This window comes from Lactuca saligna, chromosome 6, assembly GCF_052625555.1.
Source record: "Lactuca saligna cultivar CGN05327 chromosome 6, ASM5262555v1, whole genome shotgun sequence".
In the NCBI taxonomy this organism is placed as follows: Eukaryota; Viridiplantae; Streptophyta; class Magnoliopsida; order Asterales; family Asteraceae; genus Lactuca; species Lactuca saligna.
The window spans coordinates 134955527-135027615 of record NC_136422.1 but is presented as its reverse complement, the minus strand read 5'-3'; the positions used below and the strand labels follow the sequence as shown (position 1 = coordinate 135027615).

Genomic DNA, 72089 nt, shown 5'->3' with positions numbered 1-72089 from the left:
ATCCATCTGAAGGTCATTTAACTATCAGTTATATATCATGTATACATATAGAGACATAAAAGTTGTCCTCAGTCAGTTCAGTACCTTTAGGTAGGAAAGGCATTACTTCAGGTTATACACGTACATGGTTAGTAACTATTATAGGTATAGTTAAGAGATACCACTTACCATTCCAAGTACAAGGAATCACATAAGAGTCAGTTCATTCATGAGTCTATACTAGTACATTACATGATACATGAGTATGTTTACATAGATACGCTTACATGAGTATGTTTACATAGATACGCTTACATGAGTTCGTTTACATAGATACACTTACATGATTACGTTTGCATGAATACGTTTACATGAATACTTTTACATGGATACTTTTACATAGATAATATATGACAAGTTACTATTACATATTATATGAATAGATTCTGTTATATACTTCTCCTTCTTGTCTTTATCTTTTGATTCAATCACATAATCGACGAGATAGATTGAACTTTATATCCTAGTACCAAAGGATACTTTGTGGGACTAACCATTCCTATAACCACTGTTAGCTACAGAGGATAATGAACATCTACGGATGCCTACGGTTGATACCATTACCGATATACTTGAAGGGGCTAACTATTCCTATACCCGGCTGTTAGCAACAGAGGTAAATGTACATCTACGGATGTATTAAGTTAACACTGTTAGTTATCCTAGTGCAAAAGGATAGTACTTAAGTTATTATGTTTTTTTCTTCCTTTACTTTGTGACACATTCACATGAACGACAAGGTAGGATATATTTAATATAGATAACTATTTTCCTTATTAACTATATTGTGACTCATACACGTAAACGATGAGGTATACTATAGTTTTATACTAATAGTTAAACAGGGAAAACCCATCACATTTACAGAGATACTTACTTTCAAAACAGTCAGGTCTTGGTAGAAGACTACTTTCAAAACAGTCGGGTCTTGTAGAAGACTACTTTCAAAACAGTGGGTTCTTGGTAGAAGACTTCTTTTATAGGGATTATAGGGATTTCTAAGGTTATTCAAATGCTTTCCATTACTTACAAACATTTACATACTTATATGAGCTTTCTTTCAAAACAATGTCAAGACTTTCATTACATGTTTTACACATCAAAGACACATTAATACTTATGAATTCACCAGCTTTTTGGCTGATACTCGCTTTCAAAATAACTTGTATTCTCAGGTCACACATAGACATGTACGACGACCTGGTTTGTGAAGACGGAGCAGTCCAGACTCGTCTTATTCTGATTATTCATTTTATTGTTGTGTATTATGAAAGAACACACTTGTAATCAAAATTATACTATTAATGCAATGGATGATGTTGTTGCTTGTTTACTACTTTACATTGTTGTGATACACTACATGATGTCCTCCACCCCTGAACGTTTCCGTCGTTCTCGGTTTTGGGGTGTGACAAATTGGTATCAGAGCATTGTTTATAGTGAATATAGTATATCAACCCATAAAAGATATACTAACTATAAATACATGGGATTAAAACACTATCTAAGAGTTTATACTTTTAAATAATAAAATATTTAACAAAGTATACGTGCCTACATTCATACTAAAATCCGTGTCACTATGACAAGAACAAAAGTATTACGATTGTTGAGTATCACAGGTAAGCTCGGGGATGTATGGTCAGTCTTGGGAGTGGCATAGCCTGATCAACTATGCTGTTACGAGGAGTAATTAGCACATGCCCTAGAATGGTTGTGATGTGTCAACAACTCTAAAAACTTACCAACACTACTACAATGAGAACATTATAACAGAACCTAAGTCAAAAATACCATAGGGGTGTTTTGTGTTACTATAATTACTTAATTGTGAACTAAAAAGGATCTTCATTACTAAGTTGATAGTTGCTAAGTGGATACACTAAGGCTATATGTAACTAGGATAATATAGATTTAGAATCTGTGAAATTTTGCTTTACCCCTATTCCTTGTGAATTTGGAGTTAATGTCACTTATTCGAAGGCCTATCCTGTTTTGATTACATATGACTGGTATGCACTTTACAAATAGCGATGTAACTAATGAACATTTTCTAATAATTATCTAGAGAGTTCGTTTAATAATTATTTCCTTACCCCAATTCTCGCGTAGATAACATGGCTGGACTCCATCCCCACGACAACCCGTACCTTCCGAACGAAGTCATTGGTGGATGGTTTGGAGAAGAACGAGAGAATGATCATCCAATCCCTTTGAATGATCACCACGATGAAGACCTTTCGGATAGTGATAACTCCGAACCCGAAGTTGAGAACCTACCCCTGGTAGCTCTCGTTCCAAATCCTAACCCTCGTCCGACTTTTCAGGACCCGACGCCCCCTTGGGTTGAATGTTTGGAAGCATGGAGCGAAGATCAAGATCAACCTATGTCGTTTAATGGAGACCAAAGCAACTACAACGTAAATGAAGGGAGCACAGCAGACAGAGTTCTACCAATCCTGATCCGTAGAGTTGCCTGAAACGAAATTCAGGGCAGGACCACTCTACATCATATCGCAGAAGTTGACACCAATGGAGGAATGCATATCCTTCGCACGAACCACCTTGAACATGCTCATGAGAGATCTGAGAGAGGCCACAAAACCTAGCTGCAAGCCTTGGCTGAATCATGAGCCAAAGTCATAGAACTCCGAGTACGCCAGAGGGTGTACGAAAGACACCTGCTTGATGTGGAACGCCAACTGGCTGAACTGAGAGTTCACCAGAGGGATGACCGTCGCCAGTAGGAGATACTTTACTTCCCTTCTTGTTTTAAAGAACCGTGTTCCTGTCTATGTGCTATGTGGCATTTTCTATGAAACTGCTTTGTGCTGTAAGTACTTTTAGTTAGGCCTTTATGTGGCCAAAACTTTTGCTACTCCGGATATGATGTAAGACCTGCTTCAAGGTCAATTTTCCCTGAACTATTTACATCTTAAACACCGTTGATGTTGACAGTCGGCTAAGTTCCGTGTCACGTTTTTGTGCAAATACTCTCCTCATACTTTCATTGGAGTCTATCTGAATCATGCTTTAGTCAAGTCATTAGACTATAGTAATTTAAACTCTGAAGACATTTCCGAGTCTCTTTTAGTGGTTGGATCATATTATCCACCAACCTATAGTACCTCGGCGCGAACGGCAAACGTCTTGAGACCATTGTACGAACTTACTTCCACTCCTTGCTAGGACTGCATCATAGGAATGTAGGTCAAACCGTCGTGAACATAATCCCATTCCGTACTAGGACTGCATCATAGGGATGTAGGTCAAACCTAAGAGAACATACTTCTATTCTTTACTTAAGCAATCGTACTACATCTAGGTTGAACCATACTCGCTCACAAATTCATTTTCTTTCCGTGAAACAGAATCATGTCACCACAGAAAAACGATCAACCCATCAACCAAACATCAACTCTATAGATTGATGCAAGTACCTTTCAAGCTGTAGTCTTGGCTACCGTGTCAGCTATTCTGACCCACCTTAACGCTAACAACGCGGATGTTAGCGAGATTGTTAACAACAATTCCAATCCAGGTAGCAATCAAGTACCTCAACGAGCAACAAACTACCACGATACCCCGAGTTCCAAGACCAAGAGTAACAAATGGAAGTTTTGGGCTAAAACTAAGGACAAATCGCTTCAAGGGGCGAACAAGAAACAACCAACGGTAACGACTTTCACAGCCACGACATTTGTACCTCATACTACCATTCCTTCGGGTATCACAATTGCCCCTAACCCAGCCAGACAATATGCTGGGAACTTACCGAAGTGCGATAAGTGCAGCTTCCATCATCTAGGAGGATGTCGTATACCGCACTGCTTTAACTGCAACAAAGACGGGCATACTACCCGCTGCTGCATGATTTGGATCCAACACATTACTTCAACCACCAATGTTGAAACCTCTCGGATATGCCATCTATGTGTCTTAATGGGACACTTCAAGAGGGACTGCCCATCAGAGCAGAACGACGATGGGACAAGAGGAGTTTGACCTCAGAATGGAAAGAGGCAGCGAAGGAACCTATTATAGTATAGGTTCACTTCAATCGTCAGTATTTTGTATGCCTTTAAAACATGTTTAAAAACTAGTGCAACTCGAGTCTTATCTTTTGCGAGATCCTGTCAGTTAAGGGACCCTCGTGCTGCGTATACTTGTCTTTTGTAGTATACTTTGTTCGCAACAGTATTCCTATAGTTACTCTAAAAGTACTGTAACCCTGTTAAAAGTTGCACCGTTGTGTTTTATCTGTTACGCTTTTATGTTCAGATCTAATGTCATTTACTTCTAAGTAAGTCCGACATTATCATACATCTTGAGTCAAATCGATCCACACAGTAACAGTTTCGTGCGTACATCTCTTTCTCCCAAAACGCCTTACTAGCGAAGCCGTCATTCCAGAACTCCAAACTATCCATGCCATAAGTATCTCATCTTCAGAGACCTCAACAAGACTTCCATTAGAAATCATTACTCTCTGCCTCGCATAGATGAATTAGCTGACCAACCGCAAGGAACAATGTACTTTGCAGAAATGGACCTAAGATCCGAATATCAACAGTTGCGAGTGTTAGTGAAGGATATCCCAAGGACAGTCTTCTAAAACTCGACACGGACACTACGAGTCCGTAGTGATACCCCTCGGATAGGACCAATAAGCCCGTAGTATTCATGAACTTAATGAATAGGGTATGCCATTCTTACTGGGATCAATTCGTCATTGTCTTTATAAATGACTTACTTATCTACTCTCATAGTAAGAAGGAAATCATAAAGAGCATCTACAACAAACCCTGGAAACATTACGATCAGAGAAGCTTTACGCGGAATTCTCTAAATGCGAGTTTTAGATTTGAAGTGTCAAATTCCTAATACACATTACCAGTAATGTGGGAATTCTTGAGGACCCTGTTGAAAATCAAAACCGCTGAAAATTTGTCAACAGCGAGGATGCTGACAGGAATTCGCCAAATTCTAGGTCTCGCTGACCTACTGTCGAGAGTTCATTCGGAACTCCTCACGGATTTCGAAACCTCTTATGACTTTGACTCAGAAGGGAGTGGCCCTTGACTGGGAAGACAAGAAAGAGGAAGAAAACCTTGGAATTTAAGGTGAGAGGCCAAATCCTTTTGGAAATCTCACTCTGGTAAGGCTTGATACACTGCAGAAAGCGTGGTAAGCCAAATCCAGAATAGTTAGGACCTCCGAGATTCTTGCCAGAATTGGTCCTGTAACTCACAAACCCAACCTACACCACAAACTCAGTGATGTACATTTTACCCTTCACGTCTCGAACTTGAAACTGTACCTTTCCGTTAGGAATCTCGTAAGTCCACTCGACGATATCGAGATCAATGAGATCCTTGCCATTCGTGTAAGAACCGTAGTGACCCTCGACCGAGTGGTCAAACGGACGAGGCAAACGCTGTCGCCCATTGGTGAAGGTTCGTTGGGATACCAACCGAGGACCCAAATTCACTTATGTAACAGCCGGATTTTCAGGTATCTTGTATATTTATGTTTTTGGTGTTTTGAGAGGGGACTCGGCGAGTTGGAGCTCAGACTCGCCGAGTAAGGTCGCGGGATCGCGCCTGGACTCGGCGAGTCCAGGATATGGACTCGACGAGTCAGCGCTGTGTAATGAAACCCTAATTTCTCGGGTTTAGGACCTATTTAGGGGGCCTTATGGCCGTCATTTGTGCTCACCAGTCCCTTGAGTGAAACCCTAATCGAGTGTGAGCGTTTGGAGCATAGTAGAAGGCCATTATTGATCTTGGAGGTGTCATTTTTGCAAGGAAGGAGAGAACTAGCTAAGGGAAAGCAAGTGGAGCCACTTCTGAGAGTTTGGAGTCCAGAGCATCACTATTGTGGTAATAATTTCGAGTTATCTTCTTCCTTGTTGATGTTTATTTTGATTTAGGGTTTGTTGAACCCTTTTGTGGCAAGATCTAGTGTCCCCTTGGTCCCTTATGTGGTTTAACCATAGATCTGGACCCTTGGAGGTCCAGAGTGTCCCTTTGCCCAAGCTTTTTGGGAACCAATGGAGGTTTTGGATTGGAATCCTTATGCCTTAGGTCAAAACTCTATTTATGAGCCATGGGGTGTGTTGTGGGCACCAAGATAGAAGCTTTACGTGATGAATCCGTCTAGGGAGGCCAGATCTATAGATTGTGGAAGCAGATATGACCTTAGAAGCAAGTTGGAGTGGTTGCATGGCATGGACTCGCCGAGTCTGTTCATCAGACTCGGCGAGTAGCTTGAAGATTGCCTTGGGTTCGCTCAGTGAGTGGTTCAATCGAGTCATGGGTTGACTCAGTGAGTCAGGGTGAGTTGGAGAGGGACGACAGGTGGACTGAGTCGAACTGGGACTCGCCGAGTTGTTCTTGAGACTCGGCGAGTTGAGTCGGGGTGGCCCCGCGATTCTTCCAGATGAAACTCGTCGAGTGAGGGGGGAATACTCGACGTGTAGGAAGGGAATTTTAGAGAGTTGGGGAAAACGTCTAGACTCGCCGAGTCGCCATAGCGCACTCGCCGAGTCCGGTCAAAGTTGACCGTTGACCGTTGACCGAAGTTGACATGTGAATAGTCAACCTTGGAAGATATAAAGTGTTAATTAGAGACATATGATGTTATAGGAGGATTAGAGCTCGGAGGATCGAGCACGAGGGATTTCCAGGATTCGTGAGATACCGAGATACGCGAGGTGAGTCTTCTCACTATACTTTACCTTGAGTAGGTAACCAGAGTTATGTGATAAAGTATTTGTATGCTATGTATGTTATGTGTTGTACTGCATTATTTCTATGGGATTTATGTGGTGCATGTTTATCAGAGCTAGAACCTGAGGGTTCACAGAGTTTGGGTGCACGGACCCACAGAGTTATAGCCTCGAGTGGCTAATATGTGTTATATGTGGTATTTTGGGGAACTCACTAAGCTTTGTGCTTACAGTGTTTGATGTTATTGTTTCAGGTACTAGTGACGACCGCGGGAAGGCGCCGGCTTGATCCGTACACACACACACACGGACTTTTTACATTTGTGATCTTGGGATTTTGTATTGACTTGAATTGGATAATTAATATGGTTGTTTTATGAATATTAATTGAATTATGTTTTATGAAAATTTGAAAAATTTGTTTTGAAATTTACGGTGTTACAACTTATGAGCGCGAGAACCAATCGATTAGGAAGCTTTCCCACCTCCTCGCTAGATTTTGCATGCCTACTCCTTTACCCAAATTCTAATTTCGGGACAAAATTCCCTCTAACGGGGGGATGATGTGACAACCCGGAATTTTCCATCCAATTCAGCCTAGCACTCCTTTGAAAGTCAAACTCATTGCTATTATCTTTTAACACAATTAGAAGTTTATTTGAGCATTCTGAGCCTTGTACACTTAAGGAATAAGTGTCGAGGTTAATCGGTTGAAGTTTTAGCATAATGAAATGACCCTAAGCACTCATGCAAGGAGTTCACGTCCAACACATGGGATTTTGTGGCCGTAAACTCCATGTGGGCCATAAACTCTTGCCTATATGGTTAAATGGTGGTCATTTGATCATTCCTTCCTTCCATTTGGCCCAAATCCTCTCAAGTATCATCCTGAGCTTTGTCCCCGATCTTTAGAACTCCTAAGCTTATTGTATTAACTAGTTGATATCTTGCATGAACTAGTAATATTACATGATTTCATCTGTGAAATCATTCCATTTTGTATACTTTCAAGATCCACCAAGAACACCAAGAACACACACTCATGTTCTTGGCCAATATCGACCATTTGAGCTCGTAGATTGTAAGTACACTTGATCCAACTCATTGTACACCATGTTTACCATGTTTAGAGCTTAGAAAACATAAGAAATCAAGAGATTCATGGAGTTTACTGCCAAGACATGTTCTTGGGCCATAAACCCCTTTTAAGGGTGCAAATGACACCCTAACACCCTAGTAAGCCTTGATTTTTAGCATAAAACCTTACACCATTGAGCTAAGGACCCCAATACAAGAAATGGTACTCCTTACCATGAGTTTACGACCATAAACTCATGGGGGAGTGTTCCCAGGGCCGTGAACACCATACTAGTCCATTTTATGACCTTAAACCCACCCAAACACTTGGTTAAAGCTTTGGAACACTTAACCACTTAAGCCCTAAGAGTTTTAAGCCACTTTTGGTGACCAATTGAGAGTTTACAGCTAGGATTTTACTCCCTTGGACTGTAAACTCCAACACACATGGTCTTTGGACCATAAACTCCCGTATGAGGCTTTACACTCCTTTGTTGCAACCCGATAGCCTCCTAACACTTAACCAAAGTGTTTTCCATGAAATAGGATGTTCATACATGTTTAATTAGTGTTATAATCACTAATTGTTTATATACATATGTCTTCATATGTAATTAGGATCATTGTGTGTGTCTAAGTCTTCACTTGACACCAAGCACTTGTCCAACACTTCCTTCCGATCCGCACACTGCAGGTGAGTTCATACCCCTTGAATTAACCTTTTAAATGTTTTCAAATGTTTATAAATGCTTTATGGGGGGGGGGGGGGAATACAAGTTGAATCATCTTTAGTTATTATATCAATCACATGTGATCAATAATTAACATGTAAATGGCTTTACTTTACGTTAACTGTTTTACCAATCAGATTTCTTCAAAGGTTTATCTTAAACGTTTTGAAGTGTTTAAAACACTTTATTAAACTGTTTACTAAACACTGTATGTTTCATTTCAAACCCTGTTACATTTGTGGTTCAAACAAAGGTTCCTTTATACTTAAACTGTTTTTATCAAACAAATACTTTCAAACCGTTTTATAAATTGACATCAAGTCAATCTCTTCTTAGGTATTAATCTTTTTCAAAGGTTTTACAAAACTCCTTATATGATTTTATATTGTCAATTGCATGCCGGTATATGTATAGTTATATAAATAATGTTTAAAGGACTTAGGAAGGCTAACCTGCTTTATTTCCTTTTCCCCGTTGGGATGTGGTATGGTAGGGTATCGGGTATCCATCTGAAGGTCATTTAACTATCAGTTATATATCATGTATACATATAGAGACATAAAAGTTTTCCTCAGTCAGTTCAGTACCTTTAGGTAGGAAAGGCATTACTTCAGGTTATACACGTACATGGTTAGTAACTATTATAGGTATAGTTAGGAGATACCACTTACCATTCCAAGTACAAGGAATCACATAAGAGTCAGTTCATTCATGAGTCTATACTAGTACATTACATGATACATGAGTATGTTTACATAGATACGCTTACATGAGTATGTTTACATAGATACGCTTACATGAGTTCGTTTACATAGATACACTTACATGATTACGTTTGCATGAATACGTTTACATGAATACTTTTACATGGATACTTTTACATAGATAATATATGACAAGTTACTATTACATATTATATGAATAGATTCTGTTATATACTTCTCCTTCTTGTCTTTATCTTTTGATTCAATCACATAATCGACGAGATAGATTGAACTTTATATCCTAGTACCAAAGGATACTTTGTGGGACTAACCATTCCTATAACCACTGTTAGCTACAGAGGATAATGAACATCTACGGATGCCTACGGTTGATACCATTACCGATATATTTTAAGGGACTAACTATTCCTATACCCGACTATTAGCAACAGAGGTAAATGTACATCTACGGATGTCTTAAGTTAACACTGTTAGTTATCCTAGTGCAAAAGGATAGTACATAAGTTATTATGTTATTTTCTTCCTTTACTTTGTGACACATTCACATGAACGACGAGGTAGGATATATTTAATATAGATAACTATTTTCCTTATTACCTTTATATTGTGACTCATACACGTAAATGATGAGGTATACTATAGTTTTATACTAATAGTTAAACAGGGAAAACCCATCACATTTACAGAGATACTTACTTTCAAAACAGTCGGGTCTTGGTAGAAGACTACTTTCAAAACAGTAGGGTCTTGGTAGAAGACTTCTTTTATAGGGATCATAGGGATTTCTAAGGTTATTCAAATGCTTTTCATTACTTACAAACATTTACATACTTATATGAGCTTTCTTTCAAAACAATGTCAAGACTTTCATTACATGTTTTGCACATCAAAGACACATTAATACTTATGAATTCACCAGTTTTTTGGTTGATATTCGCTTTCAAAATAACTTGTATTCTTAGGTCACACATAGACAGGTACGACGACTAGGTTTGTGAAGACGGAGTAGTCTAGACTTGTCTTATTCTTATTATTCATTTTATTGTTGTATATTATGAAAGAACACACTTCTAATAAAAATTATACTATTAATGCAATGGATGATGTTGTTGCTTGTTTACTACTTTACATTGTTGTGATACACTACATGATGTCCTTCGCCCCTGAACGTTTCCACCATTCTCGGTTTTGGGGTGTGACAGTACCGGGTGCTTTTTATTTTGCATAAGGTATTTTGCAAATTTGCGGTGTTCGTTGCGGTTGCAGTTTGATTGGAGTCGGACTTACTGGGCTCTTGAGGCATTGTTGGGCTTGGAGAATCCATAAAAGAAGCTTTAGGCCTTAAGTGTTAAGGACTTGGATATTTTGGGCTTGTGAAGATGGGTCATAAACTTCTATTTTTGGACTTGGAGCATCCATATTTGAAGCTAAAATATGATTGGTTAATTTAAATCACATGGATATAAAGGAGACCAAATGAATCTTTGGTAGTGGAGGAATGAAGAGCCAATAACATTACAGCAACACTTGTGCGGGTGGAATTTTCATCGCACGATACCCGCGCAACTGCCCAGTTTGGGCATTTTGGGCATTTGGCACACCATAACCTTGGGGGATCAGATCCATTAGCCACATTCTCGATTTTTCACCATTGGAGACCTGTAGGAGGCGATTTTGGAGCTTGAAGACTCATTTCTTTTCATCTTTCCAAGATATTGGTAGTTTCTTTATGCAATTAGACTTTTGTGATTGTTTTTCTATTGCCATGAATGGCTAAACTCTCTATATTGGTTAACTTTGGTTAAAACCTTTGAATGTTTGTGGGTTTTTGAAGGATTCATGCTAGATTATCAATTATCTTATGTTTATGGTTCTAGATCATATTTCTTATGTTTGTTTAATGCTTTGATCATGAGCTTGGCACTTGAATGAGCTAATGTTAGTTTATTTCTTTGGTTTTGTATTGAATCATTGAATTGACATAGAACAAGAGCTTTATGATGGTAAAAATCATCTCTAGGTTATGAATCATAGCTCATTTGTGGATGTGTAAGCATTGACATCCTTTAGGAATGGGGGATTCCTTCTTTCTTAAGGCTAATCAACTTATTGGGTTCAATTGCTTCAATTAAACCCTTGATCTTGATTAAGAAGGTGTGTTGTGGGCTTCCCCAACCTCCATACTACCTAAGAGGAATCTTGGCATATCATGCTTTATGGTTGCTATAACCAATTTGGGATGGATGATAAGCTTCATGTTGAATCCTAATGATAAACATACAAATGTTCATTGTGTTGAATTGCCTTAGTTAACCAACTTTCTCCAATATTTGAGCATCTCACTATCTTGCTTAATTGCAAGTTTTTAGTTATTCAAGTCTTTAAGTTTCAAGTAATCAAACACCCCCTTTTAGTTTAATTGTAGTTAGTTAGTTTATTTACAATAGTTCTTTTAGATTGCATTGGTGATTGAATACAACCATTTTCCCAAGGATCGATACCCCTTTTTACCATTATATTACGTTTTATTTGCAAACAAAGGGTGTAATTTGCTTGGTGGACTTGACACCCCACCAACGGGGTGCCAGTTTTGGTGGTTTCACACCAAGATGTTCCTTTCACCTCTAGGTTTTGGGGGAAGTTTCACGAGGAGTTAAGTACTCAGTTACATTTCAGTATAACATACCACCCCATATCAATGGATAGAGTGAGTGGACGATTCAGACATTTGAAGATATGCTCCAGGCCTGTGTGTTGGATTTTAACGGGAGTTGGGATACTTACCTTCCATTGGCTGAGTTCTCCTGTAACAATTGTTATCATGCCAGTATTGATAGGACACCTTTCAAGAAGTTATATGGAAAGAAGTGTAGGACCCAGGTTTGTTGGGGTGAGGTTGGATATCGGGTCATGGGGAGTACTGAAGTAGCGCTCAAGACCACGACATTGAGAGCTAAGAAACCCTATTTAATGGAATGAGGAGGCTAGGATTTGTTCTCCCTATTTACAGGAATGGGGAGACCAGGATTTGCTCACCCTCAGCCTCCATTAGCCTATTTGAGATATAAGAATCCCTAAATCCCTCCTTCTCTTATTGTGAGTCTTTTTGGTGTTCTTTGAAGCATTGGAAGGAAGAAATAAGAAGAAGCGAGCTTAGATTCAACAAACTAGTTCTCATCCTTTGTGTTGGCAATCTCAAGGACCTTTATAAGTGTCAATGACTCGATTTTTATCATGGTAGATTGATAGATTTTATGTTTTGTCCCTAAGTCTTCATTTTCATTTGAGAAAGTGTTATGATATCATAAAATTTTTAACTTTATGAATCTCTAGGACTTTTCACATAATTGTTGGGTTGGATCTGGATTCTTGTGGGGTTTTGATCCATGCATTATATTTCCTTGGAAAAACCCTCATTTTTGGTTCATTATGGATTTAAGACATGCATGTCTATAAAGCACCAACTTTAATGTTAGATTTGGTATTAGAATATGTTCTAGGGTTTGAGATTTTGACATTTTGGGTGGTCTTAACGGGTAAAGCTGAAGACTTTATCATTCTAGATTTTTTTTCGGACCATATTTGGAAATCGGAATCCTTAGGATCTAAGAAAGCAGCTTAATCCATTAAGGTGCTAAAAATCGAGTGCCCATGGCATGACTTAGGTCGCTACAGCATGACGACTCGGGAAAATGTGTATGTTTTGTCATTTAAGGGCGACGAAGTGGCTAAGGATGGCCACGACGTGGCAAGTCAATTTTGACCATTGACTTTTGACTTGATTTGACTTTTGGTCAAATCCCTAGTTGAAAGAAGAGCTAAGGATTTATCTTATATGATTGAATAAGTGGTGAATAACAGTAGTATTTTGTCAACGAGAGCTGTAGCAGTTGAGTATTTTAAGAGATGTGAGTCTTCTCACTATACTTGTGGGCAAAGGCACCAATGTCGGTCCATTAATTTATGTATGTAGGATGCTAGCTGTCTTTATGACTCTTACATGTTTGTATGATTGGGATGAAATAAACCCCAGGGTTGGGCCCATTATTGTATGATTGGGTTGAAATAAACCCTAGGGCTAGGCCCATGATTGTAGTTTAGGTTGGAATATATCCTAGGGCCAAGCTTAGTTGTATGTTTGGTATGTGGTACTTTGTGAAACTCACTAATCTTTGTACTTATAGTTTATGTTTATGGTTTTAGGTACTTCCGGTATAAAAGGGAAGACGACGTGATGGCATAGTATCCCCCACATGATTTCACACTTTTGGCTATTTGTACTTTGATGTTTTGACATTGTGTATGGTGATTGACTTTGAGATATTTGACTTATGGAACTAATGGTTTTTAAAACTAAAACTTATCACTATTTTTGGATCGTTACATTTATTGTGAGCAAAACCCAAAATACCCTATGGAACCAAGGTCAAATTTTTGTGCAAAAGGTAAAGATTATGCTGATCCATCTCAATATAGACCACTTGTGGGACGCTTATTGTATCTCAATATAACAAGACCAAAATTTTCATACGTGGTTTAACAATTATCATGTCAAATCCCAAAGTTCAACATTTTGATGCAATCTCTCATCTCATAAGGTACTTCAAAACTTCTCTTGGTCAAGGCATCTTCTTATCTTCTTCATCTTCCCTTCAACTCAAGGGATTTTGTGATTCTAAGTTGGCAAAGTGTCAAGATTCTAGGCGATCTGTGATTGGATTCCTTGCCTTTTTGGGAGATTCCTTAATATCATGGAAGTCCAAGAAACAATTGATTGTCCATTACAACATTGAATTGGTTTGGTTAAAACAACTTTCGAAAGATTTTGGCCATTAATTGATTTGGCTAAAACAACTTTTCAAAGATTTTGGCATTTCCCATAATGATTATTTTCTTTTATTTTGTTACAATGATGCTCCATTACAAATTGCTACGAATCTTACATTTCATGAACGTACGAAGCAAATCGAAGTCGATTGTCGTTTTGTGAGGGACAAAGTAATGGATAAAACTATAAAGTTAATGCCAATTAAATCTGCACTACAACTCATTGACATGTTCACTAAGCCAACAAAGTTACTGCCTTTTATGATCAAGATGGGAATGAAGAATATCTATTCTCCATCTCCATCTTGAGGGGAATATTGGAGCTTATATAGACTAGATACAAGAGCATTTTTTTAATTTAACAGTAGTTAACTAGTTAAGAGTTGTTAGAAGGTTTTTAGCAGTTAGGTAACCTACCCTAGCCTACTTTACTCTTCGTATAAAGATCTGGGATTGAATGATCAAAGTAACAGTTTCAGTTGAATGATCGAAGCAACAGTTTCAGTTCATTTCTTTCTCTTTCTAAAAGCTGTAATATGGCCTTTGTATTTCACGCTATGAGATCAATGAGAATATCTTAAATATTCCATAATAGTTTTGTGTTGCGACGACGGATTGTCATACAAAATTTGCGTACCACCACAACATGGCAATTGGCTGCTATGGTGGGCAGCGATTATGCAACGTATTGGGTGACAAATACAAAAGGGATTTGGCAGAGTCTACATTTTGTCTACATGGGCATTGGTGGAGACAAAATTAATTTGGTACCACATACTTCAACAAATTCTACAAAGCTACCAATGATTATGTTACAGACCATAACTAAAACATACTCATTACGACTTTTCCAAGATATATAATCAATAAGCTTTACTTAATGATTGCTAAAGTCCCATCATTAATAAAAAGCCATGTAGGACCAAGCCACAACAAATTTCCATGTGATAAACTTGAATAGTCTCAACTTTTCTTTTAAATCAGTGTATATGCTCTAGTATATCCTAAAAAAATACGTACGTAACTAAATGAAAACCAATATGACAATATCCTTTATTTTGTATACGATGATATAGTTAAGGATACTTAAGTATAAAGCTATGGTTTCACTGGATACGATTCTTTGTTAATTATAATGTATTGTAACCTTCAATTTCTCATCGTACCAACTTTTTTTTGATAGTCCACCTTCATACATTGTCTAGTTGGTTAGTTGGTTGGACAATCGTTATCATCATCTATCACTTTTGTAAATGGGACCGATCCAACCCAACCAATTAAAACCCATCGATTATTTTGTAATACATGCATTTCCATCATTTATATTCGATTTCAACGATGTGTCAGTGTCATAATCCACCCATTATTTAGAACATCAAAATTTCAAAAGATCACCTTTTCCATGCTTATGATGATTTTATATATATATATATATATATATATATATATATATATATATATATATATATATATATATATATATATATATATATATATATATATATATAAAAGTGAATATAAGCTAAGCTTAGGTACAAAATTCATGAAACTACTTGGTTTTATTAGTTAAAAATTGCAATTAGGAGATTAATGATTAAAACTTGACGTGGTAGATTCAATATTGAAGCAATAATTTGATATGGAAGAAAAAATGTTAATTATTTTTGACTTTCTTGATGGTGAAAAACAGTAACGTTCACTGACGATGAAGTAACAAACGATAATGGAGCAAAGAAAACGGAGATTGTTAAACGATAATAGAAGAAAGAAATGCAATGAAAAATTCTATATTCAAGAAGTGAAAACTCAATCGGTTATATTTATAAGATAAAACTGCATAATTTAAAGGTTTAGTACCTAAGTTTAGTGGGCTATAATGTATATTCTCTATCCTTTATATATATATATATATATATATATATATATATATATATATATATATATATATATATATATATATATATATATATAAAATGTGGGAATGTTAATATCTGTGTCCATCAATCACAATACAATGATACTATATATTTTGACTTTATATCATGGTCAACAAGTATACTCATAAAAATTGCTACCTACTTGTTTATACAAACTGCCATGTTGACCTTTAATGTATACTGATTTGAATGGGAACTTTTCAATGAGAAAATTAAATGAAGCTATTTAATTACTGAAAATATGTTCCATCAAACTTTGTAATCCATTATAAGAAATTTTTTGAAGAGGTGTACGAAGAATTAAATGATAATTTGACAATCCGTTCATATTGTTTGATAGAGGTATATATGAAGAATAGATTGACAATCCATTAAACTAATCGATTAAACTGTTCGTTGTATTGTATGCCCTTAGTGGTTTATTTGTTTTGTATTACTAATAAAGTGGATTATAATGGGTACGTACGTACGTCGTTCTTCAAATGTTTGAGGGGAAAATATACGAAGTAAACTGGAATGAAATGATGGGAATTATACTGACATATGGTAAAAGGGATCTGGGGACGACGACTGTGATGAAGATTGGGCAAAGCTCCATAGATCTATCTCGTTTGTATAAGCTGGTTTAGCCATGGATGTGGAGCCATGGAGTTGTGATTGTTCTTGCTCCTCATGATCAACTGCGAAACATAATTCTTCATTGGGTTCATTGTACGAAGCATACAACTGATTCGATGAGCTTAGTTTTCCATTGAGCTGGGAAGCCACGAGGCGATCTAGATCAGCCCAATGGTCAAGATGATCATGAACTCTTCTCTCATGCTCATTCACCATGGTCGTATTTGTGTTTCTAGAGTGTTCGGTTTCTGTAAACAAGTGGTTCATGGAGTTATGGGCGTGAAAGGTGGAGTCTTGATGATCAAAGGTGGCTGAGCTGAAGTGACCGGAGGTGGCGATGGTGGTCGTAGTACTGGTGAGTCTGGGGAGGTGGATGAATCTGTCATCAATGGGGTTTGCAAATTGTTGCATAGGGTTATAGCAGTCATGGGTGATGGCGATATTGTTGAGAGAAGAAGAATCCATTTCTCTCTTGCAGGATCTGCCATTGACGTACACTAGAAACTGATCACGAACACTTCCAGCTTTGTTCAGAGGTTGCATGTTAGTGGTTGAATCAATCGAAGGAGCCGAAGACGACCTCTGGGGGCTTTCCACAGCTTTGTGGTAGTTTTTCTTCTTGAACACTCGGCAAACAACCCACCCTTCTTCTTGAGCCGAATCGCACATGTTGGAGCCCTGAATCATTAAACAGTTTCGTTGTTTTTTTTACAAAAAGGTTTTTGAAGGTGAGAAACGTTAAGTTTTCTTTATAAATAACTTACAGAGGCATAATCTTGGTTGGTATTAATCGTGTTGTCGTCAAGTCTATACTCATGCATAATCCAATCCGATTTTTGTCCATGAGGTGCTCGACCTTTATAGAACACAAGCGTCTTCCTCATACCGATCCTCGTAAAGCTACTGTGAATAACCTTATCTCGACCTGTAGCTTTCCAGAAACCCGCAGCAGTTGCCCGATTTGTTCGTGTCCCTGTGGGGTATTTCTTGTCTTTATGACTAAAGAAATACCAATCGTTTTGCGGGGTGGATCCAATCCTACACTTTTCTACAAAGTCACAAACGATTAAAAGGTTAAGAATTGAAGAAAGCAACGTAAAAAGAAGTTTAAACTTTTCATGAGATGACGAATTGAAGAATAAAGAATCAATAATCACCTTGGATATCCCATGGTTCAAGCTTGTTAAGGTCAACGTCGCGAATAACATCAAGATCGATCTTTTCGTAAGCGACCTTCTTTCTCAGATAGTAATGAAGAAGCTCTTCCTCAGTAGGGTGGAACCGGAACCCTGGAGGCACTTTAGAATGGCCATTTACGTTCATAGACAAACTCATTTCTTCTTTGGACATCGGACGAAAGAGATAATGATAACAGAAAAGCAACAAGGACAATAACATGATTTATATGAATGAATATATGCGTACAGATGAATTAATGTATACGAAATACACTTTACCATAATGTAGTTCGCAAAAGAAAAAAGACATGAAAATGGAATAGAAGGTTCATAATGAGGCACCAGACTTTGGAATTGGAGCAAGCTTTTGAGAATTGTAGGGTCATGAGCTTCGAAAACAACTGACCACCTACTCATCGAACAAAAAGACATATTATAGTCGTGAGTTGGGACATGTAGCATGGGTCCCCTGGTGGAAAGTAGACAAGGGTTGAGCCTCATGGTTGAGTACTTGAGTGTGAGCCACCATCTTAACTATGACCCTGGACCTTAATAATATCTTGTCCAATCACTTTAATTAAGTCTTCTAAAACGGTATACACTCCGGTCACTAATTGTAGCTTAAAGAACTATATCCAGACCAAAGTTAAGAGTTTTGGTTACTTTGTTCGAGGACCATTTGGTATATGGTATGTATGCAAGTGAAATTAAGACTGTAGGTTATTCTTTTTATCAATATATTTATTTACCTTTTAGATATCATGAGATTGTTTTGAGGAACAAATGCCTAATGGGTATATATATATATATATATATATATATATATAGTCAAGATCAAATAAGAAGAAAATTTTTGGTAGGAAGGTAAGAAGTTTTTTTTTTTCTACATATTTTTTTCGCGAACAAACAAAATGAATCATTAGATGATTCATTTGTAAGATGATTCATACGAAAAAATTCTCAAAAAAAACATTTCGATGATTCATTTATATAATGATTTTGTTGTTATTCATTAAAATTGTCATAAAAGTGGATTTTTTCTTAATTTACTTAAAAATGAATCATATAGATGTTTTTTTGAGAATTTTTTTTTGTAAATCATCTTACAAATGAATCATCTAGTAATTCATTTTTTTTGTTCGTCAAAAAAATATGTAGAAAAAAAAACTTCTTACCTTCCTATCAAAGAAAATTTCTTACCTTCCTACCAAAGAAAATTTCTTACCAGATATATATATTGTAATTAATTATTGTGTAGATATAAGAATGATTGTAGACCAATTATTTTAGTTATTTTAAGAAAGACATTTATCTCTAATATTAAAATAAAAAAAATTCAATTTAATTAAAACACGAGTAAAAATATACATTTTCATTACTTTCAAATTAGGAAACACAAATTTAAAAATGAAAATTTCAAATTTTAAGAGATTTTTTTATTATTTTAATTTGAATTCTGATTTTTTAATTATTTCAATTTTAATTATGTTATAATATTATTTTGTTAGAATGATGTCCTATGATATTGTTTTGTTAGAATGCTATTCTATTTGAATATTAATGAAGAATAATAAAATTCTTGAAATTGAAATTGAATAATAACAACATTCTAATATATTCATACATATCAAAACATAAACGCAAAATCATAAATATTCTTAGAGACTGCTAGATTTTAATATAATTATACATATTCTAACAAAATGTGATCAAAATGAATAAAATTCTTACGAATAGCATTTTCAAATAAACAATTATTGAACAAATATACTTAATTTTCTTTAATGGTCAAAAAAATCGATTTGTTTACACTTAATCTTCTTCAATGTAACTTGTTGTTGAACTCAATTTAAAATCTTTCTCTTGTATGATCAATCATTGATTCCTTCTTCTAACCATTCTGAAAAAATAATTCATTACTAAATGAAAAAGAAAAAATTAAAGTCTTTTGTACAAATCTGCAGACTTGTGAATTGTACCAAAACTCTTAATCATGAATTATTGAAAATGCATAAATCACAGAGGAAATATCAAGATTCCATTCCAACATAATTGAAATTCAAGATTCAATTATGTCAGAATGACTTAACGTAAGAATGTATATGAAGGTAAGAAACACATGCAAGAGAAAGAAAAACATCATGATAATTAATCTCTTAGATAACTTTGAAACAAAAGTTATTGAGTTAGAGACATTAAAAATAATTGAGGATAAGAAACAAATTCCTTGAGAAAAACTTGTTCTTTATGTGAGTTTGAAGCTTATAGATAAGAATATCATTTGGTTGAAATATGTCACCTTCTTATGCAACATTGTGAACATAAAGATGAATTGGATTGAAAAAGAATTGTTATTAAATTATGAAATCAAAAAATTATCATAAGAACAAACCAACAATTAACAAATAAAACGTTTTTTTTTATAAGTGTTTACTATTTACTACAATTAATTATTGTTACTAGAAGCTTTGATTGTGTTAATAATTTGATTTATTTGACAATTTAGTCATAGGGGCCAACATGTATCTCATTTGTTTATTATATAGGCCTGTAATATAATAATATATTTTCGTAATTAATATATATCATTGATATAATCAAAGATAAAAAGAAGTTTCAAGAAATCCATCACAAAGATGCATCTTTTGATTTGCGCGGCAATACAAACCATGAATGCACAAAAAGTAATGAATCATTGTAGTCTAACCCATGTTATTTATTTTAAATAATATACAAAATTCAAATATCATACATCTCATATTTTGATGCAAGTAAAGGCATGTACAAGTTATGCTATCATGAGAAGACGAAGAAACAGAGGGAGCACGAAGGAACGACAGTGAAAGGAAGCGGCTAGTGGAGGACTGGCAGAGTGAGGCGCATGAAGAAAAACGATACATTTTCTCTATGGTTATCTAGGGTTTTAAATCCTTGCCTAAATTAGTCGGATTAATTAAATATTTTTTTAATCACCACTACAAGAAATATCGGTATTAGCGGTGACACCGAGTATTAGTGGCGACATGTAATTAACTCGTTACATGTCGTCGCTAATACTCGGTGTCGCCGCTAAAGGCGTCGCCGTTAATGATGCTACAGTGTCGATCCGCGTCAAATCAACCCTGTCCGTTCGATCTGTTTTTCATCCAACGGTGGGAAATGAGGAAAAATGGCGATGTGTTTTCCCTCCAGGGTGTCGCCGCTAAAACCCTATTGTCGCTGCTAAAATCCTAGCGTCGCCGCTAATACTCATTGTAGATAACCCCCCAACTGCGTCACTTTCCTGTTCGTTCTGCTTCCTTTCACTCCTCCAAAGGTAACCGGCGACTGCACCTCCGACGACGACCTCGTTTGCGCCACAGGACTCGTCTCCGGCAGCTATTACCGCCGGCCACTAGTGGAGCTCCATTATTACCGGCGACCACACTCATTTCCGGCGATAAAAGTTCGATTTAAGGTCCGATTTCTTCCGTATTTTCTATTCAACTTCTGTTTTGAAGTTTTCTTTACTAGTTTAAGTGTTTAATTTAATGTTTTTGGAAGCCTTGTCGGAAAATCTAATTTTGCCGCATCTATTGCCGGAAAAATGGATTTCTTACCGGAAAATCACTAAATTACACTACCACAGGTTCCTTTTCATGAATTTTGAGATTATATATTTGATTTGTATGTTTTTGTATGTTATTTGTATTGTTATTATTTGGAATTTGGAATGAATTGTTGCGGAATTTTTTATGTGTTATTTGTATGTTTTTGTGTGTTTTTTGTATAGTTATTATTTGGAATTAGGTTGCTATAATAGAAAAATAAGTATGATGCTATAATGAATATGTGTAGGAAAATGTTTATATGTATTTGTATGTATAGTGTGTGTATCTATGTATGTAATGTGTGAAAAATAAAGTGTGGATATTACAAAGAATAATTTTCAAATCAAATTTAATATTTATGTGGTATTTTTATGTTTTTGTGTGTTTTTCTGTATGATTATTATCTGGAATTAGGTTGCTATAATAGAAAAAGAAGTATGATGCTATAATGAATATGTGTAAGAAAATGTTTATATGTATTTGTATGTATAGTGTGTGTATCTATGTATGTAATGTGTGAAAAACAAAGTGTGTATATTACAAAAGAGCAATTTTCAAATCAAATTTAATATTTATGTGGTATTTTAGTTTTAAAATTATTCATAATCATAAATTGCTTTGTAAAACTATTAAATTAAATTTTCTATTATTAATTTAGATATTAAATATAGTTATAAGAAATATAGTTATTTATAATCATAAATTGTTTTGTAACGGAGGTGATGGCCGATATTATGGGCCTTGGTCACGATGGTGATGGAGCTGAGGATCCACCATCTACAAGAGGCTTTGGTCGCGAGCAACATGAACAGGATGATAAGTTTTATTATGATATATTTAATAGTTATTTTAATTAATTTATTATAAGTTATCGTGACTAATATTTTTAATTGTATTTTTTTCATTCGAGCTTCCAAAGAAAAGAAGGGGCTTGTCAAAGAATATAGAGCTAGGAAAGTGGATAAGGGAAAACAAGGGAAAGACTGTGGATTTGAATTTTGACAGGGAGATCACATATTCCCCTGTTGGGAAGCCTGCTAATTGGTTCACACATGAAATTGAGAGGTATTTCTGGAACAACGTCCCTTTAAACGTATCTGGTTGAGACAATGTTTCCCCCGCGTTAAGGAATGCGACAGTTATGCATCTAAAGGTAACTTGAATAATATTTTATTTGAATAATATTTTAAGTTTCGTTGTGATTGTTATTTAATTAACTAACTTTTTTGTATTTGTAGAATAATTTTGATTTGGATAATGTTAACTTGGATCCAGAGCATGCACAATTGTTGTGGAGCATTGATTCGAGTCTTGCAAAAGTTTACAGAGGCCGAAAAAGTAAAGCCCATTCTTATTTTAAGGATATCGGGGGGCCTGCAGATATCCCAATGGCACTAAACAACCCCCCCTCCCACAATGGTATGTCACCAGAAAATTGGGCGAAGGCAGTCGAACATTTTCAATCGCCTGAATTTTTAAGTCGTTCAGCGTCAAAGAAGTCCGTGCAAAACAACTAGTTGTAAACAGAGGGGGGTCGAGCTCGTACAGTAATACATGCTTCAAAGAAGTAAGTTATGATATATTTAAATGTTTATTTAAAGTATAATAAATCTATTTTTTTTTTAAATAGGATATCACTCGAATCGAAGCATTCCGTAAGGCTAATTCCAATTGCCAATGGGTGGGTGTTTTATAGTCCTGCAGTCGAGCAACAATACGTAAGTGGTTAATTTGTATTTTCATATACGTGTTTATATCGTCATGGATATTTAGTAATATATTTTTATGATGTTTATCATTTTTTGAAAATACAGAATGCTTTACTTCAGGAGATCAATCAACAAACCCAAGCTTTTTCTTCAGCAAGCGGTCTAACGCCAAGTGATACAAGAAAATGTTTTGAAAAAATATTGGGTGTTCGACGCCGACATATTAGAGACATCGGGCGTAAACCCCCTACCATTGTGTCTATGTATGATTAAGAACAACCGATGACACAAGAACCACCACAATCACAGATAATTGTTTGTTTAAGTTCAAAAGTATAATGCTATAATGCTATAATGATATGTTGGTAGTTTTTGAAAAATATAATACTATTATGATATATTGGTAATATATTTTGATTTCTTTGTAGACGGAAATGCTGCAAACGATACTGAAGGACCCGACATGTTCTGCGGCATTAGAAGAGTGGTTTCGTTCATTGTCATCACCAAATAATGAAGAAAATGATGAGAGTGACGGTGAGGAGTAGGAATTTTAGGATTTTATGAAATGTTAGTTTAGAAGAATACTTTAATTAGGTTGTATGGACTAATATTTTTGATTGTGAATTAATATTTTATAATTGTTATATTGTTTTTGGTTGTGTATGGGTTAAATATAGCTGATTTTATAAAATTGTAGATTTATATTCCATAAAATTGTAACAAAATAAAATAAAATGAAAAAAGTCTTTTGCAGCGACGCTTTTAGCAGCGACATATAAGTATTAGCAGCGATGAGTGTTTAGCAGCGACAGGTAACTATTAGCGGCGACACACATACTCTTTTGCGACGACGGCTGTCGCCGTTAATACCCGTATTTCTTGTAGTGCACCAAAATTAATCAATAGGTATGATTATAATTTTACTCTTATTTTGGTTTTTTAAAAATGATTGGCTCCCATTAATCTTTACACAATAGATAGTTAGACCATACGAACATATCTCTCACTCACACACACACACTCTCTCTCTCTCTCTCTCTATATATATATATATATATATATATATATATATATATATATATATATATATATATATATATATATCAAGGCTGTAAAAAATCCTTGATAGTAGTTAGACGGTGGACTGGAGTCAAAGAATTAATCGGTTAGGCGATGATTAATCGGGGATTATTAATTATTAAGAATCATGTTCAAAATTTAATATATCAAACTTTAATCCAAATAATATAAGTAATAAGAATAAAAGTTTAATAACAAGTTTAACAAACATAACAAATTATCATCCAAAATAAACATAAAAATGTTAATGTTTCACGTTCATCAACATTTAACAAGTTTGCAAAAAAGAAAAGAAAAAAAATTCAACCGTACAAACCTCCATTTATCAAAATCAAAACATGAAATATAACTCCACTTTTCAATATTGCATCTACCGAATCCCTACTACAAAATGAAAATATTGTACATTTACCCTTGCATTTGCTGAACCAATAGTTACATCTCCATATATATATATCTATACTACTTTATAATAGAAATCCAACTATTTCCATAAATAGATTCAATATAATAATAATATTTTTTAAGACGTCCAAACCATTAAGCTGTTAGTACAAGTAATCATTAATAAAATAATATTAAATTTTAAGAGGTATAACCCTTATTACGCTATTTACAATGAGTTTATGCATAGAAAAATACCAAATCTTACGCGGTTAACATGAATTACGTACATATTGAATAGGCTTTGGCTTTCTTCTTCAAATTGAACTGGTCAAAGAAGAACCCGTCTTCCTCAGATTTTGCCAATTGAATCGGTCTATAGATAAACTTTATATATCATCTCTTATCTTAGTATCTATAGCCCTTCCTTGTAGAATAACCCTAGATGAGTCGCCATCTCTTCTCTCCTTGAACTCTCTCCCTCTCTATTAAATACTCTAAAATTCCTCCCATATTCGACGCAGTTACCCACCACACCTTGACCACTGAGACCATTACAGTCGCTGCTAAACACCTCTGCCTTTCTCTTCTCTTGCATATCTCCTTTAGAAACCCGAATATCGAACATCACAACACCATCAGTAAACTTTGTTGTCACATAACCTTCACTACCATCAAACAGGCCACCTTCATCATCATCGCACTTCATCTTACCACCGTTCACAACCCCCATCTCTCGACATCTAGCATATGCTACTGTTCTATTCTCTAATTATTTGATTTTGATCGATTGCACCGGTCAAGTCTAGAACGAATCTTTTTCTTCATATCTCTGCCCCATCCCCTTATATGACCAATTGACTGCAAAAAATTTCTTATCTGTGAGGTCGTAAGTGTTACGCATTTTACACACATACCTGGAGACCTAACCATCTACTACTCACAGCTGGTCGCACTCGACTCTCTAGAAACCTCAGACAACCATTTTCACAAGTGTCACAGTGGACCAGGATCCAACACGATTTCAAGGTTAGTGCTCTTTAACTGACAAAATTTTGTGAATTTGAGAATTTCTCTTTTTGTGGTCATAGGTCTCCAACCATCTCTCTCTCTCTCTCTCTCTCTATTGCAGAACCAGGAGGCAAACACTATTAATTTACAAACGTTCTCTAACAATACAGGTTTTTGTTAGCAATTTTAAAGTGTTCTTTTCAGTCATTTATCACATAATCGTCAATGTTTACTCTCAATTTCCGGTGTTTCCTCTCCATTTCAGGTTCTGATGTTTGTCTACATTTTGGGTAATCATTTGTATATTAAATATTCTTGTATAAGTGTATCTAGAGTAAAGCTTTCTTGTTTAAGTGGTACTAAGGGTATTTGTGTCCTTTTGACATTTCTCAACTATCTGTATCAATTCAGGTATATCTTCAACTATCTGTACTGATATGGACTCCAGTTAATGAAGGAAATATCTTATTACTCTATCATTTTACTGTAGTTGTTGAATCCTTATCCATTTAATTAATGTTTGTTTTCAAGAAAAATAACAATGCTTGCTAAACCCACCACCTTTGTTATCGTTCTTTGCACTTCCCCTTTCTGTCTCTCTATCAAAAAGCTACCTCATAGCTTCCACATATTAGTTTCCTCTATGCATCCTTCTAAAATTCCGGTGCTGCTGACCATCGTCCTGTATCTATGCGTATGTCTAACTTTGTGTTTATGTGTGTTTACAGGACTTGAAATGGATTGATATAAACCAACATCTCAAAGAAATCGTGGGTAAGCTTCTTAAGATCTGAATATGATCTTCTTGTTGGGTTTTTAGAGCTCTTGTAGTTGAATGTTTAGTTTTTTCTTTAAAGTTGCAATATGTAAGTTTTTGTTATTGTTTGGGGTAAACCCATTTGTAAGTTTTGTTTTTGAAAATTGCAATGCATAAGTTTTTGGTTTCATTTATTGTCAGACAACAAAAAAAATTTAACTGACAAAATTTTGTGAATTTGGATTGATTTGTTTCAAATTTTATCATATACATATTTGACTATTGTATCATTCTTATATTTGAAGGTACCATATGAATAATAGTTTCTTCTTTGTTTTGTATGTATCATGTACAAGAACATGGGAGTGTTTTGTTCTTAATATTTTGTATGTAAATGAAAAAAATAAGCTTTATTTATGCATTATACCATTTGTGAATGAAAGTTTTTTTTTTTTTTTGTTAATTCTCATGTGTCTTTCTTTGACATTCGTAATTGGTTTGGTGGGTTCACGTTATGTGGTTATATTTTGGTTTTCGATTTTGTTTTCGGGTTAAGTATTTTGTTAATTAATTTATTAGGAAACTATGATTTCATTTAAGATTAAAAACTTTCTTCCGTCTTTGAGTTCATTCGCATTTATACATTAAAAACTTTGCATTTTCATTCAAATTCTTCGCATCTTGCATCCATCCGTCTTTGAGTTCATTCGCATTTCATCGCATTAACTGAGAAATTAATCAGTTGTCTCATATTCGCATTTCAGTTGTTTGAGAAACCCAGATACGAACCTAAATGCGAAACCCACTGATTTCAAATGCGAACCAACCAAAAATCATCAACCACGTACTTGTGTCACCAAATGCGAACTGAATATCACCATTAAATTCTCCTCGCATTCTATAGATGCGAACACAATCCAGATCTCCGACTCCAAGCTTGCGAAATCAAAATCAATTAACCTCAAACAAATCGTGAACTTCTTATGCGAACTGTTTTGACCCACAAAACCAAATGCGAACTCAATTGATGTCATATGTGAACTGATTTCATATATGCGAACACAATTGATTTCATATGCGAATCCACATCCATCGATATGAAACCAATACCAGTTACAAGCAATTAGTAGCAACCATCGATCCTCTAATTTTCAATTACTCAGCCTTCGCTTTTCATACAACCCGTCGACCCTGAAAAATCGATAAACACCAAATGTCTCATTTTTAGATCGATTTTCTGATTAAATGTCATATTTGAAGAATGATCGATTTTCTGATTAAATGTCATATGTGTGACATTTAATCAGATTACAAAACATGTTTGTTATTAATGGATGAGATAGATTTAATGTATATCATCAGTTTTTTTTTTAAATGACAATTTAAAAAATCCTAATCAGTTTGGATAGAATTTGAAGTGCTTATCTGATAAGCACTATGATAATTTCGAAGTTAGTGTTATCTTTTTCTAATTAATAATGATATAAACTGTAAAGATAATTTCGAAATTAATATGTTGACTAACATTGATCCTTAAAATTTGGGATATGAATGGTTTTGAGCGGGAAAATATTGACACCTGGGTAACCCTCTACAATAAATACCTATGGATTGTGTGACATTGGTTGCCTTTTAAAAGACATAAAAACAAGGCATGCATTTATACCCCAGAAAATAATAATGTAATAGCAAAGGAAAAACAACACCATAAAAACATGTTACTTATTTGAAACAATCCAAAAAAAAGACAACCATAAAAATTCCAACATCAAATAAATCTACTAAAAAAACTTAGGTGTTAACAACTGCATCTTCATCATCCTGAGATGGCTGGTTTTCAGCTGCAACAGTAATCAAACCACTCCTGACAAAAAAATAAAATTTAAGGCATTCATAAGTTTCTTGATCCTTGAAATATATAAAAAAAACAGTTTTTCATGATCGTTTGTAAAACAAAGTACAAATGATCTTACCCGACATCAACAGGAAATTCACCATCTTCTTCATCACGAAGCCTATAACATCTGTTTCGGCTTTGAACTTTGACACGGGGTCTCTTCAGTGGTGGTGACAAAGTTTTTGGTTTTGTTGAATCTAATGTGTCAGACTTTTCCACAGCTTCATCATCCAGCTTTTCATCTTCAGAACTTAGAATATCAATAACCTCATCCCAATTCCAATTTAGCAATGCCCATTCCCTTTTCTTTTCTTTCTCATGTTTCTCATGCATACAAAGTTGAAGGATGATTTGTTCACATTCCTGCTTATTTACAATGCTACTTGAGTTCGACATTATGGCCGTTTTTCTATGTCAAAAGTAGTATTAGTTACAACGTAACAATTAAATCAAAAGAGAAAACAAAAAATATGTGAACATACCTTCTTCCCAGGTGGAAGAATCAAGTCATTATCGAATTTCAGAGAAGCAAACATAGGTATTTATTGTAGAGGGTTACCCAGGTGTCAATATTTTCCCGCTCAAAACCATTCATATCCCAAATTTTAAGGATCAATGTTAGTCAACATATTAATTTCGAAATTATCTTTACAGTTTATATCATTATTAATTAGAAAAAGATAACACTAACTTCGAAATTATCATAGTGCTTATCAGATAAGCACTTCAAATTCTATCCAAACTGATTAGGATTTTTTAAATTGTCATTTAAAAAAAAAACTGATGATATACATTAAATCTATCTCATCCATTAATAACAAACATGTTTTGTAATCTGTACATATATACGTATTTAAGATTACGAATCTTGCTTCCATACTTTACCATCAAACCATTTGTTCCATTGATTTCATAAAACCATCTGTTCTATATGCTATATCAGAATCAAATAGGTATTGAACTTTTACTTTATTTCATAGTACAAGCAATATGTATTAGAAAAACCATCAAGTATAGCAATTATTAACTGAAGTGTTTTTCAGTTGAAATGGATATTTATCATACTACTGTTAATGAATTTTCTGCTTTGGGGCAAATATATGAATGGTGGAACATTACAAGTGTTAGAGTATTGTATGTTTGGGAGGACATGGAAAACAACAGGATGCTCTTGTGGATGATAGATCGCCAGGTAAGGTTTTTTTCCAATTAAAATATTCAACTTCTATTAAAAGTTTAATTTTGTAAATAATACCATTACCATTTTGTTATTTACACCAGAGAGAAAAAATATTAGCAATCATACCTCGCCATTTAGTGCCCGGATATCGAAACATGAATCTGAAAGGAAATGTATTCTCTGTGCAACATTTCCAAGTTGATGAATACCATTTGGACAATCCAATGTACCAACAGTACAAAATCTGCACCAGTGATAAGGCGATAATGATAAACCATGCCACAACTTTTACTCGGTTAGTAAGCGATTTTGCCAGTGGATATCCACTTTATCCAATTGTGTCTACTGTCACAACTGTTGCACAAGATCATACAAATAAAAGAAGGCTTGTTGGTATATTTATATCTTTTCTTTAATCATTTTTATATCATCTACTATAAATTTAACAAGAAAATATGTTTTTTAGATGTGGTTGGAAGAATAGTATGGGGAAATCGAATCAGACAGCTGCGATCATTTGAGTTAATTCTCCAAGATGAGACGTAAGTATATATGTATTTAAAAAAAAATTAAAACAACATAGTTTTTTATTAAATTTATTATCATTCATTATAAGAGTTTAAACAGCATTACCTTTTAATAGGGGGAACGTAACAAAGTTATTGTTGTATAACGTACCAGCAAACCTTATGATTAAGGTTATTGTTGCAACATACAACAAATCCATACTCTATGTTTCTTGCATGAAGCTGGTCCACAACAATTTGGGTCAGTTAAAAAATATGATCAGTATATAATTTATATTAATATCAACATATTCCAAATTGTAAATACATATTATTAAATTTTATGCCACATGTTTCATGTTTTTGCAGGTAATTTATTGGTTTCTACTGTTTTAACCGACTTTGATGTTGAACCACAAATGTATGAAGCTGATAGGATTAGAGCTAGATATTGATGAGAGAGTATTAGAAAAAGATTTTCTTGAAAACTTTTTTAATTCCCGTGTTTTCAATTCAGTTGTGGAACTTTTAACACATATGGTTTTACCACATTATATCTTTTATCAGTTTTAAGTTTTATTATTGGTTTTGTTAATTTGTTAACTTTTCATTCGTGAATGTGGTGTTTTTATTTTCTTTTTGACTTACTATATATATATATATATATATATATATATATATATATATATATATATATATATATATATATATATATATATATATATATATATATAATTGCTTGTAACTGGTATTGGTTTCATATCGATGGATGTGGATTCGCATATGAAATCAATTGTGTTCGCATATATGAAATCAGTTCGCATATGACATCAATTGAGTTCGCATTTGGTTTTGTGGGTCAAAACAGTTCGCATAAGAAGTTCACGATTTGTTTGAGGTTAATTGATTTTGATTTCGCAAGCTTGGAGTCGGAGATCTGGATTGTGTTCGCATCTATAGAATGCGAGGAGAATTTAATGGTGATATTCAGTTCGCATTTGGTGACACAAGTACGTGGTTGATGATTTTTGGTTGGTTCGCATTTGAAATCAGTGGGTTTCGCATTTGGGTTCGTATCTGGGTTTCTCAAACAACTGAAATGCGAATATGAGACAACTGATTAATTTCTCAGTTAATGCGATGAAATGCGAATGAACTCAAAGACGGATGGATGCAAGATGCGAAGAACTTGAATGAAAATGCGAAGTTTTTAATGTATAAATGCGAATTGGGGAAGAAAGCTAAGAGTTTCGCATTTGGCACCTGATCTTTTCAAGAAATAATATAAGTGGTCCAACTTCGCAAAATGGGGTCATAAAAAGACAAGTGCAGAATTTTCATTTCGCATCCCTGTAGTTGGACCACTTATATTATTTCTTGAAAAGATCAGGGGCCAAATGCGAAACTCTTAGCTTTCTTCCACAATTCGAATTTATACATTAAAAACTTCGCATTTTCATTCAAGTTCTTCGCATCTTGCATCCATCCGTCTTTGAGTTCATTCGCATTTCATCGCATTAACTGAGAAATTAATCAGTTGTCTCATATTCGCATTTCAGTTGTTTGAGAAACCCAGATACGAACCCAAATGCGAAACCCACTGATTTCAAATGCGAACCAACCAAAAATCATCAACCACGTACTTGTGTCACCAAATGCGAACTGAATATCACCATTAAATTCTCCTCGCATTCCATAGATGCGAACACAATCCAGATCTCCGACTCCAAGCTTGCGAAATCAAAATCAATTAACCTCAAACAAATCGTGAACTTCTTATGCGAACTGTTTTGACCCACAAAACCAAATGCGAACTCAATTCATGCAATTCCTATTTTTTTTTTTTTAAGAATCTACAAAAATAATAATTAAAATTGAATTACATGTAAAACCAATTCAAAACAAAAAATCTTATTTTGTTTCCCGGTATAATTTTGAATACTTTTCAACTAATAAGATAAAAGTAAATCAAAATGGATTACGAATTTTCAAATTTTATTATAAATATACACATAAGTATGAACTATATGTAATCCTTTCATAACAAACTTTTAACCTATATATATATATATATATATATATATATATATATATATATATATATATATAGATATATATAGAGAGAGAGAGAGAGATATTTGCGTAGTAGATGAACCATAGGCGCCAATTGCAAACATATTCTATAATTATAATTTAACATATAAGAAGGCTTCATCGGTTCTACAGTCTGCTACTGCGTATGTTTACTATTTACGATTTTTACTTTCTCGATTATACACCATTCACACTCACTTTGTGTTCCTTTGTACATGCATAAACTACATATATTCTATCGGCTTCACAAAAACCATCTGCTCTATCGGATTCATCAAAATCAAACAGGTATGTGTATTTAACTTTAAATTATCTCTTATTCAAGTACTATATGATGAAAAAGTCTACTATTTATAGTATTTTTTTAGTTAGATGCAACGTGTTTCAAAGTAACTAGCTTCACCTAAGAAAAGAAGTATCATCAAACCAATATATGTCGGCAACTCAAGCATCATCTCCTTATAGACCATTCACATTACCAGAAACACATAAATAAAATCTGGTTTTGATCTAAACTATTATAACAAAAACAAATGGTAATAAATTTCGTATTTGAATAATCATACTTTTTGATTTGTTATGTATAAAATAAAGTATACATTTTTTTGTGTGTTTTACAGTTTGCAATGAGGTTTGACGGTAAAGAAAATAAACATAATAATGTTATCCAAATTGATGCAGAAAATACAAAAGGTATATCACATATTTACAATCATTATTAGTATATCATCGTTATACATTATTCATTTAAAAAAATATTGCAGAAAAACGAAAAGCATATAATAAGGCATGTTACGAACGACGAAAGGAGAAAAACAAAATGAGACGAATAGCTAATGGGGAAGGAAATAGTCAAAACGCAACATTTTTGTCAAATGTGCCAACAGTAAATAGGAATCTGGTGGATATTACCAATGCATCTCCTACATGTGTAATGGATTTTGGTCAAAAAAAGTTGATTTATAATAGAAACCCTTATCAACGTCAGACGGAACCAACCATAACAAAACCAGGTAACTATGTCTGAAGTTATCATATTACAATCTAAGTAGTACAACATTACATTTAACCATAATCTTTCATAATTTACATTCTTAATGAGAAATTTTTGTTTATACGTAGGTATTCAAAGTCAGCCTGACGTAATACTACCTCCACGCGATGAATTGATAACTCAAATTTCAACATCAATAGGTCAGTATTTGATTTTTACCGAAAAATATCATATATATTGGCTAATAATTATGTGTAATTATTTTAATTTTATTTATATTACATTTAACTAATGAATAAAATGTCTACAGATCCACAAGGTTGTATCCATGGCAATGTCACTCCATCAGTACAAAATGGTAGCATCTCGGATGATCCATATAGTTTTGTTTTCGCCGGTATCCGTAAAAAACATCGTGTGGTGAAGTTCAATGATATATGTAGTTATTGTGGGGCAAAACGACTACAATTTGAATCTGCTGGCTTTTGTTGCATGAGTGGAAAGACAAAGTTGGCAGACTCATCTATTCCTGACGAATTACACAATCTTTTCACCTCAGAAACAAAATTAGGCAAATTGTTTAGAAAGAATATACGTGCATACAACACCAACTATTCATTTGCATCAATGGGCGTAGAAGTGGATGAATCGATGGCCAATATGACATCTGGGGTATACACTTTTTGTGTGAATGGAGGGATATACCATAGAATCGATCAGTTAGTTCCAAGGAAAAAGGATGAACCTAAGTTCTTACAATTGTATTTTTACGATGTTGAAGCTGAGATGTCAAATAGACTCGAATGGAAGAATCTTGCTAAACCAATTGTTGAAATTTTGACTCGCGTTCTTGCTACAAACCCATACGTTGCAATATTTCGTAGCCTTGCTGATCTAGGACCGCTCGACAATTACAGAGTCACTTTAAATGCATCAGTAGAACTAGACCAAAGGGTGTACAACCGGCCAACCACATCCGAGGTTTGAAATTAATTATGTACATATGTTTTTGAGAAAAAAGATGTTTCATGTATTAAATATAACTATGCAAATTACGTACCAGTTTTAATCATATTTTTTCTATTGTATAATTTCACAGGTTGCTGGTATTTGGATTGAAGGCAATGACAACATAACCGCATATAAAAGAAGTATTATAGTATATGGAAGGTCCGACAAACCAAAAACAATTCAATCTTATTGGGGATGTTATGACCCATTGTGTTATCCTTTATTCTTTCCAAATGGTGAGCCTGGATGGCATTCTAACATACTAAGGCAAGGGGTTTCATTCAATGAGATGGTTAATGACGACCAAATCTTCGATGAAGATCTAGAAGGTACGCATAGCCACAATTTTAATATTGTTAAATTTTACAAATGTAAAAATTGATATAATTTATTCAATTTAATCATTATGTAGAGACTGATATAAGAACGGGTAGGAAAACTGTAACTATGCGGGAGTACTACTGTTACAAGTTGCAGATTCGATCAAACTTGAACGTAATTATGTTAGGAGGGAGATTATTACAACAATTTGTGGTAGATATCTACATCAAGATTGAGACTTCGCGTTTGGAATTTTGTAGAAAAAACCAATCTACAATAAGAGCGGAGTTATACCAAGGTGTTGTGGATTGTGTCAATGCCGGTGAGGTACAAGCAAGTATGATTGGGCAACGTGTTGTTTTGCCAGCAAGTTTCATCGGAGGTCCTCGTGACATGCGACGACGATTTCTCGATGCTATGGCTTTAGTTCAAGATGGAGGGAAACCTGATATATTCCTTACAATAACGTGCAATCCGAATTGGCCTGAAATCCAAAATGAGTTACTTCATTTTCAAACAGCACAAGATAGACCAGATCTGGTTGCAAGAGTTTTTCGTGCTAAGTTACATGACCTTAAGGAACAACTCTTGAAGAGGCACGTCCTTGGTGTGGTGAGTGCATATGTTTATGTAATAGAGTTCCAGAAACGTGGTTTACCACATGCTCATTTTCTCTTAATAATGAAACCTGAATGGAAGCTCACCAATACAGACCATTATGACAAGTATGTGTGTGCCGAAATTCCAAACCCGACAAAGTATCCTATACTACACGATCTGGTCAAATCACACATGATACATGGTCCTTGTGGTACATTAAACAAAAAATGTTCTTGTATGCAAGGTGATCCACCAACCTGTCGTTTTAGATACCCTCGACAATTCAACGAAGCCACAACACAAGGAAAGGACACATATCCGGTTTATCGAAGGAGAGATAATGGAATTGCTGTGAATAAACAAGGTATTATGATGGATAATAGATGGGTTGTCCCATATAACCCAAAGTTGTTGATGATGTTCAACTGCCATCTAAATGTTGAGGTTTGCTCGAGTATAACATCAGTGAAATACATCTTTAAGTATATTTACAAGGGTCACGACAAGCAAGTTATCCATATTGATCCAGATGCACAACCTGTTGTTATCAATGAGATAAAACGTTTTCAGGATGCACGATACGTCTCCGCTCCAGAAGCAGTATGGCGAATTTTTAGCTTTTCTCTTAATCAAATCCACCCTAATGTGATCACTTTGCAATTGCATCTTCCAAACCAACAGTTGGTTAGGTTCACTGATGATGATGCAATGAAATCAGTTGTTGAGAGGGAGAAAGATAAGAGATCAATGTTGACTGCATTTTTCAAGATGAATAAAGATAACGTTAATGCAAGAGAATATTTATACAAAGATTTTCCCAAACACTTCACATGGAATAAAGAATCGCGTCTATGGAATCCTCGAAAAGTATCACGAGCAGTTGGTCGTTTGGTTTCTGCAAATCCTGCTGAAGGTGAGCGATACTATCTACGTGTGTTATTATGTCATGTTAGGGGTCCTACATGTTTTGAAGATCTGTACACAGTCAATAACGTAAGACATCCCACATTTCGAAAAGCGGCTCTTGAAAGAGGGTTAATAGAGACAGATGATAGTTTATCGCAGTGTCTTGTAGAGGCCTCCTTGTTTCAGTTTCCAAATGCTCTCAGAAGGTTGTTTGCAACGATATTAGTTTTTTGTGATCCTGGAGATGTTCGCAAGATATGGAATTCCCACTACAATTCTCTCTCCGAAGATTATAGTAGACAATACGATAATGTCAATCGAGTACAAAATATGGTCCTTACAGACATAAGCGTATTCCTACAGTCTATGGGTAACAAGCTTGATAACTTTGATCTCCCGACTGTAAACACCGATTTGAATTTTCAGTCTGGAGTTTTTCGAGAGGTACAAGAAGAATGCTCTATAATTGTGGAAGATGACCATTTGCGTGCCAAAGAGTTTCTCAATCCTGAACAAAAATATGCATATGATGAGATCATGAGGCATGTGTGTACTGATTGTACAGGAGTGTTCTTCATAGATGGTCCTGGCGGAACAGGAAAAACATATCTGTACAAAGCTTTACTTGCTAATATACGCAAACTTGGTCATATTGCACTCGCCACAGCTTCATCGGGTGTTGCGGCTAATAACATGCCTGGGGGGAGAACAGCTCACTCGCGTTTCAAACTTCCTCTAACTCCAGATAATAACTCATTCTGTAGAATCCAAAAACAAAGCGGTACCGCTCAACTACTTCGGCTTGCAAAAATAATCATATGGGATGAGGCATCGATGGCAAAGCGACAGGTGGTGGAGGCGTTTGATCGGACAATGCAAGATATCACTGGGGTGGCACTCCCTTTTGGTGGAAAGATAATGGTTCTGGGAGGCGATTTTAGACAAGTATTGCCAGTCGTAAGACGTGGGACACGAGCACAAATTGTAGACTCTAGCCTACGAATGTCGCCTCTTTGGTCTTCGATTATAAAGTTGCGGTTAACAATAAATATGAGAGCACTTACTGATCCATGGTTCTCAAACTTTCTATTACGGGTTGGTGATGGAGTTGAAGAAACAGTGGACGGAAGTTTTATTCGCATCCCTGATGATATGGTCATTCCATACACTGATAAAGAAAAATCATTAGATTCTTTGATTGATGCAGTGTTTCCCTCATTGGAATTTAATAGGTCTGAATCAGATTATATCATATCGCGGGCAATATTATCTACAAAAAATGATAGTGTCGATGCGATTAACGATTACATGATCGATCGATTTCAAGGAGAAGAGAGAATTTACTATAGTGTCGATGAAGCCATAGATGATAAAAATGGCTTCTATCCGTTGGAATTCTTAAACTCGATCAGTGTTAGTGGTTTACCTCCGCATTACCTTCGATTAAAAGTTGGATGTCCGATAATACTGTTACGGAATATTGACCCAGCAAATGGGTTGTGTAATGGCACCCGATTGATATGTAGAAGCTTTCAGCAAAATGTTATTGATGCAGAAATAGCTGTTGGTCAACATGCAGGAACAAGGATATTTTTGCCTAAGATTCCTTTATGTCCATCTGATGATGATATGTTCCCATTCAAGCTAAAGAGGAAACAGTTTCCTATTCGATTGTGCTTTGCAATGACAATCAATAAAGCTCAGGGACAAACAATTCCATATGTAGGTATCTATCTTCCAGAACCAGTATTCTCGCATGGACAACTTTATGTTGCATTGTCCAGAGGGGTTTCACGTTGCAATACAAAAGTATTAGTACAGCCTAACGAAAATTCAAAAGGTGATGGGGTTTATACAGCAAATGTGGTGTATAAAGAAGTATTGCACGATTAATATTTTGTATTGTCTTGACTGGTTGCTTTTTATTGGTTATTTGATGCATGATGTAACAAATAACACCATAGTTTGATTATATTGTCTTCAACATGTACTTTTTTTTAACATAACAATTTTGTAATGGAAACATATCACCGAAAGAACTCACGTGCCCCGCCGCTTTGCGCGGGTAGACGGCTAGTATATATATATATATATATATATATATATATCAATCAGATAATCACCACATAATACCCCTGGGTAAATCCGTCCATCAACATAACTAAACACCAACAAACTAAGCCATTATCCCAAAACCAACTACATATGATAAAAAATCTATGTGTATCTTTTACCTATCAAAGGAACAACATAATCCATAAAAACCATAAGAAATACTTCTTCCAACTCCCAAGGGTAAAGCAACCCATAAAGTCCATGACCTTCCATTTGAATCTTTTTTGATATGAAATCCACCAGAAACCAATCTCAGCATTATTTAAAGGCCTGAAATCAACACAAGTACCATAATCATGCCTTAACCATCTTGTCTACTATACTAACCTTCAATTAGATACTAAAATTAGAAAAATGAGAAAGGAGAAAAACTACATGAAATTCCATGTTCATCTAGTTCATAAGAACTTATGTTCATCAATTGGAGCACTTGTTCACCTGCAATTCAAATCTTAAGGGATTAACTTCAAATTCTATTCTTGCTACTGATAAATACACACATAAAAAGGGCTAGAATCGAGAAGGATATGAGATATATATCCCTGAAATTCAGATTGACGAGGGATGAACTTCGAATTCTGTTCTTTCAACCGAGACATAAACATATTCCTTGAATTGCTAAAATTAACTTCAATCGAGTTTATGAGTTTATCAATCTATAAAAGTAGTAAATTAAGTTGATTTTAACAATCTAAGTCGACAGAGATAATCAATTATACCAACACAACACATCCTAACAGCTGATCTGAGTTAATATTGAAGAAATAACATGTGTAGATGATAAGGATTTGTGTCAGAGGGCTCCTAAAGTCATAGATGATGTCGGAGGAGAAGGGAAGCAACTCTGAGTGGAGAATGCGACGACGATTTTGGAAGGTGACACAACCAGACTAAAAGGCGATATTGTGAAGGTAGATGGTGTTCGTGTTTTCGTTTTAATAGGAAGTGTAGAGGGTGTTCGATGGAGCTGTGGCAATTTATGATTCGGATAAAGAAGGATGTGGTCTCAGATCTAGTGAAGGAGGGGGTGCTCTCCCAGTGATGACAATGGCAATGATGTTATAACATGTTATAAAAAACCATTGTGTAAAGTATTAAAGACTTAAAAGTTTCCCACATCGCTGGTAGGATAATAGATAAATGCATAACTTATTCTATAAAAAGGGGATCTAGCTTCTTTGAGAATCAAACCCAACTAAGCTTTAGCCTAGTCGACTCCTATGAGCTGCTGTGTTTTTTACAGTTAGCCAATCCGAATTGGTTCAATTTAGATTCCAAGTTGGTCCGATTACGACTAGCTTTGACCGATATTAACCAAAACCAACTAGCTAACCCTCTAACACCTATTTATAAGCAGTTGGAGACCGTCAAGTGTTTGAGTGCCGATTAATCGTCCGCCTAGACCGATCTTTGCAACACTAATATATATATATATATATATATATATATATATATATATATATATATATGGTCAGGATTTTTAGTGAACCCAACCCATATTATCCTGCGAACCACTCTTATAATGCGAACTTTTCATGTGTGATACATTTCTTTTAAAAGAAAATGACATAAAACATCAAATCTATCCTATAGAAGTATATTTCGAAAAATCTCGAATTTTTTTGCGTATGAGACAGGCGCATATGTGCAGTTTTTTGAAAAAAAATATTACACAAAAAAACTACGCATTTTAAAAGTGATTCGCAAGAAAATATGGGTTCACAATAGATCCTGACCCTATTTATATATATATATACACACACACACACACACACACACACACACATGTACATATCTTAGGTTCAAATGAGAATAATTATATAATTGAGAACACATGAACATATATATATATATATATATATATATATATATATATATATATATATATATATATATATATATATATATATATATATAAGGTTGTAGAACTCACTACTCGATACCTGTTCAGCCGACTACCGAGTAGCGAGTACTCGGATTTGGTAATTTATGTAGAAATATTTTTAGGGAAATTATATATTTCAAAATCATAAGTTAAAACACAAAATTAGATACATGTGTATACACAAAAACTGAAAAACATACATTGGTCACACTTCATGAATAATTATACATATTAATCACCGAGTTGGTCGAGTTTTACAACACTGCTCGCTTCATTAAGGGGCTGATAGGGGAGTACTCGAATTTTGTAACTCACCTCGGTAAGTAGCCGAGTAGCAAGTACTCGGATGAGTAATCAGCAAACCGGTGAGTTTTACAACACTGTATATATATATATATATATATATATATATATATATATATATATATATATATATATATATATATATATATATATATTAGTTTTGTAAAAACCCTGATTAGATCCTGATTAATCTCCAATTAAACCTTAGGCGCGGCATGACAAATTAAAGGGCGCCTAGCGATTAATCCCTGCCTATAAAATGAGTTTAGTAGTATAAAACAATAAAAGTTTAACACCTTGAAGAATTTCTATCTGAATAGAAACTATTTCATGAATCATTAATGTTGTGTTAACCATATTAACTTATAATATTATGATATTACTGGTATTACAAACTTGGTTATGATAGTATTCACATTTAATTTTATAAAATTCAACAAATGAGCAATTAATGATCCCCGATTAATCCCCACCGAGTCGATTAATCCCTTGACCCCACTCGTTCTCTAGGATTTGAGATGGCCACATGATTTTTAGAGTCTACTCGACGAGTTGGAGGACCCCAACTCGACGAGTAGGTGCTGAGTGAGTAAACCCTAATTTCCAAGGGTTATGGCCTATTTAAAGGACCTTAAGCCTTCATTTATGCCTCTCTTATCATCTTAACACTCTGAGAGAAACCCTAATCGGGTTATATTATTGTGTGAGAGGAAGAGAAGCTAATATTTCACATTTTAGAGAATTTTTAGAGGAAGGTTGAGGAGAAAATGCTTGGGACGATTGGGAAAACTCGACGAGTTGATGATCCCCGATAGTCTTGACGCGCTACAACTCGACGAGTTGATGAGGAAACTCGACGAGTTGAGTTATATTTTCCCGATATGTCAGAGAAAATGAAGGAACTCGAAGAGTCACATACATGCACTTGATGAGTGAGGTCAACATAGACTGTTGAATCGGGTGTTAACTTTCATTGACTTTTAGGGTTTGGTCAACACATTAACGAGGAGACCAAGGAAGGGTAAAATTGTCTTTCACCCTTTCCGTGAGTGAGAGGAGGGGTTAGACTAATTTTTAGGGTTGTGGTTATTAAGTATTAATTAGAGATGATTATGATATGTAGGCGGAGTTTAGACCGTTTGAAGAGTATGTGAAACATCCCAAAATCGAGACTCTTTTTTTTTTTTTTTTTTTTTTTTGTTTTTTTTTTTTTGTTTTAAAGTATATTACTTGTAAAATACTTAACGGAAAACAACATTTAAAATTCTTTCAAAAATAATGTCACAATCACAAGTTTCAAAACCATATTAGTAAATAGTATAATATTAGGGTACAATCCCAAATTTCTTAAATGCGAAATATCATGTGTGAATGTGTGATGCGTTGCTACCCTGCCGACTCCTTCCCCTTAGATGAAGAGGTACCTGAAACCAAAACTAAAAACCATAAGCACAAAGCTTAGGGAGTTCCCCCATCATACTCATACCAAATAATGCATAATCTTTGGTATCTTTCAACCGGTATCTGTCGGGCACAGCCAGGAGCTGTGCTCCTCCTCGGTATCTTTCGATCGGTAACTGGGAATTAACCTCCCGTTCGGTATCTTTTAACCGGTAACTGGGAGCTACCCTCCCCTTCGGTATTTTTCAAAAGGTAACCAGGGACTATTTCACCCCTTTTGGTATCTTTCAAACGGTATCGGGGCTCCCTAAGGTGAACTGCTCGGTCTGATAAACCCCTTGTCTAACAACTCCTATAGCTGTGTAGACAACTCCTGCATCTCAGAAGGAGCCAACTGATATAGTGCCTTGGCTATCGGAGCCGCACCAAAGACCAGGTCGATCCTGAACTGTACCTGCCTCTCCGGAGGTATCCCAGGTAGCTCCTCTGGAATTACATCCGTGTACACTCGTACCACTAGCGCATCACTCATCGTCGCCTGACCCGCCTCTCGAGTATCCATAAAATAGGCTACATACCCCACACAATCCTGCTGGAGGTAGCATCTAGCCCTCACTGCTAAACATAAAGCAGGTCCATGTTGTGGCCTCTCACCCTGAATCACTAGCTCTCCCCCACCTATGGTCCTGATCGGAGCCAACTGCTGCACATAATCGATCATTGCCCCATTGGGGCTCAACCAATCCATCCCTATAATAACCTTGTTCCCCCGCAATGGTATGGGAACCAAATCTACAAAGTAACGCTCCTCGTATAACCTCAGAACACAATCTCTGAAGACCTTTGACGCTCGCATTGACTGATCATCCGCAATCTCGACCTCTAGAGGGCAATCTAACATGCTCGAAGACTCAAGAATCCTCTTGCTAAGCGCAAGAGAGACAAATGATCGGGTAACACCCAAATCAAACAACACCTGAACCGGGATACCGTTCACATGGAATGATCCTAAACAAAACATATAACATAAAATAATAATATCACAACTGATATATAATAAAAGTTAGAGAGAAGAAACCATACCTGTCACCACATCGGGTGCGGTGCGAGCCTCCTCGACTGTCAACTAGAAAGCTCGGCTCCTTACCATTGGAGCCTCTGACTTGACCTTCTGGCCATCCGTAACCCGTGTAGTCGTTGGAGTTGGCGCCACCACTGGCGCTGCTACTGATGATGACAACCTGGGGTAGTTGGCCTTTTTATGGCCCCTCTGATTACAATGAAAGCAAATTAGTTCTGACATTAGAACAGTGGGGGCAGGAGCAGTACAATACCTGCCAAAATGCCCGGTCTTGCCGCATTTATAGTAGCCTGATCCCAATCTAGTACGGAAAAACTCTCGCGTGTGACCTACCGCATTTCCCACAGCGGTCCCGGTCCTACTGGCCCTTCGACCTAGTGTCGAATCCCTTGAGTTTCTTCCCTGAAATCCCAACAACCTTCCCTATCTCTGATTTCCTCTTCCCGAGGTGCTCTAAATCAATCTCGCTCTCCCTCGGCCTGACAATCATGGAATCAAGAGTCGGGCAAGTAGAATAACATACATGCTCCCAAATGTCAGTCCTCAACATATCATGATATCGGGTCTTCCGCATCTCCTCATCCCATGTATACCGAGGTACCGACAAGGCTCTCTCCTGGAACTTGGCGGTGATATCCACCACAGTCTCAGTAGTGTGCCTCATATAATGAAACTCCCTGGCCAGCTGCTGAAGCTCCATAGTTGGCGCAAACTTAGCCCTGAACATACTCACAAAATCTGACCAACTCATAGCCTTAATGGCTAGGCCCCTAAATGAATCACCCACTAACTCCCACTAACTCTTGCTCGATCCCTCAAACAACTCGCAACAAAGCAGACCTTCGACCCCTTTAGGCAGAAGCTCATTAACTGTGTAGACTCGATGTCTGCAATCCATCTCCTAGGCACAATAGGGTCGTTCACCCCGTGAAAGTCTGGCGCATCACGGAAAGGAGTCGATTTGATTGTACATACTAGTAAGAGATTATGCTTTTTTAGGACTATGGAATATTCTCAAACATTTTTGCTTGTGTTTTGAGAACTTATACATTTTTTGGTTTTCGGAAATGTGATATTGGGTTTTATGTGATTTTAAAAATGAAAATTTGGTATGGGAATTTAGAGTGTTACAAGTTGGTATTAAAGCCTTGGTTTGAGGGATTCAGATGTACCCTTGGGTGTGTCTGGACTCAAACTGAGGATTTGAGAATTTTTTTCTGAAAAGAAATGGTTTTCTAAAACGAGTAAGAGCTTTGAAGAGAAAACGAGATGAAGCAGTGTGTACAATCAGCCAGAGCCCAAACAATGATTTTCTAAAATACCATTACTAGTTATATTATGAGATACTTATGAGATATTAGAGTTTCATGCTAGAGGATAGGTTAGGTATTTAAGGAATTTAGAGCTAGAGTTTCCTGATTCATGATGCTTTAGCCTAGGAGATGCTATTGATTGGTATTATCTACTATTTACTCAATGTATGTGCTGAGTAGGAGTGCCTAGCAGGAATCTTTTAGAGAGAGATTTGAGTAGAGGAGTAATCTAGGAGAGATGCCTATATGAGCATTTGAGGTATCTATTGAGAGAGTAGTTAGATACCTATGAGAGGCAGGATTGCCTGAGTTCGGTGATGCCTTTTGATTTGTGGATAGAGAGAGTGGAGTTGTATGCTAGACTAGTTTGATGTGTTGGTGGAGGTTATTTGATGCCCGGATGCTGCTTACTTTGTTCTTTGTGGAACTCTTGATGATGGGAGTCAGCTACTAAGTGAATATGATGATATTCAGTAGGTAGATGGCTGGCATCATGAGGAGTTCTTCCACAAATGATGGCAGAGAAGTGTGAGAACCTAGGTAGAGCCTAAGGAGTGACTTTAGTCAAATGAGTATGCTGTTTAGAGGTGAGTATTCGCTGGAGAGCGAACATGTGTAATGATATTGGTGATTGAGAGGGTTAAGCAACTACTTAGGAATCCGGGACGATCCGTGTGGAAAGTATGGGTAGATGTGGCAGGTAGTATGGGCTCGTACTACTGAAAGCAGAGGACCCATACTCAAAATAGGGAGAACTCCATAGGTTCTAAATAGTATATTGAGGGGATTTAACATGGTTCGGGTACCATCATTCGTAGCAGAGTGTCGCCTTTACCAGTTATCCCGCTGTGGTTGTTCAAACTGAAACTGGATATGGTAAATTGTGGGGCCAGAGGGCCATGTTGGTCGAGCTTTAATAGAGTCTATCTTGCGAGGAAAATTCAGTTTAGATCCTAAGGGATTTGACTGGTGAGGTTCCAGTTGGAGTTGCAGGGCTCAACGAATAGTAGACATGATGTTTTGTGGAGGATTGTAATCTGGATTAAGTGATCGACCAATGGTTGAAGTGTCATTTTTCGTGACGAAAATTATATTATTTCTGCTTCCTTTGTGGAGCGAAGGAGATAACGAGCTTCCGATTTCAGATTTTGGAGGTAAACCCCGTGGGGTAGCCTATAGTTGCTATATTTCCATTAGGGTATTTTGTTGTGGGGTATTTCTTATACTGTGAGAGAGTCATCATTGGGGGATGAGATAGATGAGGACAAGGGTATGGATTAGTTAAGTATAATAAGGCATATTTTAGGTGTAGTTCCAGGTAGTAAAGAGGAGTATATCGTGGTGGCAACCCTCGTGGTTTACATTGTATATCGATTGTGAGAGTGTCTAATTGTGTTCCCATTGCCTTCTGAAGTGACTGCCAGAATCGTGAGGTAAACCTACTATCTCGATCCGAGATAATAGACATTGGCACCCCATGAAGTCTTACGATCTCCTTGATGTAGATCCGCATCAACCTTTCCATCTTGTAAGATTCTTTTATTGGCAGGAAATGAGCGGATTTTGTTAATCGATTGACGATTACCTAGATAGTATCCAATCCATCTGTCATCTTAGGTAATTTGGGCATGAAGTTTATAGTAATCCTTTCCCATTTCCACTCGGGTATTACGGGATATTGTAATAGTCCCGAGGGATTTTGGTATTCCACTTTCACCTTGGTGCAAGTGAGATACTTTCTTTCGTAAGTGGCGATCCCTACCTTAATTTTTGGCCACCAATAATGTTGCTTTATGTCTAGGTACATTTTATCCAAACTCAGATAGATGGAATATCATGTCTTGTAGGCCTCGTTCATGATTACTTCTATGAATCCCCCAAACTTAGGGACCCAGATTCTATTCATGAAATAATGAGCTCCATCATCTTTAGCTTCAAGACTTTTATCCACCCCACGTAGTGTTTCATTTGCGACATCCTCTGGCTTCAATGCATCTGTTTGGGCTCCCTTGATTTGTGAGGTTAGGTGCGATTAGATGGTTATTGATAAGGTTCTTACCCAACGACCTGAGTATTCTTTTCTGCTCAGGGCATCAGCTACCACGTTAGCCTTACCCGAGTGATACTTGATTTCACACCCATAATCATTTAGCAGATCAACCCATCTTCGCTACCTCATGTTTAATTATTCCTGATTCAGAATGTGTTGGAGGCTTTTGTAGTCGGTGAAGATGGTGCACTTTATACCGTAAAGGCAGTGCCTTGAAATCTTTAAAGCGAAGACCACAACTCCCAACTCGGGATCATGAGTGGTGTAATCTATTTCATGCATCTTTAGTTTCCTGTATGCGTAAGCTATCACCTTTCCACGCTGCATAAGGACACAACCTAACCCTTGATTCGAAGCATCACAGTAGACTTCGAAGTCTTCGGTCCCTTCTGGTAAGGATAGAATTGGTGCACTGCATGGGCTCACTTTAGGGTTTGGAAGGTGGCTTTTTGCTTTTCTGTCCAGTTAAAAGACACACCCTTTTGTGTCAAGATGGTGAGGGGTTTGGCTATCTGGGAAAAATTCTGGATAAACCTTCGGTAGTAGCCTACGAGACCCAAGAATTGACGAATTTCTGTTGGTGTTTTCGGAATCGCCCAGCCTTCAATGGCTTTGATCTTGGAAGGATCTATGTGAATCCCTTCCTTGCTGACTACATGACCCAAAAAGTTTATACTGCGGATCCAAAATTCGTATTTGGAGAGCTTTGTATACAATTTTTCAGCTCTTAGGGTTTGCAAGATTTGACAGAGATGTTGACCATGCACTTATTTGTTTCGTGAGTAGATAAGGATATCATCAATGAAGACAATCATAGAATTATCAAGGAATGGGTGGAAAACTCAATTCATGAGGTCGATAAATGCAGCGGGGGCATTTGTTAGACCGAAGGGCATCACAACAAATTCGTAATGTCCGTATCGTGTTCGAAAAGCAGTTTTTGGAATGTTCTCTTCCCGGACTCGGAGTTAATGATAACCGGATCTCAGATCTATCTTTGAGAAATAACTAACTCATTGGTGCTGGTCAAATAGATCATCGATTTGTGGAAGTGGGTACCGATTTTTGATGGTAAGCTTGTTTAATTCCTATAATCGATGCACATTCTGAAGGATCCGTCTTTTTCTTGACAAACAAGACCGGAGCTCCCCAGCGTGAGAAGCTTGGTTGGATGAACCCTTTGCTTTTCAGTTCGCTTAGTTGGCTGGATAACTCCTGCATTTCGGTGAGAGCTAACCTGTAGGGTGATTTGGCAATTGATGTGGCTCCTCGTATTAGGTCGATTCGGAATTCGACCTGTCATTCTGGGGGTATTCCCAGAAGATCTTCTGGAAATACATCCGGGAAGTCGCATGCTACTGGGATGTCTTTAATGTTTACTTCTTCTTTGGTCTTATTCATAACATGAGAGAGGAATGCTTAGTCTTTCATGTGTAGGCACTTTTGTGCCTTGATGCACGAGATAAGGCGAAGTTTGGCGCCAGGTTTATCACCATAGATTATTAGGGTTTTGTAATTTTGGAAGTTGAAGGAGAACAACCTTCTCGCAACACATAATATCAACATGGTGGGGGCTTAACCAGTCCATGACGATTATCACATCAAAACTTCTAATATTTACTGGCATCAAATTTATTTGAAAAGAGTGATCGTTTAGTGTTAATGTGCACCCTACATAGATATCTTTGGTTGTTTCGGTTTTCCTATTAGCCATTTCCACTGTGAAGGCTTCGTTGAGCTTCTGGGGTTGCTGATTTAGTAAGTCCTTGAATTTATTACTAACAAAACTTTTCTCCGTCCCACTATCAAATAAGATGCATGCGTACGAGTTATTAAGTAGGAACATACAAGTAACAACTACTGGGTCCTGCACTGCTTCACCTTGACCCATGGCCAATACTCCACCTGATGTTCCTGCCCCTTGACTGTTTTCCTTGGGGCTGTTGCACTAGAAATGGCCGGTTTCTCCACACCCATAGCATGTGTGACTGGCCCCAGTATTGTTGTTGTTGTTGCTTCCGTTGTTGCGGTTGTTGTTGTTGTTATTGTTGTTGTTTGACTGTTTGTTTTGTTGCTGATAAGTCCTACAATATCTTGCAGTGTAACCCTTTCAGTTGCAGCTCGTGCAATGCATCTCTCTGCATTACCCGTGATGGTGGAAATTGCATTTGCTGCACTTAGGTAGAGTCCCCGAGTATTGCTTTGGGTTATTTGGTGTGGATGAGGCTCGAGCATGTGGTGTTGTGTTAGCTTGAGTGGCAGCATGAACAGTCACACTTTGTTTTTCTTTGATGATTTTGAATTTTGTTTTCCCTTCCGCTTGTTGTTTTTCCTTTTCTTGTTATCACCTTCTTTCTTGGCTTCCGCTTCACCTGCTTTGGCACCCTTTTTGTTGCCATGATCATATAGTTTCTTGGCTAGCCTCTTTGCGCTATCATACGTGGTCGGGTTTGTTGCAATTACATTCCCTTGGATTTGCGCGGTCAATCCCCAAATAAATCTCTCGATCTTCTTCCCTTTAGATATGATCAATCAGGGACACAAGAGAAACATATCACTAAACCTTGATATGTACGCATCGATGTCAGAGTTTTGAATCGTGAGGTTCCACAACTCTTGTTCCATTTTCTGGATTTCTCCCCTTAGACAGTACTCAGACAACAACATTTCGTTAAGTTCCTCCCATGGCATCGCGTTCGCCACCGGGACTGTCATAGCCTCTATGTGACTATTCCGCTATGATAGACCCTGATCAACGAATATGCAGGCTACAAACTTGACCTTGTACCTATCCGAACATTTGCAGATTTCAAACACTGATTCCATTTTCTCTATCCATCATTTCAGGGTTATTACGCCTCTCGTACTGTTGAAGGTTTGAGGTTTGGCGTTGGTGAAGTCCTTGTAGGTGTAGGTTTTTGTGGTTCCGTGGTTGGTTCCCTGATTTGTGCTTCCGGTTCCCTGCCTGTTTCCTTCTCTATTGTTTCTGTTGCGAATCTGATCAAGTGTTGCAGTGACCGCAACAAACACTGCTTCTTGGAATGCGACTGAGATTATCTCTGGTGGAGTTGGTGTTGTGTTGTTTCATCGGTTGGATCTTGTGGCATCTTTCTGTCATGGAGCAAAAAGATATTGAGTATCCATGTATTTAGTTTCAAGATTTCTTAGTTATAGCATGGTGTCAGTAATTTGGGAATGTATAAGTGAGTGAATGCATACAATGAATACGTAATAGAAGTAATAGCACATAGAAGATAACAACATCATGATAAAACATATAGCATTTCCACTAGTAATAATCCTTTTAATACATGGAAAATTTGCCTAAAAAGGCATAAAGTACATAGGAACATATATGGTCCGACATCATGACGACCCTATGAGTAGTGTAATCACTTAAACATAAGGTCAATAGTACATATGGTAATACACAAAAAGGAAATCATAATGATAGTAGGAGATACGTATGATCCTTGTCGTGATAAGATGTGTCCTAGGGTGATGAAATCATATCTCAAAATGTTGTGCCACAAGATTAGCCATCTCGGACATCTCCCTGATGAACCCGTCTCTCTTATGCTCCGTCTGTACAACTCGGGCCTCTACTGCTAACATTTATTGCCTAAGAGTGTCAACCTCCTCTTCCAAGGAGCAGGTCCTATCGATGGGGTCCTTTGGTGGTACGGGGTGATCCTGACTCACCTTTGTGGTAGAAGGTGTTGGATTAGTGTTTAAGCCCGTAACCATATTTGGTAAGTATCTGACCCGGTTGTGCATGGTCCTTTTGGGTAACTTGATTGGAGAAATAATAGAGAAAGAGATTATTATGTTTTATTAATATATTATAGGAATAATATATTAATAGGAGAAATCATATTTGTTTAATTAATATTGGTCAATAATTTATTAAGAATTAATTTTGTGATCAAATGTAATTAATTAAGTTGTAGGTGCTGAATTGTAATTATGTGATAGTTGCAAATTAGGGCAATGGATGTCCTATGGGAGAGGTGGACGAATTCAAGGGGATAAGGCCCTTGAAATCATCCAAAGATAAGGCTTTCAAGGCTTATATTATCGTTACTTGGTGGGCAAGCAACTAGATAAGGATAACCTAATCTATATCCTATATAAAGACCCCTAAGCCTAAGGAAATCGGCCACTTGTTCCCTAGGGTTCCTAGAGCCGATTTCTACCCCCCCCCCTCTCTCTCTCTCTCTCTCTCTCCCTCTCTCTTTCCTCTCTAATTGCTTGTGGTGTTTGTGAGCCATTAGAGGTACTACACTTGTGGTACTTGCTTTCAAGACTAATAGATTGAAGATTATTGTTGTTATTGCAATAAAACAACAAGAGATATGTGATCTACTCATCTATATAAATTTCGAAATATATACCTGCTAGCTAGGGTTCTTATTGTGTTCATAAAGTTGTGTATCTAATAGAGAAAACATAGATCTAAATCTAGGGTTGCATGCATACATAGGATTGTTTGTACAAAACCCATCAGTAGTACCAGAGACTTTGGTTGAATTGTTTTCAATTAGTATTACACAATTGTATGAATTTGAAACTTTAGGGTTTATGGCCAATAAACCCTATGAGGCTAGGATTTCGATTTTAGGGTTCTTAAACCCTCGTGTTCGAAATTTTGAAGGGTTTTTCAAACCCTTTCCTTGTAGCCCAAGATTTCGTGATCTAGGGTTTGCAAACCCTTGATTTTCGAGATTTGCCTCATCTCCAAGATAAGTCCCTAAAATCTTACAATTATCTTTTAATTGGTAAATATGGTAGTTAAACATTTTGAATTATCCCCTCCCTAATTTTTGAAATTTAGAGGGATATAAGGGATTAGGATAAATTTAATTGTTTAATTTAAAATAATCCTTTATGATTTAGTAATTAAAATAAATTGTTTAATTTAGATAATTATTAAATCAAGAGTTTTAATATTTAAAATTTTAATTTAAAAGTTATAAATTTTGAAAATTTTATATTGAGATTAAAACCCTAGTATTTTTAAAATGTTTAAAATACACCCTATACTCTTATATTATTACAAGATTAATATATATATATATATATATATATATATATATATATATATATATATAACTAAAATGCTAGTCTTACCGTTAGTAGGTCTCATTCACGAAGCCGATCTATAAGGGGGGGGGGGGTATAAGGTTATGGCCTATAAAATGACCGTTTAATGGGTATCCACTCTTACCCATCGCTTCCTTGATTGGTGGAGGGTCGTTAGCCGAACGGGTAGGATAGGGCAATCCTCTCTTCATTAATATGTATAATGAAACTATATAAAGTAACTGAATGTTTTTTTTTTTCAAAATTCCCAATCCTAGTTACTTTAGGCAAAAGTGAATTGATGCAATCCCATGAAATTACACTTTGCACGTTGCTATGAAGTTAGTGGAGCGTGTGTGGTTAACCAACACACTAATTGGTTCTAAGCAAATGTGGCAAAGGGTGATTCATTGTTTGTCATAGTTCCATGGAGCGTGTGTGGTTAACCGGCACATCGAATAGGTAACTGTAACAATGAGGGCACCATGTATATTTGCATGGTTATTCACACCCGCTTTGAGATCCTCGACATCCCAGTTACAAACAAGAGGGGCATATCGAGATTTAAACATGCCATTGAAAAGTTCAATGAATCTCAAGAAATCTAGGAATTCTCAATACATTTAAAACCTAAGCTTTATGTTTTTCATGGTGAAGAATTAGTGAATCGTCATTCACTTACCTCCAAATTATTTGCATGTTGGATTACGAAATCCCTTTTCTAATGTGTAAATAATGTTGTTGGATCCTAGCCCTAATTTCTCATTTTGGGTGTTTAATTAGGGATTCAATCCTAATCAAACTTTTTCCTTTCTATTTGCAGATGTCTAACGCAAACGCAAACAACGTTGTTGCCGGTTCATTCTCGCTAATGAGCCTATGTCAAAAGGTGACATTCGACATATCGAATTTCAACGAATGGATAAGATACATTCGCATGATTGCCCGCTATGAGGAGAAAGAATATGTCCTCGACGAGAAGCTTGAGAAGATCAATCCGAAAATCGCTACTCCTGAAGAAATGGCCGTCTTTGAGACCCATGAGCGTGATGCAACGAAAGTCCATTGCATTATGCTGGCCACTATGAATCTTGAAATCCAAAAGTCCTATGAGGACATGTATCCCTATGAAATGCACAAATATTTGCTGGAGAGGTACCACCAAAGCGCAAGGCAAGACCACTACAAGATCATCACCAACATGATCACCGCTAAGATGGGAAGTGGAGAATCCCTTACCTCACATTTGTAAAAGATGCAAAGGTATGTTGATCGTCTTCGCAAGTTAAATGTTAACTTTGGGGAATACTTGGCTATCGACATCATTCTCCACTCCTTGCCCTCGTGCTACAACCAATTTAGGATAACCTACCGCATGAACAAAGAAGAAGTCACCCTAAGCAAACTCCATGGACTCCTAAGGACTGATGAGAGCAACCTCAAGGACAAATCTATTGCACCAACTCCCACTCCACCTACTGCTCCTGTTTTGGCCATTAGGCAAGGGAAGGGCAAAAAGAGGAAGGCTCCTTCAAAGACCCACCATAAGGGAAATCCCTAAGATGGTTCCTCTAATAGTGGAACGGAAGTCGGCCCCGCTAAGCCCAACTCAAACCCTAAGGAGGCAGAATGTCACCACTGCCACAAAATAGGACACTGGAAGAGAAGCTGCCCGAAATATTTGCAAGCCATCAAGGATGGGAAGATCAAGCCGTTTTTCGCAAGTATTTACACAATTAAATCTAATGATTCATCATGTACTATTTCTTGGGTTCTTGATATAGGATGTGGTTTTCACATATGTTCTAATTGGCATGGACTAAGAAGAAATAGAGATGTGGAGCGTGGAAGAATAAATCTAATCATGAGAAACAGAAGATCGTCGCTTGTCACCAAGATTGGAGTGTATTCTTTAGCGCTTAGTAATGGATTAGGTTTTGATTTAGATAATTGTTTCAATTCGCCAGATATGGCAAGAAACATCATTTCATTTCATGGTTTGTTTAGACAAGGATTTAGATATTCATTTGCTAATGAGAAAGGTTCAATTTATGCTTATCTAAATGGTGTCTTATATTTTGAAGCATTTCCTTGTAATGGAATTTATGAAACTGTTATGGTTGTAGATAACTTAGGAAATGATGTGTTGTGTGTGGATTCTTCCAATGGTTTGGATAAAGCATGCTTGTGGCATTGTATTCTTTGACATGTCAACAAGAAACGCATAGCCCAACTCCAAAAGGATGGAGTGTTGGAGTCATTCGACCTTAGGGACGATGACGTGTGCAAGTTTTGTTTACTTGGAAAGATGACCAAGTCACTCTTCACTGGCACTTGTGAAAGGGGTGAGGGTTTATTGGATCTCATACATACCGATGTATGTGGACCCTTTAGATCCACCACAAGGGATACGAACCGCTTCTATGTGACTTTCACTGATGATTATAGTAGATATGGGTATATTTACTTAATCAAGCACAAGTCAGAAACCTTTGAAAAGTTCAAAGAGTTTAAACAAGAAGTGGAGAATCAATTGGGTAGGAAAATTAAGATGCTTTGTTCTGATCGAGGAGGAGAGTACCTAAGTCTTGAATTCCACGACTATCTCAAGGAATGCAGAATAGTTTCGCAATTGACGCCGCCTAGGACACCGCAGTTGAATGGTGTGGCTGAGAGGCGTAATCGAACCTTGTTGGACATGTTTCGTTCCATGATGAGTCGTGCTTCACTACCTATCTCATTCTGGGGTATGCCTTAGAGACTGCCGCCCATATCCTTAACTTAATCCCTACAAAGAAGGTTACCAAGTCTTGAATTCCACGACTATCTCAAGGAATGCAGAATAGTTTTGCAATTGACGCCGCCTAGGACACCGCAGTTGAATGGTGTGGTTGAGAGGCGTAATCGAACCTTGTTGGACATGGTTCATTCCATGATGAGTCGTGCTTCACTACCTATCTCATTCTGGGGGTATGCCTTAGCGACTGCCGCCCATATCCTTAACTTAGTCCCTACAAAGAAGGTTACCAAAACACCTCACGAGATGTGGACATGGCAAGCTCCCTTGTTGGCACATATCAAGGTTTGGGGTTGCGAGGCTTTTGTAAGTTGAGAGACTCACGACAAGCTCGAACGTCGTAGTGAGCGATGTATTTTCATCGGCTACCTGCAGAAATCCTTTGGGTATCTCTTCTATAGACCGAGTGACAATGTTGTCTTCATTGCGAGGAGAGAGGTTTTTCGAGAGTGAGAACTCATAAACCAAGGAGACAGTGGGAGGCAAATCGATCTTGAAGAGATTCAAGAGTCTATCGATGAAGAAACCTCTAACGCTGGCGCTCAACCCGAGGAGGAAACTCCGGTTGAACTGATTCACGAATCCTTACCTCTTAGACGTTCCGAAAGAGTTAGAGTTCAACCCCAGTTTTATGGTTTTCATATTGCTACCGAAGGGGAAACATATATTAGTGATAGTACACTAGTAAATACAGATGAACCTAACAACTATAAGGAAGCCATGGCAGGCCCGGAGTCTGCGAAATGGAAAGAGGCGATGGACAATAAGATTCAGTCCATGCATGACAACCAAGTTTGGAATTTGGTTGACAATGTGCCCGGACGTAAGACGGTTGGGTGCAAGTGGATCTTCAAGAAGAAGACAAACATGGATGGGAATGTGCACACGTATAAGGCGTGATTGGTTGCGAAGGGCTTTACTCAAACTCCCGGAGTTGACTATGACGAGACCTTCTCACCACTTGCTAAAATTAAGTCTATTAGGGTGATGCTAGCCATTCCTGCATTTCATGATTATGAAATATGGCAAATGGATGTCAAAAACACTTTCCTTAATATAAAGTTGGCCGAGGATGTTTATATGGCTCAACCAGAGGGTTTTGTCAATGCGAAACATCCCAATAGAGTGTGCAAGCTTGAGAAGTCCATTTATGGACTTAAACAAGCATCTCACAGATGGAATCTTTGCTTTGATGAGAAAGTCAAAGACTTTGGATTTGTACGAAGCAAAGATGAATCATGTGTATATGTCAAAGCCAGTGGGAGTATAGTTAGTTTTCTCGTGTTATATGTTGATGACATATTACTCATAGGAAACGCCATCCCTACTGTAACATCCCAAAAATACCGGCCAAAATTTTCATTTTAATTAAGTTATTACAAAACCAATAGTATAATAAAACAGGCATAATAATATCTTATGTCAAAATAGTGTGAATAATAAAGCATGTCATCATAAAATAATATCAGAGTGTAATCCCAAAGATCTCATGTGCGGAAAGCATAGTGTGATGCGCTGCGATCGAGCCGACTCTTTTCCTTTGAAAATGAAGTACCTGAAACCATAAACAAAACCTGTAAGTACGAAGCTTAGTGAGTTTCCCAAAGCATACCATATACACAATCCACATATCACGTGTCCTGTTAGCTATAAAAGCTACCCGTAGCACATATCCTGTTAGCTATAAAAGCTACATATAACATATAAGTCATGCATTCAAAAACCTGTAAGAATGCCATGGGCTACCCCACTTGGTCTTCACCTAGGACTGCCATGGGCTATCCCACATGGTCTTACATCCAATGCCATGGGCTACCCCACATGGTCTTTACTTGTACTGCCATGGGCTACCCCACATGGTCTTACACCCAAGGCGATGGGCTACCCCACATGGTCTTTACTTGGACTACCATGGGCTACCCCACATGGTCTTACACCTAAGGCCATGGGCTACCCCACATGGTCTTTACTTGGACTGCCATGGGTTACCCCACATGGTCTTACACCCAAGGCCACGGGCTCCCCCCCGGGGTCTTCATGCAAAACATACGATCACAATACATATCAATACACAAAGTAATTACACATATATCATAAACACATAATGGGCCGACCTTGGTGCCGTAGACCCATGGGTATAGGGAGAAGACTCACCTGACACTGCTGAAGTCCTACAGACTCAATCCCACACTGCTGAAATCCCGCAGACTCAACCCCAACTGCTGGATGACAGATTCCCGAACTGTCAACATCAAACAATACCCAATTAATAATTAGGCTCCACTACATAACCATAAGTACCTACTTTGGATAATTACTACATTACCCCCAAGCTTGGTTATATAAGCCCAATGCCCAATCCATAGGCCCAAAGTTAACTGGGAATCAAAGCCCAACATATAGCCCAATTTTCCAAATTGGGCCTAAGCCTTTACATGGTCTTGTTCTAAGGCCCAACATCATATAATCATCAAGGCCCAAACTATGGCCCATCCACGACCTAATTTTCCAAATTGGGCCCACACCCTCATATGGGCCTTACCCTAAGCCCATCAACATATTCTAGTCCATATGATTATTTTTGGATGGCCCATTAATAATCCAATTACCGAAGCCCAAAGGAAAAGCCCAACACAAAGCCCAAGTGAAATTAGGGTTTCACGTAAAATGATGATTGGGGTTAAGTTTCCTACTTAACCCATTAAGGAATTATTCCTCTAAGGACTTAATCCATTAAGTCCAATATTGCTTAGATTAATCTTGCCAATGTTTATTATTTAATATTTCAAGTTATTAAGTAATTCCCGTGTGTCCCGACTAATTCCCTAAACTAGGGTTTTATTGAAAACCGTAATTAGGGTTTCCAACCCATATACTAGCCCATTTACTAATTTGTTGGACTTTTAGGTTATTTAGGGCTTTATTGGGCCTATCAAGCCCACTAGAATGTCATCAAGCCCATTAGGGTTTTATTGGGTCAATTTGAGTCCATTAGACTAATTAGGATTTTCACTAAGCCCATTTGGCTTCATTGGGCCCATTAGGCTAACAAGGCCCATTAGGGTTTCAAGCATCCCCAACCGAATCAACTCACAAAACAAGCACACAGCCACCCGACACGGCGGTCGGTGGCGGCAGGAGGCGGCAACCACCTCCCTAAGGTGGTGGTTTCCAATTTCTTTTATTATTTCATTTCCAAATTACAATTACAACCCAAGAAATAAACACACAAAACGGAATAAACACACACACACACACACAACCATCCTATGGTGGCCGATGGTGGCGGAAACGGCGGCAGCCACTAACTTGAGGTGGTGGCAGTGGGTTTTATGACTAAGATCGCTCCAATAATCCTTACAGTACAACAACTACATGAACACTCGAATACATACCCGTGAAATAACACACACTACTCGGACTTGAAGCAGCAGCGCACTCAAACTCATGAGGAACATGAACATGGCAATGGCGGCGACACGACATGGTGGCAACAACGGTGCGTATGACGTCAAACAGCTTGAAGGAAACGGAAATACAAGATAAGGCTGATCTTACCAGGGGATTATGGTTGCTCGCATCCTTCTCTTCGTCGTTCACAGCTCCAACATCAATCTTGATAGCCCTATTGGCCGTTTACGGTGTCACCGGCAATAGAGCTGTGGTGGTCGGCTTTGGCTCGTAGCCCCCTTGGCTTCACCGACAAGGAGATCGATGGCAGTTGGAAGGTCTCCCATAGTGGCGGCTAGTGAAGCATTAGGGTTAGGTGTGTTTACAGGAAAATAGGAGGGAAGGGAATGATGGGTTTAAGTCCCGTGTTCCTTTCAACTTATGCTTACTTAACATATTTAGTCCTTCCCCATGCAATCTTTCCCACTTCAGCCCTTCCACCTCATTTTCTTTTAAATTAAATCCAAATAATTACCACAGAGCCCCTGACTTTATAAATAATTATAATCTGAGTCCGGAACTCTCACTTTTAACCTCTGACTTCTAAAATTGTAACAATTAGCTCTTTGAGACCAACCTTTGATATATAATTATTTATTTTAGGGCTTCTATTCGTTCATTATTTTATTCATTTAACTAATAAATAAATGGGTGTTACACCGACACTACAGGAAGTTAAGTACTTGATTGGTAAGTGTTTCGCTATGAAGGACCTCGGAGGGGCTTCCTATATTTTGGGAATAAGGATAGTGAGAGACCGAAGTAAGATACTAATAGGACTTAGTCAGAATACTTACTTGGACAAGGTACTAAAACGTTTTAGTATGGAGAACTAGAAGAAGGGAGAATTACCAATCCAAAGTAATGCCAAGTTGAGTAAGACTCAAAGTCCGAGTACCGAAGACGAGATAACTGAGATGAGCCGAGTACTTTACGCTTCCGCAGTAGGCTCAATCATGTATGCTATGACTTGTACTCACCCTGATGTGGCCTTCGCTTTGAGCATGGTCAGTAGATATCAAGGGAACCCTGACAGAGCACACTGGAACGCAGTCAAGAATATCCTGAAGTACCTTCGGAGGACCAAGGAATGATTTATGGTTCTCGGAGGGAGTTATGACTTAAAGGTGCGAGCGTATAGTGATGCCAGTTTCCAGACCGATAGGGACAACTACCGTTCGCAGTCGGGTTGGGTCTTTACCCTTAATGGAGGAGCAGTGACTTGGAAAAGTTCCAAGAAAAAACCGTAGCTGATTCAACGTGCGAATCAGAGTACATTGCAGCGAGCGAAGCATCAAAGGAGGCAATATGGTTGAAGAAATTCATTGGAGACCTTGGATTTGTACCTGCCATAACGGAGCCTATGGAAATTTTCTGTGATAATGAAGGAGCGATTGCCTTGACCAAGGAACCGAGGGATCATGGTAGATCTCGACATATCGATAGAAAATATCACTTTATTATACACTGGGTAGAAGAAGGAATCCTTGTAGTTAAGAGGATATCGTCAGAGGATAACCCAACAGATCCGCTTACGAAGGGATTGAGTAGGGTTAAGCATTTGCGGCACGCTAGGAGCATTGGGCTGAAGGATGATGTTAGTTTGGATTAGATAGTTTAGAAATGAGTAATAGATAATTGTAATTGACATTTGATGATTAAATAAAGGAGTGTTATTTATTAGTATAGCTTCTGTCTTATGTTAATTGGTTGATTATTATTTTGCTTTTCATGTTTTCACTTCCTGAATAACTGAGTTAATTAAAAATAATCGAATTATTCAAACGATCCACAGTCGTTCATATGTTGGAAGTAGATATGAATGAAGACTGTCATGAATAGGTGTGTAGATTGTCTAAAAGGTATTAGACATAACAAAGGTTTGTTACAACATTCATGAGTGCTTATAAATAAGTTTTGAGCATTGGAATAAACCCGTGCTTGCTGGAATCACTCACGAGTGATCGCAAGACGATAATATCATATGGTCTTAAAACCAAGATATATGGTTTATTGGTTGCTAATTGATTGTACATTGATAATGCGAAACCGCATCAGTAAAGTGATGTCATAAAATGCATTGTTGTGTATAATTGATTAGTGAGTAGTAAATGCATATAAGTCGAAGTTTATCTGTTTCATTTATCCTTAGAGGGTAAAAGCGATATCAGGGCCCCTCGATGATTTTGATTTTGACTTATGTGCTGGGCCCGGTCTGGACTAAATTGATGTGTTCAATTAAGTTCTATGTCAAATGAATCTGAGATCGAGAAACTAGCTGCTGGACAATAGGTATGATTATGTTCCATGAGATTGTCCGCACGATATCTAAAACAGAGGATTGTACGATCCCTTATCTAAAGGACAGGTTACTGATAAGATCAGAGTTCGACAACATCTTTGAGAGCTATGATTGCTAATCGAGTTATACTTACATTTGTGGTTACTAGACTTATCTAAGTGGGAGACTGTTGGATTAGTGTCTAAGCCCGTAACCATATTTGGTAAGTACTTGACCCGGTTGTGCATGGTCCTTTTGGGTTGCCTTCACCAAAGCAACTTGATTGGAGAAATAATAGAGAAAGAGGTTATTATGATTTATTAATATATTATAGGAATAATATATTAATAGGAGAAATTGTATCTGTTTAATTAATATTGGTCAATAATTTATTAAGAATTAATTTTGTGATCAAATGTAATTAATTAAACTATAGGGGCTGAATTGTAATTATGTGATGGTTGCAAATTAGGGCAATGGATGCCCTATGAGAGAGGTGGATGAATTCAAGGGGATAAGGCCCTTGAAATCGTCCAATGATAAGGCTTTAAAGGCTTATCTTATGGTTACTTGGTGGGCAAGCAACTAGATAAGGATAAGGACTGAAACCCTAATCTATACCCTATATAAAGACCCTTAAGCCTAAGGAAATCGGCCACTTGTTCCCTAGGTTTCCTAGAGCCAATTTCTACCCTCTCTCCTCTCTCTATCTTGCCTCTCCAATTGCTTGTGGTGTTTGTGAGCCATTAGAGGTACTATACTCGTAGTCCGTTTCCATGTACTCCTCAATCCCAATACCGGGGGCTGCCTCTTGTCCCATCACAGGGTCTTCTTCGATCACTCCGTGGGCTACTAGGGCCTGATAGTAAAGAATGCCCTGATGTGCCTTGTCCATGGCGGTTGCACGAGAAACTGGGAGTGAAAAGTGTGTAAAGAGATTGTGCATATAATATTTCCACAAAATACTCCTATAGTATTTTTAATTGTTTAAGCTTGAGTTCCTCAGAGTTATTGGAGATGAGGTAAGCTTCTAGTTCAATTTCCTGCCATGATTACTCCAAAACACATGTTCGTCATATTTTGAATAAATATAGTTGATTATGCTATATTTATCCCCAATATGACTACATAACTGTCCGAGTTTAATCACAGTGTTTAATTTCCTCCAGAGGCTTTTAGTGTTATAGTTATTAAAGTATACCTAGGCATCATTTTATTCAGAGTGTTTTAGTCCCATTGTTTTTATAGTTTCATATCAAGTATGATTAGATATGCCAATTCACTATAAACAATGCTTTGATACCAATATGTCACACCCCCAAACCAGACGACGAAAACGTCCGGGGGCTTGTGCGTGACTTCATCTTGTAATATCATCAGAATGTATATAATTGAAACAAGACAACACCATCATCATACATATCAAAATACAACCAGCATTGTTTACATCAAGTATAGTATCATAAATTACAGGCCAAAATAATCATTTTATGATGATAACAAAAATTCAATAAACTCCACATTCCCTACTGACCTTTTCGCTTAAAGATTCCCTAAGAATACAAGTTATTTTGAAAACATCAACATATATAATGTTGGTGAGTTCATAAGCATGTTTGAATAAAAGTTTTGCATGGTTAGTAAAACACCAGAAAATCCGATATTTTTTGAAAAATGATTTGAACGTGATGTGGCAAAATTAAGTATTAATGCATGTGTATTTTTGTTTTCTGGAAAGTATATAACAATGTAATCCGGTTAAAAACCTTGTATTTTCTATTGTGAATAGAATGTATTGTTTAACAGTGAATTTCCTAAGAAAATCCTATATTTTCCGTTTATAAAAGTGTTGTGGTCTCAACCCTAAGACCGAATATCAGTACATGTATGTTTTCGTATCAATAATATTTTATAGGAGTTCCATAAAATTATGTTGGGGTGGAACTCTGTGTGATCCGTTTTAACCATACTTGATTATGACGAGTTCGCCTGTCATGGTGTTTTCAGGCACTGACTTGATTAAGGTAAGGTTCGTCACCCAAGACTGACCTAGTCTAACTGTAGCGAACAAATTAGGTGTAGGGTGTCACCCCGTATAGATCTATACACAAACTCATTCTCTCGTTCCAGGAGACTCTGGTTATAACTACATGCTACGATCATACACTCTAGAGGTATCAACTGACATGTCTCACTAGCATCCTTGACTGAATTTACACGAATATTGTATTATGTTATATAAAGTATACTTGTATGATTTATGTTCGAAGAATCCAACGAGTATGTATATGAATGAATGAGGCCCAACAGACATATAGAAAGAACACTAAGTCCCAGTAAACATGTAACTCATAGTTTAGGCCCAATATGTATGTACATGGGTCACTAAGTCTCAATAAACGTGTATTGTATAGTTTTTGACCAAAAAGCATGTAGATGGCCCACTAAGGCCCAATAAACATGTAATGAATAACCTAGGCCCAAAAGCATGTAAATAGGCCATTAAGGCCCAAATAAACATGTAATGTATAATCCAGGCCCCATAAACAGTTGTATGTGAGTTGACATTTTTGGCCCAAGTAAGTATGAATTTATGTTTTCTGCTCATGATTATAAAAATTTACATTTTTATCTCATTTTTTTCTAAAAGTGACATTTTCGGCCCAAGTTTTGGAAAATTTGCATTTTCAAGCCCAAATCCAAATAATGTGTCATTTTCAACCCATAAAACTGTAAGTTAACATTTTTGACTCAAACTTGTGTAAAATGACAATTTAATCCATAAAAATCGAAAATTTTACAATTTAGGCCCAATAAAACCAAAAAGCCAAATTTGAAGTCCCATTATGCAAAAATTATGTTTTTTGCCCTTTTGGCAGTAAGAATATCATAAAAACCCAGTTTTATATAAAAGTGACTCTTTTAGTCCTTGTAAAACCGTATATGCCATAAAAATCCCATCTTTTTGTTTATTTTAAAAAACTGGCCCTATTACAAGATTTTGTTTAACTTATCCAAACAATCTTCACATATTTACACTTTCATTTTCATGGTGTGATGTAATAAGTGTTATAGTTTACAAATATCATAAACTTTTGTTTTAGATTTCGAGATCCATGGAGTTTCATCATAAAATCGCAACACGTAACATGGAAAACACACATAAACATGCACACATACATACATCTAGCACATATCAACTTGTATCCTCCCCCAAAACATAGTAAAACCGAAAATCAAGGGTTATGAACTCACATTTGCTTTGATGTTTGTGTTCTTGGCGAAGAATGAAGAAATCTCGGCCCTAGCAAACTTCTTGAGAGAGTTTTCGAGTCCTAGGGATTCTATGAGCATTGATCATGGTTTAGAATGTTAGTAAGTGAAAGATTTTTCATATGAAGTTAAACACTTTGAATAGAAAGTAGCTTACCCAATATGAACTTTGATGGAGTGATCTTGAACACACACACAACTTATGAAATTTTGAGAAGAAAAGAGAGGTTTTTGAGAGAGTTTGAGAGTAAAAATGAGAGTGGTGAGGGGTGGGTTTCGACTGAGAGTAATAAGAAGAGAGGGAAAAGATTGATTTTAGGTTATTGCATGACGGTCAAGAATTTCTATCGTAGATTACCACTAAACAGTACTTAAGTGGAAAGCTTACAATTAACTTGATTTCTCCTTTTTTTTACAACTATGTATATATATATATATATATATATATATATATATATATATATATATATACACATGTGTGTGGGCCGAGAATGGGCTAGGAAAAATGGAGATGAGATAGTTTGGTCCCTTTCTTAGTTTAGTTCGAAATTATGAAGCCCAATAATATTTTTCGGCCCATTGGGACCTTATGAGGGTCACGACCCAATGAAGCCCAATTAAAAGCGTTTACGGCCCATTAGGGCAAATGGGATCATTTATGGCCCAACAAGGCCCACTAGAGTTAAGATATATTATTCTAGGCTCACATGGCCCAAATTACTAAATCTATGAATGTGGGTCCAATTAAAGCCCAATTAGGGTTCTTAGGCCCAAAATAGTCAATTTGAAGGTTTATTGGTCCATTAGGCCCAATAAGAGAACCCTAGTGCACATTAAACTTGAACCGGAATTTTTAGGGTTTCCAACTCATAGTTGACTACGTGAGATGTATTGTATTAGGTTATGGGCTTCTTGAGTGAAGTTTGATTAAATGGATGATTTTGATTAAGCATAGAATATAATATTCACTTAAAGTGTATTTCATACAATAGATGTGGTTTACATGAGAATAGAATTTGCTAGCTAAAAATGCTAGCTGTGACATATGATACCCTAATTGGTTGGATTACTACGAGACTTGGGTTTGTCAGACGGGTGGTGGAACATCAAGCGACTATATTTCCATATGTGAGACCATCAGTTAATTATCGCCAGACAGGGAAGGTCCACCAGTGTAAACTGTATTGAGGGAAAGTGCCTTATCTACGAGAATTTTTGTCAAGAGTAGTGATGCATAGTCAGGAAAGGTATATGAACCTATCTATGTGTTAGGTTTTGGGATGCTACAACATCCTATGGTGCACATACAACCATGAATGCTTTGGATCTATGTTTTCTCTAATTATACATGCAATATTGTTTCAAAAGCATTAAGCCTACATTTAGCATGCAATTGACATAAACAACATAAAAATAAGTTATATTGTTACCTCTTTGTTGTCGCTTGTAGAACATCTTGACTTTGGACTTTAAGAACTTAGTGCTCCAGGTGTTGCACCTCAAATGGAATCAAAACACACCTTTGGACAAAGGATGACTTTTTGAGAGAGTTTATGCACACTAAAATCGGCTCATGAACTCTATTGAAAAATGTTTTTGTATGTGACCTTGTATGTGACCATCACTGAAATTAGATGAACTGTTTTTGTATTATCTAAAAAATAATATCAGTTATTTCAGATTGCATAAATGCATGATCAAAACGGAAAATACGAAAACAAGCGAATGACCAAAACGCATAGACGAGAAAATTCAGCTGTGCGACTAAACAGTTTCAACAATATATATATATATATATATATATATATATATATATATATCTTTGTGTGAAAAGTCAACAATGTTGAATAGTAAAACCAAGAAAAGTCAACAAAGCAAAGGATATGAGAGGCAAAACCCCATCACATGTTTTTTTGCTCCTAGACCTCTACTACAACTTGTATACACCAGCCTATTTCATACAACTTAAACTCAAGTGCTAGAAGATATTTTTTTCTCATATATATATATATATATATATATATATATATATATATATATATATATGTACACACACATTTGTATGTAGTGTGTGTAAGTGTTGGTGAGAATAGAAGAGAGTAAGAGAGATTCATATGTTATATTGAGTTTTCCTTTGTAAAACCACACCCTCTCAATCTTCATCCCTAGAGAAAGTGATGAACAACAAGATCAAACAACAATGAAGTGAAGAACACCAAGATCATCAACAATGAAATGAAGAACACCATTAACCATCTTCATATTCTTCATTGAAACTCAAGGTTCAACATCTTCACCACCTTTGTTCATCACATCATACACCACCAAACACTTCGCTTACATCAAAACACCAAAAGACAACCATGAAACACCCCAAAACCTTCTGCATCAAGATCAACAACAAAACCCATCACTATTTATCATCATCTTCATAGAATTTTCATCACCATCACCACCTTATATAAACCTCCTTCCAACCTCTAAACAACCTTGAAAACATCCTAAAAACAACATAACACCATTACCTTAGCCAAAACATCTCAAACAAAACTTATCTTCAAATCAAACCAATCCCGAAACTGACTTCTGCATGAACACGACCTGTGTTCAGCATGCCTTATATCAAACACGGCCCGTGTACTCATCTGTTTGACTCTGGTACTTCAACACGGCCCGTGTTCATCCAAGCCTAAATCCAACACAGCTCGTGTTCAGGATCATCATCAAGAAAACCCTCCAAAACCTTCCTACACGAGCCATGTTACTTGTGCCTTATCTTATACGACCCGTGTGCATGTTTTTACCTAAAAATACCTCAAATACAAATACAAATACATAAACTCATGTATTTTCTACTTTTATGTAAACAAGCTGTTTTACATAAAAACCGAGCTGTGAAAGAACTTTTTGTTACTTATCGAATACCGGACTGATCTTAGAACAAATATCGACCAGTCGTTCCAAGAGTCCCAATATCGACCATTCATTCCAAGAACAAATATCGACCAGTCGTTCCAAAAGTCCCAATATCGACCAGTCATTCCAAGAGAACAAATATCGACCAATCGTTCCATCAGTCCAGTTTAGTCAATTTATTGACGAACCTACTTGATATATATTTTATACTTATATACTTTATTAAAGATTTATGTCATTTAAATACAATCATTTATATTATATATAGCTTTACGTCATTATAATACAACCATTTATATTATTATAGCTTTCAGTCATTTATAGCTTTCATATTTATACTTATTCCGCAATTATTATTCTTTATATATATCTACATCTTATATATTAAACTAATACATCTGTCACACAGTAACTTATAACCAAGCCTTTTGTTGTGGTGATCAAATTTTTATATTTCCAACAATCGGTATCTCAGCTGATATAAAAGGAATAATATCCAACAATTGGTATCAGAGCTTGTGTGATTTACTCTGAAATTTTTGTCGAAAACTTTTGGTTAGCATTTATAAACCTTCCATAGGCTTTTCATTAAAAATTCATTTTAATATCACTTGTTCAAAATCCTTTTTAAAAAAAATTCAAAAAAAAGTATCTTTGGCAAATTACTCCAACATGAACTATGTGTCCATTGTAAATAGCTTAGGATCTGGTTCACGGGCACCCATACTTATTCCCGAAGAGTATAATTTGTGGGTTGACCGTATGAATCTTCATATTAAAGCTATAAATGAAGATGTCTGGAAATGCTTAGAAGGAACATATATTACTCCAGAAAATATGGCTACTCTTACTACAAATCAAGCCACTCAAACCGAAATCAGAAGAAAGTTGGAACTCCAAGCTAAAAAGGAACTTGTGTCTGGAATACGTCATAGTATTGTAAGTCAAATGGATGACATTATACTGTTAACCGCAAATCAAATTTGGGAAAATTTGAAAAATCGTTTTTGTGGAAATAAAAGAATTATCGGAAACAAAAGAGCATCTATTTTGAATGAATTCGATAATTTCAAAATGCTTTCATCAGAAACCATCCATGATGCTCACAATAGGTTCAATCTTATTATGGTCAAAATGAACAATTTGAGTATTAAAAAGACACAACACGAGATAAATCTCAAGTTTTTAAACAATCTTTTCGAAAGCTGAAAAATGGTTAAACTAATTATCCAGGGAAATCCATCTATTCATACTAAAACTTTGTGCAATCTGTATGGAGAACTTCAATCGTATGAATCCTCGATTAACCCACCAACCACTACAGCTTTTGGAGGACCACTTCCTCTTGTGTCCAAAACTTCGCAAAACCAAACACCTTTAATTGATCAAAAACTTTAATCATTTTAATCAGGCTACATCTTTTCAAAAAACAAGCCTTCCAGTCTGATTCAAATGATGAAGTAGACTATCAACAATTGTGTGCATTGGTTGCGGACACAAATCTCTAGAGATTTCTGCCAAATTATGGCATATCAAATTTTAGACTAAACTTTCTAAACAAACCATCTTTTGGACAAAATAACTCAAGTTTTCAACCAATACCACCTTTTGGACAAAACAACTCAGGTTTTCAACCTAGACCTTACTTTGGACAAAATTCTCAAAGACCTGCCTTCCATAATAACTCAAACCAAGGTTTTCAAAATCAGGGATTTCAAAACGATCCAAACTCAGGTCATAATCACAATCCAAACAATAGTTTTCAAAATCAAAACAGAGTTTTCCAAAATCAAGGTTACAACAATCCAAACAATGGCTTTCAAAACAACCAAAATTTTGGATTCCAACAAAAGCATTCTAAGCCTTCCCAATTAACCGAAACTCAAGCACCTGAAAGACTTCCGGTTAAGAGTCAAAAGGATGAAATTGATGAAGAAGTGATCATTTGTCACAACTGCAAAGGAACAAATCACTATGCCAGAGAATGCCGAGCCAAAAACAAAACAAAAATCAAAGAATCAACATACTATGCTCAAAGAGCCGATGAACTGAAGAAACTGGAAAACCAAGAAAAACAAAGAGCATTGATGGAAATCCATGAACCAAGCGTGGAATACTGGCCAACTTCTAATGATGAAGCTGACAATGAACCAACACAATCAAACTTCTGCTTCGTAGCTAGTGTTGATATACCTTCAAGAGCTCCCAACGTTATAGAACATGTATGGTTTATGATCTCTGAACTTGGTTTTTCCAAAACAATTTTTGAGTCCCACATAACCAAAATTGAGAAAAGTATGGAAGCTGATCTCAAAACATACAATGACACAATGGTTAATTTTGATATTTTCAAATGTGAGTTACAAACCTTGCAACTCAACTTTGGAGAATCAATAAGAACAAAAAGCAAATTGGAAAGAGACATTGAAAGACAATCAAAAGATTATAATCACATCTTGGAACAATTAAATCATACCCTAATTCAGAAAAGGGATTTGCAACAAAAAAATCAGTCAGTCATTTCTTCTGAAATAAAAGATGTTTTAGAAATGGAAATCCTTCAGTTGAAACAAGACTTCCCAGAATCAACTGAAAAATACAACATTTTAAATGAAAAACTTACTGATTCTTTAAAATAAATCAATTCTCTTGAAACTGAGAATAAAAGACTGATATGAAATATGGATTCTATCAAAGTTGCTAGAAAAATAAGTGATGATATTTTCACAAAGGCAAACACCTTAGGAACTGGCAAAATTGATACGCATTACAGACCAGGAATTGGAAGAGAATCCTTTGAAATTGAACAAGCAAAACAGGAAATCATGACGAATTTTGAAAACTCTGAATTCACTCTACCAGATCTTTTCACATCTGTTAATGAGGAAGATTCAGATGACAAAAAAGTTATTAACTGTAGCCAAGATAATACTGCATTCACTGTTTCCAAAAAGTCTTTCAAAAGAGTTGTAAATTCTGAAACAGACTCTGCTAGTTCTTTAACTCACCAAATCAAACATACCGACAAAACCACTAAACATAAAAACCTTTTGAATGGAGACAATTCCTCTTATGAGGATGGTAGTACTTTTGTACCAACTGCTTTTCCTACAACGAGTTCATCAATTGCTGGAAAAACTAGTCTGGGACAAAAATACTCCAAGAAACAACAAACAAGCAAAAAATCCATTCAAGTCACCAAAACCTCACTTATCAAGCCAAATATTTTTGAAAACCAACCAAAGAAACTAGTTCAACCCTACGTCATACCTCATAAACAAGTTTCCAAACAAAAACCAAAACCTTTTGAAATCCGCTTTCAAGATATCACTTTTCATCATTCAAGGAACTTTCAAAAACCATCATGTCAGAAAGTTTCAAACCATCATCATCAAAGAGCTTTTCAAAACCACCCATCACATCCCAGATATGAAGAAAACTTTTAAAACAAACCTTCACATTTAGGATATCTTTCACTAAATCACATATCTTATCAACCTATAGGTTTTCAAAAACAAATCACATTTTGGGTAAACTTGATAAATCAAATCAAACCTCAACCATTCCATCCTCTTAAACCAAACTCTTACAACAACACGAAGTTAAAGGCTAATAGATATTCATTAAGCAAAGCACCCAAAATAACAACTGACAAACCAGGACCCATTTAGATTTGGGTACCTAAACTTTCTATCTGATTGCATGTACTTAATGCTGGAGAACCCAATGATGATACATGGTATATTGATAGTGATTGATCCAAGAATATGACAGGAAACCGGAACTACTTACGTGACTTCAAACCTACACAAACCAATCAAGATGTTACCTTCGGCAACAACATGACAACAAAAATCAAAGGTTATGGAAACATAACAAATGGTAATTTCACCATAAAGAAATTTTCCTTCGTCAATGACCTGAAACACAACCTCATTAGTGTTTTTCAACTGTGTGATAACAATCTTGAAGTTCTGTTCACCAAACAACGAAGCTTGATCATGGACGCCAAAACCAAAGATGTTATAGTTGATTATGATCGTGCCGGAAATATGTATCCACTTGACATGGATCTTATCTATGGTAAACCCGATATATGTATGCTATGTAAAGACCCAGAAAATGTTATTTGGTTATGGCACCGCTACCTTTCCCATCTAAACTTTGGGTACATCAACAAATTGAATGGCGATGATCTTGTTCGAGGGCTACCACTTCTGAAGCTTGATAAAGAAACTCTTTGTGCCGCATGTGAAAAAGGAAAACTTTCCAAATCAATTTACAAAATCATCTTAGAATCTAGTGTATCCGAACCACTAGAGTTGTTGCACATAGACCTTTGTGGCCCTCCAAAAACCCAAACCATACAAGGGAAGAATTACATTCTCGTTGTTGTTGATGGTTTCTCGTGCTTTACTTCGGTCTTCTTCTTAAGGCTAAAATCAGAATCACCTGAAGAGATGATCAACTTCATCAAAAAAATCAAACTGAAGCTCAAACGACCTGTTAGAAGAATCCAAAGTGATAATGGTTTAGAGTTTAAAAACAAGACTCTAGATTCATTTCTCAAAGACAAAGGAATTGAACATAACTTCTCATCCCCATACACTCCACAATAGAACGGTGTTGTCAAAAGAAGGAACAGAACTCTATGTGAAACTGCAAGATCAATGCTTATTTTCGCTAATCTACCACAATACTTCTGGGCAAAAGCTATAGCCACATCTTGCTACACTCAAAATCGTTCCTTAATCCATAAACATCTTCAAAAAACACCATATGAAGTCATTAACAACCGAAAACCAAACATCAAATTTTTCCATATTTTTGGTTGTCGATGCTTCGTAAAGAACAATAAAGACCACCTTTCAAAATTTGAATCATGGTCGGACGAAGGAATTTTCCTTGGTTACTCGTTTTCTTCTACTGCTTATCGAGTACTGAACAAACGTACTAGAGTAATTGAAGAAAGTAACGACGTTCATTTTGATGAATTTTATATCAGGAAATTGGATCGTGAATATTTTGGTTCTAAAATGATTGAAAATATTTTTTAAAATCCAATTCAACAAACACCTTCTCCTAGCATAGACATTGAAATTGATTTTTATTTACTTTTTGAGCAACCAAAAACCGCTTAGAATTTTAAACTTATAACTACTTCAATTGACCCTACAGGAACATCCAGTGAAGTTATTCCACAAATAAACCAAAATGATGCAGGTCAATTTGAGGGGGAACCATCAACACATACTTCCTCTTTGGAACAAACACAAAATCCTCTTTTGAACACCCCATCCCCAAACAACCAAAACAATCCTGATGCATCATTGATGGGGGAACCTTCAAACCTATTCCAAGATGAAACACCCAGAAAAGAACAATGGGATACTAAAACTCCAATTATTATAGCGGAAGAAAATCGCTTAATAAAGTGGACAAGAAATCATTCTACAGACCAAATCATCTGAGATCCTAACTTAGGCATTCAAACTAGAGCCGCATCCACAAATGAATGTCTATTTGGAGCCTTCTTATCCATGACCGAACCCAAAACCATACATTCTTCTATAAAAGATACAGACTGGGTAAAAGCTATGTAAGAAGACCTAGCAGAATTTGAAAGAAACGACGTATGGAATCTTGTTCGTACCCTACCTGATGTTACTATTACAAGTTCAAGATGGGTATATAGAGATAAGACTAACGATCAAGGAATCATTTGTCAAAACAAGGCACGTCTTGTAGTCAAAGGATATTCACAACGAGAAGGAATCGACTACGATGAAACATATGCTCCAATTGCTAGAATTGAAGCAATTCACATCTTTCTTGCATATGCTGCACATAAGAATTTCAAAGTATTCCAAATGGACGTTAAATGTGCATTCCTACATGGAGAGATAGATCGCGAAGTATACATTCAACAACCACCAAGTTTTGAAGATCCCAAATTTCCAGATCACAACTTTAAATTGTAGAAAGCTGTCTATGGCTTGAAACAAGCACCCCGAGCCTGGTATGCCATGTTGTCAACATTTCTCGAAGAATTAGGTTTTTAAAGAGGTTCAATCGATCAAACCCTTTTTCGTAAAATCTTTAATAAACATCTTTTAATCATACACATATATGTTTATGACATTATTTTCGGTTCTACTGATGAATCTTTGAGTGTTAAGTTTGCAGATCTAATGATGAGAAAATTTGAAATGAGCATGATTGGGGAGATGACTACTT

The 72089-nt window shown here is 36.4% G+C and overlaps 4 protein-coding genes and 1 long non-coding RNA gene across 5 annotated transcripts; 3 read left to right on the top strand and 2 right to left on the bottom strand.

The window, feature by feature from the left end:
• Positions 1 to 16207: 16207 nt before the first annotated feature.
• Positions 16208 to 18186, bottom strand: LOC145001100 (NAC domain-containing protein 43-like). Its single transcript, XM_078960434.1, has 3 exons — positions 17842 to 18186; positions 17449 to 17732; positions 16208 to 17362 (listed from the first exon to the last, which is right to left on the bottom strand). Exons 1-3 carry the CDS (start codon positions 18080 to 18082, stop codon positions 16598 to 16600), a joined length of 1290 nt encoding a protein of 429 aa, XP_078816560.1. The 5' UTR covers positions 18083 to 18186; the 3' UTR covers positions 16208 to 16597.
• Positions 18187 to 24935: 6749 nt separating this feature from the next.
• Positions 24936 to 26560, top strand: LOC145003379 (uncharacterized). Its single transcript, XR_013661939.1, has 2 exons — positions 24936 to 25657; positions 25761 to 26560. It is a non-coding gene; the product is annotated as an uncharacterized LOC145003379 (long non-coding RNA).
• A 1371-nt stretch (positions 26561 to 27931) lies between these two features.
• On the bottom strand, positions 27932 to 29225 carry LOC145001944 (uncharacterized). The gene is made up of 2 exons (XM_078961271.1): positions 28370 to 29225; positions 27932 to 28260 (listed from the first exon to the last, which is right to left on the bottom strand). The coding sequence occupies exons 1-2, from the start codon at positions 28687 to 28689 to the stop codon at positions 28188 to 28190; spliced, it is 393 nt and encodes a 130-aa protein (XP_078817397.1). The 5' UTR covers positions 28690 to 29225; the 3' UTR covers positions 27932 to 28187.
• A 56-nt stretch (positions 29226 to 29281) lies between these two features.
• On the top strand, positions 29282 to 30506 carry LOC145002045 (uncharacterized). Its single transcript, XM_078961356.1, has 5 exons — positions 29282 to 29485; positions 29575 to 29866; positions 29940 to 30015; positions 30117 to 30241; positions 30349 to 30506. Exons 1-5 carry the CDS (start codon positions 29342 to 29344, stop codon positions 30432 to 30434), a joined length of 723 nt encoding a protein of 240 aa, XP_078817482.1. The 5' UTR covers positions 29282 to 29341; the 3' UTR covers positions 30435 to 30506.
• Positions 30507 to 34367: 3861 nt separating this feature from the next.
• On the top strand, positions 34368 to 48238 carry LOC145002923 (uncharacterized). The gene is made up of 3 exons (XM_078962100.1): positions 34368 to 34407; positions 34491 to 37563; positions 48154 to 48238. Exons 1-3 carry the CDS (start codon positions 34368 to 34370, stop codon positions 48236 to 48238), a joined length of 3198 nt encoding a protein of 1065 aa, XP_078818226.1.
• Positions 48239 to 72089: the final 23851 nt, after the last annotated feature.

Bases quoted from the DNA above. Each gene is read 5' to 3' on its own strand.
- LOC145001100 (XM_078960434.1), bottom strand. From the start codon at position 18,082: ATGTTATTGTCCTTGTTGCTTTTCTGTTATCATTATCTCTTTCGTCCG. The intron at 17,733-17,841 runs GTGATTATTGAT...GTGACTTTGTAG, and splicing joins TGAACCATGGGATATCCAAG to AAAAGTGTAGGATTGGATCC. The intron at 17,363-17,448 runs GTAAGTTATTTA...TTAATGATTCAG, and splicing joins CCAACCAAGATTATGCCTCT to GGCTCCAACATGTGCGATTC.
- LOC145001944 (XM_078961271.1), bottom strand. From the start codon at position 28,689: ATGTCGAACTCAAGTAGCATTGTAAATAAGCAGGAATGTGAACAAATC. The intron at 28,261-28,369 runs GTAAGATCATTT...TTTTTTTGTCAG, and splicing joins GAATTTCCTGTTGATGTCGG to GAGTGGTTTGATTACTGTTG.
- LOC145002045 (XM_078961356.1), top strand. From the start codon at position 29,342: ATGGATATTTATCATACTACTGTTAATGAATTTTCTGCTTTGGGGCAA. The intron at 29,486-29,574 runs GTAAGGTTTTTT...TATTTACACCAG, and splicing joins TGTGGATGATAGATCGCCAG to AGAGAAAAAATATTAGCAAT. The intron at 30,242-30,348 runs GTCAGTTAAAAA...ATGTTTTTGCAG, and splicing joins GCTGGTCCACAACAATTTGG to GTAATTTATTGGTTTCTACT.
- LOC145002923 (XM_078962100.1), top strand. From the start codon at position 34,368: ATGGTTAATGACGACCAAATCTTCGATGAAGATCTAGAAG. The intron at 34,408-34,490 runs GTACGCATAGCC...ATCATTATGTAG, and splicing joins CTTCGATGAAGATCTAGAAG to AGACTGATATAAGAACGGGT. The intron at 37,564-48,153 runs GTTTCCTATTCG...AATATCTTGCAG, and splicing joins TTCAAGCTAAAGAGGAAACA to TGTAACCCTTTCAGTTGCAG.